The sequence below is a fragment of the Salmo salar genome, chromosome 16 (assembly GCF_965601325.2).
Source record: "Salmo salar chromosome 16, fSalSal1, whole genome shotgun sequence".
NCBI lineage: Eukaryota > Metazoa > Chordata > Actinopteri > Salmoniformes > Salmonidae > Salmo > Salmo salar.
The window spans coordinates 14,937,451-15,006,307 of NC_138306.1; the positions used below are offsets into that span (position 1 = coordinate 14,937,451).

The 68,857-nt window shown below is 43.9% G+C and overlaps 1 protein-coding gene across 2 annotated transcripts; it reads left to right on the forward strand.

Moving 5' to 3' along the window:
• The first annotated feature begins 13,720 nt into the window (after positions 1-13,720).
• LOC106573197 (G1/S-specific cyclin-D2) lies at positions 13,721-40,052 on the forward strand. 2 transcript variants are annotated; one of them, XM_045696988.2, is made up of 5 exons: positions 13,721-13,742; positions 20,522-20,737; positions 24,098-24,257; positions 32,516-32,664; positions 39,569-40,052. In XM_045696988.2, the coding sequence occupies exons 2-5, from the start codon at positions 20,567-20,569 to the stop codon at positions 39,743-39,745; spliced, it is 657 nt and encodes a 218-aa protein (XP_045552944.1). In that variant the 5' UTR covers positions 13,721-13,742; positions 20,522-20,566; the 3' UTR covers positions 39,746-40,052. The 2 variants fall into 2 exon arrangements, with proteins under 2 accessions (XP_045552944.1, XP_014003457.1); XM_014147982.3 differs by lacking the exon at positions 13,721-13,742 and adding an exon at positions 18,736-19,150.
• The last annotated feature ends 28,805 nt before the right edge of the window (positions 40,053-68,857 follow it).

The window sequence follows — 68,857 nt, forward strand, 5'->3', positions numbered from 1 at the left end:
TCTCTGAATGTCCTTAAGTGGCCCAGCCAGAGCCCGACTTGAACCTGATCAAACATCTCTGGAGAGACATGAAAATAGCTGTGCAGTGACACTCTCCATCCAACCCGACAGAGATTGAGAGGATCTGCAGAGAAGAATGGGAGAAACTCCCCAAATAAGCTTGTAGCGTCATATCAAAGAAGACTCAAGGCTGTAATCGCTGCCAACGGTGCTTTAACAAAGTACTGAGTAAAGAGTCTGAATACTTATGTAAACGCAATATTTAGTTTTTTATTTAAAAAAAACTTTTCTTGACCTTATGGGGTACTGTGTGTAGATTGATGAGGGGAAAAAACGATTTAATACATTTTCGAATAAGGCTGTCAGGTAACAAAATGTGAAAAAAGTCAAAGGGACTGAATACTTTCCAAATGCACTGTAGCGATAGCTAGTAGGGTACAATGCATAATGAAACAATCCCTAGCAAGCTAGTGTTTTGAGGGTAGATTGACTGTAATATTTGGCATTCATAGACTGGTTTTACGCACAACTTTCTATCCAAGCTGGGAGAGAGCGCAGGACAGCCCATACCATGCAGGTTCAGGTTGGCTATACAGGACAGTTGTATATTCAAAAAAATCTATTGGTAGATGATTAGTTTGCTGTTGCATTGAAAATGCATTTTACAATCTGCAATGTATGAATTCCCAACTTTTAATTACTGAACAAGTAATTACATTATTGCCACCAGCGACACCGTGTATATCTTTGTGAAATGTTAGGCTTAACATGAGACATGACGACCAAATACCAATAAACATTTATCCATTAGCTAAAGCAAAGCTATAGGCTACATGCCCTGGCACCACAGAAAGCCTTTCATCGATTCAATGTCGCAATTTCAGCACCATGGACAGCGATCGGTAGTCTATTCTTTGTGAGTGGCTATTTAGTTGATGCATTCAAATATTTTAGGGCGGGGGAGAGCGGGAAGGGGGGGGCCCCGAACTCCGACCATGCGGGAGTCCAGCAAAACTGCGTTATGCAAGTGCCTCCACAGCAGTTGATATTTTGACTAAAATGCTCGCTTCACTTAAATTAGCTCATCTAAGATGGCCATCTATTCAGCTCTTTAAAGGGGCCTAACCCCCATCTCCCCAGACCGTCTTTCATCCTGCTTTCTGACCCTCCCATATGTGCCGCTAATCTCTCCCTTGTGTCTCTGAAATGTCAGTGCGGAGGAGCGAGCATGTACTTGCTCGCTATGGATATCCCATGGAATGCACACTTTCAGTTCAGCCTGTGTTACATGTTTTGATAGGCAATGATTATGAAGTATTTTATTTTCCTACTGGGTGTGGGAACCAAACCTGTTGGTACACTACCACCGTGACTGAGGCTGCAGTCTGGTTCATCCGACTAGGGGTGATTCTATCCTGGGATAAGTAGTGAATCACACTGCTCTCCCTAGACCTGGAGATGACATCTTCAATGAACAAATAGAGGATGTAGACCCAGCTCTAGATCCAGCTCAAGGTGTGCTGTAATGAGTGTTGGATGTAAAGAGGAAGGGATGCGTAAAAAGGAAAAACCTGTCTCCTTGGCAGACAGAAAGGAGCATCCCTAACAAACAGGACACAGGCAGAACCACCTTGTTTGAATAGGTGGGCTGTTGTTCAAATAAGATTCTTGGATGGGATACAATAGAATACAGTAAAAAAAGATCTATTTGATTCCAACCCCAATACTTTAATCTATTAGAATCGTATGTGAACAATTGAATACATATCAACATGCTTTTGTATGTGTTGCATGTTTGTTTTTGTTGGTGTTGCAGCCAGGGACAGAATTCCAGGGAGAGTGTCCAAAGGGTTAAAAACCCTATCTGCCTCTGGAATGAATGGTGGAAGTTTGGTGGTGGAAGGGGGGAGGGATGGGGAGAGGGAGGGTGCCTCGTCGGCAAGACAATTCCCCCGACGTGGGCCATTCACAGACACAGGAAATGCTTGACCTCACACCCTGAGAAACGTCCACAGCAGCCCACTTGTGTTCAAGGTGTAATTGGGCGTAATTAGGAGCTGGCAGATAGGAGGACCTGCATGCTCCACATGCCTTCGTTCCTCCTGCCTGCCTGCTTCCACACTCCCCTCGCCTCGCCTGCAGCAGAGGAATCTTTAGGACAACAAGAATTCATTCAGATACTGAATTCTTAAGCTTTAGGTTGGTAGGGCTTACGAAAATGTTGGCTAAAATGAAATCCGTAAATCGTGTTTGTCTGTCGGCCATTGATGTGATGTGGGATGGAGAAGGGGGTTTGGGGGGCGGGGGTACAAGGGGCGTGGCAAAAATGTTTCTCAACGTTCTCCTACTTAAAGCATTATTGGTGACCGAGTAGAGAGGTCTGAGCTAGTCTATGGACCAGCCTCGTTCTACTTGTCTGACTCCTAATCTGTTCCCTTCTCACCTATCAGGACAATGGAAGCCAGGCTTCCTGTGTGGAAATGAGGAGATGGGAGCAGGGACTGAGGAGGGGAGATGAGTGCAGTGCCGGTTCTAGCTTTTCTTGGCCCTAAGCTATATTTATTTTGGGGAGCCCCACCTCGCAAGTAAAACATTTTAGTGGTCCCCCTCTTGACGGCAGAGAGAAAAAAACTAAGCTATAAAGTTAATTCCCTGCAATTCTATGCAGTTTGCCATGGGGCATAGAGAAAATGTTGTCATTTTAAAGCATATTTCCTGCAATTCTACATATTTTGCCATGTTCAAATGATATCTGAGTGCGAGGGGAAAAAATCAATGGGGGCCCCCTCAAGGTCAGGGCCCCTGGGCACATGCCCTGTGTGCCTGGTCAGAAATTCGGCTATGATTACTACAAGGTGTAGATACCTGGCTAAACTAACTTACCAATTTAAACAAATTTCGCTGACATGGGCTAATTGGATGACTGTAAGTGACTGGCATTACTAACTCTTAAAGGGATACTTCAGGATTTTGGCAATGAGGCCCTTTATCTACTTCCCCAGAGTCAGATGAACTTGTGGATACCGTTTTTATGTCTCTGCGTGCAGTTTGAAGGAAGTTGCTAACTAGCGCTAGCACAATTGCTAACTAGCGTTAGCTACTACTGGCTCACAAAACCACCTCACTTCCTTCATAAAAATGTTTTTATAAATGTATTTCACCTTTATTTAACCAGGTAGGCCAATTGAGAACAAGTTCTCATTTACAACTGCGACCTGGCCAAGATAAAGCAAAGCAGTGCGACAAAAACAGCAACACAGAGTTACACATAAACAAACGTACAGTCAATAACACGATAGAAAAATATATGTACAGTGTGTGCAAATGTAGAAGAGTAGGGAGGTAAGGCAATAAATAGGCCATAGAGGCAAAATAATTACAATTTAGCATTAACACTGGCGTGATAGATGTGCAGATGATGATGTGCAAGTAGAGATACTGGGGTGCAAAAGAGCAAGAGGATAAATAACAATATGGGGATGAGGTAGTTGGGTGTGCTATTTACAGATTGGCTGTGTACAGGTACAGTGATTGGTAAGCTGCTCTGACAGCTGATGCTTAAAGTTAGAGAGGGAGATATAAGACTCCAGCTTCAGTGATTTTTGCAATTCGTTCCAGTCATTGGCAGCAGAGAACTGGAAGGAAAGGCGGCCAAAGGAAGTGTTTCATACTGGACACGGAGACATACAAATGGTATCCACAAGTCCTTCTGACGCTGGGGAAGTAGATAAAGGGCCTCATTGCCAAAATCCCGAAGTATCCCTTTAACAATAAGTAGAGACCCCGACTGAGTTCCGAAAAAAAGGTTTGGGGCCCCCTAGCAGCTCATGGCCGGCCATGGTTGAGGGGATCTTGGAAATGGGAGGGAAGAGATGAAGGAGGAGAGAGAGAATCTTGAAAAGGGGAGGCTTGAGACGGGAAAGGGGATGCCAGAGAGGGAAGAGGGAAAAGAGGGCTAGTGATCAATCAGGAGGTCTAGGGCTCTGACCTCTGACCTGCTGTGAGAGAACAGGATGCCACCATGGTGAACCTGTGAGGGCTCAGGCATTTAAGACCCTGGGACCCAGCCCAAGCCTTTCTCTATGATGAATGGGACGCTAGCATGAACACAAATTGCCCCGTAATAATGACAGACAGGCCTATAACCAAGCATATAACCTAGCCTGCTAAGAACAAATAGAAATGGATAGAATTATAGAGAGAGAGATTGAAATAGCGAGAGGTAGACATACAGCTGAGGATTACCCTACCGGAGGGAGGGAGAGAGAGGGAGAGAGGGGGAGCGAGATTGATTTACAACACAGAGAGAGCGCGATGCTGGCGTTTTCTCCCCACTCTGCTGACCCTGGAGCCGGTGTGAGGGCAAGATTCCAGAGGCCCCTCAGCAGCAGCTCCGCCCCGACAGACAGACAAGCAGCCAGGAGGGCCTGTAAGTCATCCAAGCCCTCTCCCTCTCTCTCACTTTCAAGCCCTGGGAACTGTTTACACTTAGCACTGCTGGCTCTTCATATAGGCTCAAAACAGCTGTTTGGTTCACAGGCTGATTCAGCCAGAGCGCCAGCCTCCCTTTTCATAGCCACGGCATGACACAGCTTGGTAGATCTCTCCTCTGTGTCCCCCCGTCCCCCCCCGTCCCCCCCCCCCGTCCCCCAAAACAACGTGTCCCTCTGTCTTTGAGGAAACACATGTATTATATTAGTCCTGTGGAAGGCAAGGGTCACACTCCTGTCAGTAATTGAAATTATGTATGCGCTAACGGGATTACAGTGGGCCAGTGATTGAAAGGTGACCTTGCTCCCTTGTTCCACTGCTGGAATTCCAGAGGTAATGGATCATGAAAGGAGGCCTCTTCAGTACATGTAGACAGGCGGAGGAGCAAGGCAGGAGGAGCTAGGTGGAGTCAGAGTCACCTACAGTTTCACCCTCCTCACCTCATTCTCAGTGTTATTATGGGACGCTGCCCAGAACCAGTTATCATTCCGCCTGTCCCTGTCCCTCAGCCCTCAAGACCCAGGCTTTTGATCTCCGTCCTGGCCATGAATAGAGTCATCACAGTGGGCCAATCAAACCAATTTGGCCCATTTCTGGTAAATGGTAAATGTCATTACTGTTTTTTTTTACAAGGTGAGGGAAGAAATGGTTAAGCATCCAGAGGGTGCTTGACAGGTTTCCAACTCAATTAACACAGACCCAATGACACCGGAGTCGTTTTCCAGCAGTGCCATGCAGGAGATCATATCAGTCCCCATTCACAAATCTGATTCAGTCAACTGGCATCTCTACAATTCTCCTTTAGCGCCTTATCTGTTCTCCAGGTAAAATTCATGTTTTTGTTGATGTTCATTACTGTAGCTTCTTAGTTGAGAGATTGTATTGCATTTAAAACCTTTTCGACATTGGCTGTGGTTCTGATGCCTGTTCTTGTGTGAGATACTGATACTGCACCGTGATGAACTCTGTCCCTGGAATTGTTGCATGACTGCTTGAGCTCAGCATTATCAACATGCCATAGCACACGCTCTGTTGGGCTCTTTGTGAAAACCAGCCTGGGAGCTGGGCTCAATGCCTTTTTGTCACGCTGAGACAGTTGTCTGGTGAAGCTATGGCAGATGTGAGGAGAGCCCATCCACCCCTACCTACACTGCCTCCATGTTCTATAGCAGGGGTATTCAACACCATATGAGGTCCGGGGCCTGCTGGTTTTCTGTTCTAGCTGATAATTAATTGCACACACCTGGTGTCCCATGTCTAAATCAGTTCCTGATTAAAGGGTAATGATGAACAAATGTAGTGGAACTGGCTTTGAGGTCCAGAGTTGAGTTTGAAAATTCTATTGTACCTTTATTTTTATTTATCCCCAATTTTGTCATATCCAATTGGTAGTTACAATCTTGTTCCATCGCTGCAACTCCCTTACGGACTCGGAAGAGGCGAAGTTCGAGAGCCGTGCGTCCTCCATAAACACAACCCCGCCAAGCCGCACTGCTTCTTGACACAATGCACACTTAACCCAGAAGCCAGCCGCACCAATGTGCCAGAGAAAACACCGTAGACCCGGCGACCTTGTCAGCGTGCATGCGCCCGGCCTGCCACTATAGTCGCGAGAGCGCGATGGGACAAGGACATCCCGGCCGATCAAACCCTCCTCTAACCCGGACGATGCTGGGACAATTGTGCGTCGCCTCATGGGTCTCCCGGTCGCGGCCGGCTGCGACACAGCCCGGTATCGAACCAAGATCTGTAGTAAGGCAGCTAGCACCCGCGATGCAGTGCCTTAGACCGCTGCGCCACTCGGGAGGCCCGGTTCTATTGTATCTTGATGAAGCAATGCAAAGTAAATTTTCCCAGGAAAAAATAGGGGGAGAAAAAATAAATGTTTCCCTGTGAATGTACAGGTAACTACCAAAAATAATGGAAACACTTGAGTAAATGAGGGATACAAAGTATATTGATAGCAGGTGCTTCCACACAGGTGTGGTTCCTGAGTTAATTAAGCAAATAACATCCCATCATGCTTAGGGTCATGTATAGAAATGCTGGGCAGGCCATTATTTTGGCTACGCCCCCATACAAAGGGCACGAGAGGTCACTGAATGGTTTGATGAGCATGAAAACGATGTAAACCATATGCCATGGCTGTCTCAGTCATCAGATCTCAACCCAATTGAACACTTGTGGGAGATTCTGGAGCGGCGCCTGAGACAGCGTTTTCCACCACCACCAACAAGACACCAAACGACGGAATCTTCTTGTGGATGAACGGTCTTGCATCCCTCCAATAGAGTTCCAGACACTTCTAGAATCTATGCCAAGGTGCATTGAAGCTGTTCTGACTCATGGTGGCCCGAATACCCTATTAAGACACTATATGTTGGTATTTCCTTTGTTTTGGCAGTTACTTGTAGGTATCCTTTGATAAATATCTACTGAGACTTGGCATGGGACCAAAGACAACAAATCCCTCTGGGCCACGAAAATCATTCAGGCCCAACTCGCAGGGTGATAATGGGACATTGAAGCAGCCTGTGTGTGTAAGCTTTTCATTCATAATTTGTTGAGTATGAAGAATAGGACTCACTAATTCATGAAACATCTTTAGAAGTTGCATCGAACCGGTAAAAACACATGTGCCTCATGAAGACATTGAGAAGCAGGTCATGTTGGCTGAGGTTAAGAGGTGAAACAGGTGCAACTGCAATCATAGACACAAACTTAATGTGATCAATGTTTGATGTTTTTATAGGGTGCGGCAAGAAATGTAGAGGTACATTCATTGTGGGAGGCGTTGAATTTCAAGGCATTTGTTCATTTGCAGTTTTCCTTTGGTGGAGAGAATTGTCTTATAAATAAAAAATATATTGAATAGAACCACATTCTCATACATAAGATAAAAGCGTACCATACATTGAATCATTGAAGACTTTGTGTTTCTAAAGTGGGAAAACTAAACTGAGACAGACACAGACGCAGCAGTTTTAAGTGAGGGTTAAAGATTTTCTTATCAAAATGGCGTCTTAGGAAGCTAAGAAGACAGTACGTGGCGGAGAGGAAATGCATTCAGCAGGGAGGGGTGTTTGACTCTCCACGCTGCTCCTCTATTGTTGTTGTTAGCCCCTTTCTGTTGTGACTGAGGTACCGGCAGCAGTCGTACACACCCTGAATGCTCTCTTCATCTTCACACAACAGAATTCCAGCCATAACGACCTGTCCTCTCTTGGAAATAAACCCAAACACAGTCATGGGCCTGGCGGTGGGCAGGACATTTTCTGGATGGACGCCACTCACCAATCAATTCAGTCACTTTGTGGAGGCGCTTGCCACTTTATTTGTAGATAGTAGATAAATAGCCCTTTATCATTGGATGGCGACCTGTAAGATACATCCCATTGTGGGATGTAGATCTACGCTACATTCATAAAGTATTCAGACCCCTTGACTTTTTCCACATTTTGTTACGTTACAGCCTTATTCTAAAATGGGTTCTGTTGTTTTTTCCCCCTCATCAATCTATACACAATACCCCATAATGATATCACAATACCGCATAATGACAACGCATGAACAGTTTTTTAGAAAATACCCTTTACTCAGTACTTGGTTGTAAGCACCTTTGGCAGCGATTACAGCATCGAGTTTTCTTGGGTATGACGCTACAAGCTTGGCACACCTGTATTTGGGGAGTTTCTCCCATTCTTCTCTGCAGATCCTCTCAAGCTCTGTAAGGTTGGATGGGGAGCGTTGCTACACAGCTATTTTCATGTCTCTCCAGAGATGTTCGATCGAGTTCAAGTCTGGGCTCTGTCTGGGCCACTCAAGGACATTCAGAGACTTGTTCCAAAGCCACTCCTGCATTGTCTTGGCTGTGTGCTTAAGGTTGTTGTCCTGTTGGAAGGTGAACCTTTGCCCCAGTCTGAGTTCCTGAGCACTCTGGAGCTGGTTTTCATCAAGGATCTCTCTGTACTTTACTCCGTTCATCTTTCCCTCGATCCTGACTAGTCTCCCAGTCCCTGCCACTAAAAAACATCCCAACAGCATGATGCTGCCACCACCATGCTTCACCATAGGGATGGTGTCAGGTATCCTCCAGATCTGACGCTTGGCATTCAGGCCAAAGAGTTCAGTCTTGGTTCCATCAGACCGGAGAATCTTGTTTTCTCATGGTATGAGAGTCCTTTAGGTGTCTTTTGGAAAACTCTAAGCCGGCTGTCATATGCCTTTTACTGAGGAGTGGCTTCTGATGGCCTCTCTACCATAAAGGCCTGATTGGTGGAGTTCTGCAGAGATGGTTGTCCTTCTGGAAGGTTCTCCCACGATTGCTCAGTTTGGCCGGACGGCCAGCTCTAGGAAGTCTTGGTGGTTCCAAACTTCTTCCATTTAAGAATGATGTAGGCCACTGTGTTCTTGGGGACCTTCAATGCTGCAGAAATGTTTTGGTACCCTTCTCCAGATCTGTGCCTCAACACAATCCTGTCTTGGAGCTCTACGGACAATTCCTTCGACCTCATGGCTTGGTTTTGCTCTGACATGCACTGTCAACTTATATAGACAGGTGTGTGTATTTCCAAATCATGTCCAATCAATTGAATTTACCACAGGTAGACTCCAATCAAGTTGTAGAAACATCTCGAGGATGATCAATGGAAACAGGATGCACCTGAGCTCAATTTCGAGTCTCAAAGCAAAGGGTCTGAATACCTATGTAAATAACATACTTCTGCTAAAATTTCTAAAAACCTGTTTTCGCTTTGTCATTATGTGGTATTGTGTGTTGATTGATGAGGAAGAAAAATGATTTTAATCAATTTTAGAATAAGGCTGTAAAGTAACAAAATGTGAAAAAAGTCAAGGGTTCTGAATACTCTCCGAATGCACTGTATATTTTGGGATCAAAGTCTATAATTTGGGATGTAGGTTTATATTATGGGTTGTACACTAAATAATGGAATTCTGATCTTTTGGCTGTTGCTGGATATTACTGGAGGGACCTCTTTACTTTAATTATTTAATTATCTCCCCCCCTCCTCTCAGCTGTTCCTTGCAGGGCCACGCTGACTGAGTTAGTGCCTGTGCTGTTATGGGTTCATTGGGCTGGTATGTGGCAGGAATCTTTGGATCAAGGTAATTTCACACTGTTCAACATTTTCCCAGGCTGTTAAGCTTCCCTTTACCTTTGTGCCACTCGAAGAACGAGATAAGGAGTGACACATGTTGCCATTAAACACAAACAGCATCCCTGCAGCACCCAGGACTGACGCCAGCAGCGGGGCAAAGGAACGACTTGAAAGACATGGGCTATAAATGATCTTCTGACACTCCAGTTTCCCAAAAGGATCAGATTATTGCAGCCTGTCCAAGTGTGGGACGGTGCAGTGAATTCATGGGTGGTACTGTAATAATGATGAAGGGAGTTGGATTTATCATTGCAGAGTTTTGGGCGGGAGGCCAGGCAGACGGGCCTGCCGTTTGTCTTCATCAGATACAATGAAGATAAGAAGGCGTGTTCTTATTGTTCTTATGAATAGTTTTTATGTATATTAAAGTGTGTGCGTGTGTGAACGTTTGCCTGAACGTGGGTGTGCGTCATCATTTATGTCTACATCTGTGCCTGTGTCTGTATTCAACCAGCAGCACGTGTGTTATGGTTCTTTTGTAATCTTCCCAGAATGTTCCGTGTTATTATTAGATATACCAGATGAGTCAACACCTGATGGGTATGGATGGAAAATGAGAGGGGTATAATTGTTTAAGTAATCTAGTTATTCTCTACTATACCCAGGTCCTGCTCTCATGTACCATCTGTTTCTGCTGGAGACCTCCGGGGCCCTAACCTAACCACACACACTGCATGAAGATGATGCCCTTACCCAGTGTGTGTGTGTGTGTGTGTGTGTGTGTGTGTGTGTGTGTGTGTGTGTGTGTGTGTGTGTGTGTGTGTGTGTGTGTGTGTGTGTGTGTGTGTGTGTGTGTGTGTGTGTGTGTGTGTGTGTGTGGTGTGTGTGTGTGTGTGCAGGTGTTTGCATTGGGAATCAACAATGAGTTGATGACAATGAGCCCATCAACCCTTGAAACCCCAAGACTATCTGTTTCAAAGTCAATAGGAGAGCCTCTTAAACACAGCTGCAGTCAGAAAGGTTTCTGTGAGACAGGACTGCTACCTTATTCCCACCTTCTCAACTTGTGGAGAACACATAGTTAAACTTTTCATGTTTGCAATGCTTTTTGTCCGTTTGACAAATATAATGTCAATAAGGCAGCGTTTTTCTTTGTTCCCAACAGGGAGGGGTGCATGAATCATACATTAAACATGATTCGCATGAATGCCTCACTCAGAGACAACAGTTCTCTTTCTGGGCAATTTGCAGTGTCTCTCAACTTGAATGCAAATATCTCTCCCTACTGTATGCTGTATGACCATGATTACAGTTGACGTGTTTATGAATCATTGACTTAAATTCACGTCGTTCAAAATATGTATTGGTCTTTAGAGACACAAAATGGCATTACCTCCCAGGGGATTGGCTGCCAGTCATTCCATCTGTCTCTCAATCTCTCGTTCTGTCTGTCTCAAACTGACATCTGTCTGAGAGAACATATTGAGGACACATCAAAGTATGAAGTTTGAAGGCCATACAAAGTTTTCACTCAGACAATAAAGGGTAAGTAATCCTTGTGAAGTAGCCATCAGGACAATCAGTTCATTAGGACACACAACAGAAAATGTTTTAAAAGTTTTGCAACAGACAAGGAAAATGTGTGTTTCTTATTGGATAGGTCCAGGTAGTCGCTCCCTTTTTGAGTCTGTTTTCTTCCATTTGGTGTCTAATGAACACTACCCATTGGACAGTACTGCATTACAACAAATGTTTGGGATGATGCACATTTGGTTTGTACATGCAGGTGGACGTCTTCAGGATATTTTTACTCCCTCTGGACCAACATTCCAAATTGCCAGGAATCAGGAGGGCCGCCTTGTGCAGAATTACACCGTGAGGGACACAACCTGCCCTCAGAGAGTCCTTGCATTCTGTTTCAAGGCCCCTCGGGGCAACAATGCCTTCGTTCTTATGTGTGGGTTGCAAAGGAAGGGAGGGAAAAGCTTGGGCTCTGGTATAGTATCAGTAAGCAGCTGTTGCATGAGTGACAAACTCAAGGGCTACCGATATGAACATGGGAAAATCCTAGGGAAGCAGGGGGTGAAGACAAAGCAGCAGATGAGCCTCTCCACTCAAAAATGTGCTGTTGTGTTCTTCTACAAGTGTGAGAAAGAAAGGGAAACCTATACTAAGTATCCTCTGGACGGCCAAGGGAATATTTACTGTCCTTGTCAAACTGTACCCCAGATCTTCCTCTCTTCTCTTCTCCCCAGTTTTGATGAGTCATTGAAAGGTTGTTGGTGGAGTTCAAAAGGTAGGGTCAAGCATGTGAGAGAGGAGGGGAGAAGGAGAGAGGGTAAAAGAAAGGTAAATGAATAGCAGACCGGCTCTTCTCTGTTGTCGGAGGGAGGGTTTGGCTGGCTGGTGCTGTACAGACATCCTTATTGTCTGTCCCATGCAGGTAGATCAACACCAACTATGTTCTCTCTGCGTAGACACCCATACATCCCTCAACGCGCTGTCAGCAACCCCTTTGATACATTCTGGCTGAATGTAAAAAGGTTGCTCTTGAGTTATTAATGATGCTTTAACTTGTGTTTTCTAAACTTTTCAAGAGCTGTTTCTTTGACTGATTTTCTTGCTTTGAAAACGGAAGGGAAGAAACGAGGCTGTTTTGAAGATTTGTTGTATGACAACCGAGAATAGGCCATCGGGGACACGCTGTCTGTTTTTTCTCTTTGTTCGTATCTTGATTGTGTCTGTTCCCAAGCTTTTTTGGGGCACCTGCTAATATTGTAATATCAGTCATGTGTTACAAGGTCCAGACTAAAGCAACTTTATAACCGGCTGTAACCACCCCCACATAGCATATGAGAAGGTCTGAAGCGTGTACCTCTGTCTGCAGCATCGATGTATCTCTTTAACAGGGAGGTTATTCACCTTGCCCCAAGACGTGGAGCGATGACAAATAAACGTTGTTCTTTTGCTCTTGCCCTTGTTTTTGGACATAACGAGATAAGAAATCATTTTCCGGAGGACATCTTTGCATAAAGAATGTCTGAGGGAGTCTACAGCCCTGGTCATTGGTGCCAAAGTTGCAGTGTAACGTCAGTAATAGAATGGTGAGAATAAAACAGGATTCTGAGACCGCCCCACAGGTGCTTGAGCTTCCAGGGACAACCCTCATGAACTTAGTAACTTGGTTTCTGGAAGACGTCTGGAAAGGGCTTGACAATGTAGTCTGTAGCGTTTGCTTATCAATCCATTATTGCATGTACTTATTCCCACTAAATAGTCCTATGACTGGTGTGTATATTCTGCAGGAGCTGGCTCTCTAGATATCCCTCCTGTCCTCTCTCTCCATTGTGTGGTTTGGAAGAACTTGTCATCCTTTATCCGTTGCTGTAACATATAAACGCAGGTCTCCTTTGCTGTGACGTTATGCCAGTCCATCTTTGAGAAATGCAGTCGAAAATAGAATCAAGTCAAATGAATCTGTTTGATTGAATCGAACATGGATGCATGTGTTCCTGTGTGAGGTTTAAAGTAGAATATGTGGATTTTTTTTTTGCGAAGTGCGCAGTGTTGGGTGGTCATGCGAGCTGAGTGATGGCTACCTGGCTTTCTGATTCTGTCTGTTATTGTCCAGGTAGCCTAACAACTGTACTCTTGTCTGTATTCTACGATTAGACGAGCTACAGGACATTGTTATCACCCAGTTGTATTGGCACTTCTTTGTTGATATCAGCAATAACATGAATGATCATTGGAGCATTGCATACAGCCCGGGTATTATGGTATGGATGGATCTTTTGTTATTGCTTTACTCAGACATCTGCAGTTGTTCAACCACAACAAAATAACCGAGGACGAGCCACGTTGTGAGCTCTGACCAATGCGTTATAAGAAAATGATAAGCATGCATAAGATGTTTTGAAATGAAACATGTAGTGAATATAAACGATAGCATATTTTGTAGCAAGTGATCTCTCATGACCACCTAACATGCAGTGTTACTACATGGTTGTTACTACGTGGTAGTAGTACTTTAGTATATTTTGTTACTTGTATGCGACATGCTAAGGAGACTTGGGAGTTACAACAGATGTTCAAGCTCAGGTTAATGCAGGAAATGGTTTGCATTACTATGTAAGTATAAACGAAATAACTTGCCTGATAAGGTTCTGGTTTATAGTGCACAGATGATATTTTTGAGATGACAATGTCAGGGGAGTTCTTAGTGTTAAAACGTCAGAATTAACTATTTGAATGACCTAATATAAGTAAGAGTGAATGGTGTGGTTGTTTCACTAGTATATTATTTTGCTGTTAACTGTTTTTCAAGTCAGCCAGTGTGGCAGTTACTGAATGGTGAACAAATGTAAACATGGAGTGGGGCAAAGTGGTTGGACCTCCTATTAATTGGAATTAACAGTGAATGCATATGGTTTTTGTCATTCAGCATTTCTGACCCTGTCATGGTTGATTTATGGGCATCTTTTTTACATCAACAATATGTTATATTTATTAGGCCCTTTTTGGGGAATATTTTCTCCGCTTTTCAGTTGTCACATGTAACACAAAACTTTTGTGCTGTTTTTCCAACAACATAAACAGTAAAAATGTTCACACCAGGCCAAAAGTATGGGATAAGAGAACAAAAGCTTTTTCTATAAATAACATTAGTATATATCTTAATTTAGGAAATGAATTAGTGAACTTTATTCATATATTATGTTATAAATAATTACATGGTTTAATTTTCTTATATTCAATCAACCGATTCTTTAAATACTATTAACAAGGTTATCAATAACATTTCCACAGTCTTTTAAAAATAGTTTCAAAGATAAAGCATAATAAAAGGACAAATATAATATATATTATTTGTACCTACAGTCTGAAATGATATAAAGGCATTCAAACCAAGAACCTACATAGTGGATTTGCCTCTTTCTGCCTTTTTGCTCTCTAATATGGTATGTGAGACAAATCTAGTTACGTGTTCCATTTATTTGATTGTTTAATTAAAAGTGAAAAACTAAATGTGTGTTTTGGTTTTTCATTCATGTTAATTATCTGGTTAGAAAGATGTTATTTGTCATTGCAGAACTGCACTAATTCCAGCTTGCTGCTGTTGCACATAGCTGCAGGTATGTTTGAATGATCTCTAGGTATCCCACATTTCACATGTTTTTCAAAACATGCTTCTATCACATGCCATAATTGGCATTCTCTATAAATCAGCCAACTTTCACACAGCCTAGTTTACTAAGATAGTGGAAATGCCTTCTTTTTAGAACATCTTTTTGAACCTGTTTGATAATTATTTTGTAGTAGTTTCAATTATAGTTCCATGTAAAAGCCCAATCAACACATTGTGATTGTGTTATTGCTGTATAATTGATCTGTAAACATGCTCACAGGGAAGATAAACAATGTCAGAAATATGTTAGAAACTGTTGTTGTAAAATGATCCGCTTTTTATGAATTTGAAATTATAACATATGGTATAGAAATTCTAGATGGTTTTCACTTCAAATATGTTACTTTTCTGAATTGTGAACGTACAAATGTATATTTTTCTTTTGATTTCAATATCCTCTTTTTTCAGTCTAATTTGTTTGAAAGGAGGCAGAGACTCACAACCTATAGTTTAGGCTACTGCTGTCATTTGTGGAGCATTGAAACCTTAAACTCATAAAGTTCCTTCCTGATAAAAATGCCCCTGTCTGTTTGTTTGACAGAGTTTAAAAGCATCTTAATTCTTGTTTTGGTCAGCAACCTACTTGTGCTTTTGGTATGCAGCCTAGCCTAGCCCAAATGCTAGCATTATCTTCCCATTATTTCAAAACCTTACGTAGGGCTGTATCATGCCCCTTTGAGTGAGTGAACGTTGAGTGAGACAAACCATTGCAGTCACACTATGAGGTGAGATATCTTTTCAAACCTTTTCAACTCAGAATAAAGTTCAAAACAAACGTTGCATTGCCTTGTGTGTGCGTGTGTGCCCCATTTGGATATCATGTTAATTGCATGCATCCGGGAAATAACATGCGCCTCCGCCCAATTCTGCGTTTGACGCTCAGCGCCTGTGATGACGTCATTACTCCGCGAAAATACAGCGTGGTGCTTTCATGCTTCTTCCAAACTCGATAAAGCTGCGGCAAAACTTTTGTCTTTGTTGGAATATAGGAAAGGGGCTCTTTTTGCTGTCTTTATTTGTACCTTTGTTAGACATCTGCCGTCCAAGTAATTGATATTAAAAAGTCATTTCTGATGGCGGTGACAAGTGCATGAGCAAGTCATGAGATGCAGTCATAAGATGCAGAACATGAACCGCTTTGAATAAATCACCGTTATGAAAGACGAAAATATGAGAAATAAGTTGAAATGTGCATTTTATTGGGCATTATAACAAATCAAATGCACTTTGCCATCAAGGCTTATCTGTCCGGTCTGGTGAGGTGGAAACTTCCATCGGACATGATTGTGGACATGTTGGCTCAATTTTACTCTACTTCTGCATAGTTTTATGCATCCTATGTGAACCTTCACGATCAGTCATTGTGGCGCGGATGGGTTTGCACGATGTAGAATTTTGATTGCTTATTCTGTTTCTCTGAGGGGAGATGAATTTACCAGAGTGACTCGTTGAGATGCGTCAGGGACTGGAGGAGCAGGGGGGAACCCCCTATACACTGCTTCCACACAACGAGCAACTTGCTGGATGTGTTGGCTGGTAGGCTAAAGCGTCCCGTATTGTCTTTGATGCCTACTCAAACGTTGTCATTTTTGTAGTCCAAAACATTCCAAAGGGCAGATTTGAATCACCCAGTGCCTCATTCATGTAGGCTAGTTTTTCTTGTTGTCGATGGTCATAACAACATAAAAGGTTATCATGGAACCAATTAAGAAACAGTTGGGTGTTTTGAAGATTTGTTGCATGACAACCAATAATACAGTTACGTGTTGTGCGTTGCTCCTTATCTTGATCATGTCTGTTCCCAAGCTTTTTGTGGCAACTGCAAATATTGTAATATCATTTAAATGACACAAGGTCCAGACTAATGCAACTGTGTGACCGGTTGTAACTTGTACCCATCCCCACATAGCATGAACAAGTCTGAAGCAGCATCGATTCATCTCCCTAACATGGAAGGTATATGGTATTCACCTTGCCCCTTCAGACGCCCACCCCTCGCCCACAACACGTCGGGAGATGACAATGAACCTTTCTTATTTTGCCCTTGCCCTTGTTTTGGGGACTTAATGAGATAGTAGCACGTTTAAAGAATTTGCGGCAGGCCATCGTTGCATGAAGAATGTTAAGTCCTTTTACTGGTGTGTATATAGGAGCTTGCTCTCTACATATCTCTCCTATCCCCTCTCCGTGTGTGTGGTTTGGTTTAGCTTTTAATCCTTTATCCATTTCTTTAATCTATAAGCGCAGGTCTCCTTTGCTGTGACATAACATCTTATCATCGAACTAATTAAGAAACAGTTGCCTACTTGCAGCCGATGCTATTTCTCTCATTTTTGCGTAATAAACAAGTTATAGCAATTTTGATCAATATTGTAGTAGCTTATAGAACTGCTTTATACTTTTCCAAGTCAAATTGTTTTTTAGTTTCAACTTTAAAACGTGTGTGACGTGGAGGTTTCATCCATATGGAATGTGTTGCTTTCCAATGTTTTGTTGCTTGATAGTTGGATATCATTTTACGATGTCCCTCTATCCTAGGGGTACAATAACATCCGCTAATCGTGTGAATTGATAAATGGTTATTGCAGGAGTTGGACAGCCCTGGTGCTCCGAAGGTAGCCTATGCAATAAAAGTCTGCCCAGTAACAATCGGCAAGCCTCGGTCGCACGCAGAATACCTATTGGCTATATGCAAATTGTGACAAGGGGAGGAAACAATCTCGAGACAAAAAAATGCTCTAAAGAATCATTTCCTAGTTCTCTTACAAGTAGAAGAACAAAAGTGTTACCATTCAGACCGATAGAGAGACCCACTCGAATGGAATTTAACGACTTTGATCGCACCGGGAGACTGCCCCCTCTGCATTTGAAACACAATCAATGCAGGATAGTCTAGTTGACTCATCTTTAGGGGTAGTTTATTATTAGAGACAAGCTTAAGCTTTTTTTGACAAAGTATATCAGATCTGCTTAGTGCTCCTCCAAGATTACATAGACCTATTTAACTGATCTCTATCAAGGCAAGATTATGGTTGCCTATAATTCATTCTGACATGGGTCCTATTTGCATCTCTTTCTGCGTATGAGTGTTATGATCACAACCTCAAAAATAGGTATTATATGTATATATTAATACATACAGTTGTCCAGTACAGAGCATAGGCTGTCATCGTGGTGTTATCTATAAAATAAGTTTGTCGCAACAACTTTTCTATGGTGCAATGCATTTCCTAGAACGCTATCTCATTCAACCACATGCGTACTGCTTCTGCTGCTATATAAAACATACTGTATATGGTATACCTGTGTGTGTGTGTATGTGTGTATGTGTGTGCGTGCGTGTGTGTGCGCGCGCGCGGGCGGGCGGGCGGTCGTGTGTATGTCGGCGAGTCTGCGCGGGCGTGTGTATGTCGGCGAGGGAGGGAGGGGGCGACTATAAGTTCATTAAGTTCATCAGATAAAATAGAAAGCAAATCAACAAGGATTCATTTTGCTTTTAATAAACTGAAAAAGAGAAATAAGATTATCCTAATGCATGTTTATAAAGTTGTACAATTGGAACTATTACTATTCCTGCATGCATAGCCTTTATGCTACATCCCCTATGAAGGCAGAGCAACTGTTCCCCTGACGAGGTTTAACTCAAGCACTTGCTGGACTTATTTATGCATATATGAAAATTGTATAATGAATCAATTCATATAAATATAGACTTTTATCCAAGTGAGTTGTCTCTATTTGTAAATTTGACGCATGGGTGGGGGTGGGGTTTTGATTGTGGTCAAATAGATTTTTATCATGTTAAAATAAATAAACATAAAGTATATAGTTGTAAAGTAAAAGTGTAGCCTAGAGAAAAGAGTAACAAATGTTTGATGAGAGCATGTTGCGTCTGGGCAACTGCTCTACATAATGAGATTTGCGGCTTGCGTCATGGTCAGTAAAGGCAGGCTTCAAACGTATCCAGCCAGAAGAAAGTAGAAGTGAACTGTGGGGGAGAGGAAAAAGTTCGCAAGGAGAGGCAGGACAACTCTTGGGAGCCCTGCAGTCTCACTTTATGCCTCCAAAATACTTTCTTTCCAGTTTATTTGCATCTAGCAATATTGCTATAGTATTTTCACAAGAATAACCCAACTTTTTAAAAACTGAAACGACCATGGAGCTGCTTTGCCTCGAAATGGACACCATCATAAGAGCTAGTCCTGATCCGAATCTCTTGTGTGATGACAGGGTATTACAAAGCCTGTTGACCATTGAAGAACGTTTTCTTCCACAATGTTCTTATTTCAAGTGCGTTCAGAAAGATATTCAGCCATTTATGAGGAGGATGGTTGCGACTTGGATGCTGGAGGTTTGTACCGAAACACTTCAACTCTGTAGGCTATTTCCGTGCCTACGACATCTCAAAACGCTAAAATCGGACTTTTCACTGTCATTTTGTCAGGTTTTGCGTGGTGTGAGAAAGAGGGTTGCATATCACATTGCCGAATAGACAATCCTGATAGCATATAATCAACTACTCGTATTTATATGATTTTATTATCTGTAGCATATTTGAACCAAGTCACTGACGATCTTGATAGAGATACATAGACATGTGGTTACAGTGGTGTATATCACCAGATAAAGTTGTTCTTTGCATATGTCTGATCTAGGAAAGGTGCCCTGGATTATTTTGTTATGTTTTAGATTGCCAAAATATTTCCATGCACACGTATGCAGTTAATCCTTGCCCTATTCTAGCCTATTTCTAACGCCATGTTGGTTTTTATTGGAACTGTTGCAGTTTTTCTGACGATTTTACAGTGTCATAAACGTTATAACAGCAGTTGAAACGTATCCGAAGTGAAAGAGCAGTGTCTAAACTACATAGTCATAATTGAAAATAATCCGAAATATTTAGCAAACATTTTCTATTTATTTTTTAAATATCGGATCGCGGAAGGGGCGCGGGCCTATCTGTTCCTCTGGTCTCCGCAATGAAGTCCGTCACCCAGGAATTAAGTTCGATTTTTTACACTTTGTTTGACATAATCAGTTGGGAATGGTCTGAAAAGAAACCCGACCGTCTGAGCTTTATTTTCATGTTAGAGTTATTTGACTAGGATTCATTAAAGATTTTATATTAATTTAGGAAAAAATATTTCGACCTGGCGGTGACGCACTCGAGAGCAACCGCATGCTACTTCGTTTTAAATTTGACAATTATTTCGCATTGAACTTCAAATGGCATGTTTATCAATTGTCGGGTCTGATGTGAAAGACATTGGTGTTCATTATGATGTGAAAACGATAGATGTAGACAATTTATTCATATTTTTAAATATTTTATGAAAATATGACGAAGGAAAAAAAAGAGTTTCCGTATAGGCTACTGTGGTGCTTGGGTGTTTTTTGGCTGGGGTGATTGTGACTTGAATTCATTTCTTACTGAAGGAAGGCGAGTGCATTGACAGCCTGTGCCGGAGACCTTTTTCAAACATAGAAAATAATCAATTTAGAATGTATTGATGATGTCGCAACAAACAACTCTGGGCTGGGCTCAATTCTTGGCCAGGTCCCAAAGCGTTTCAAAGAATGGATATGCATATCTGGCTATTACATTATTTCCATAATTTCGTTATGATTTTTATGTTTCACATGAATTTAAATTGTAATTGGAATAACTGGAATTTGATGATGCCAAATGCTGCACATTGTCACAAGTCGCCTCTCTCTCTAGGTTTGTGAAGAACAGAAGTGTGAGGAAGAAGTTTTTCCCTTGGCAATGAACTACTTGGACAGATTTTTAGCCGTGGTTCCAACCAGAAAGTGCAATCTGCAACTTCTTGGAGCAGTTTGCATGTTCCTTGCATCCAAACTGAAAGAAACTCGTCCATTAACTGCAGAGAAACTCTGCATCTACACAGATAACTCCATCAGACCACAGGAGTTGCTGGTAAGCAGTTGCTTTCTGCCAACAGAATTATTCAATTTCAGATTGTTATTATGACATTGTCAACATTTCTATGAAACTCATAGCTAATTGTTAATGTAATCAATGCTTATGCTATGAGCCATACCTCAAAAGCCACCTACATATATCTTTTTTATATTTATTCATATTATTTTCTTGTAAAAAACTATGTTGACCCTATTTACATGCATGGAGATTCATGGAGATCATCAGCAATCCTAGATTTATCAGCAAACCTAGATTCCATGTAAATCAATTGTTTATCTGACCATTTTTGGCCCCATTGCTGTAGGACCCAGAGTTTGTCCCCCAAGAGCTGTAATATTGGACTGTACAGTAGGTTTTTGTACAGTGGTCTCCATCGCCATCTAGTGGCAAGTATTTGCAGTAGGTCGAGGTCAGTGTTGAATTGAAGCCAAGTTTTGGATCCGAGTGAGTGATCTTCAGAGGCTGTAGTATACAGAGAGGAAGTCTCACATTTTGATGGTCCTGGCAAACACAGTTTTGTCTTTAACCTCAAAGTTTGCTTCACTCAAGGTTTGACCTAATGTCCTCACAGAATGGACACTATTACTGTTTTTTGTAGATCCTGCTTCAAAAAGCACCTTTTCCAATGTGGTAGAATAAAGATGTTTATTACATGTATACAATACTTTTTACATTACAATTCGGCATGAGATTTGTTCATTGGATGACTTGGCTGTAGGTGCTCACAGCAAGGTTTCACTTGACCTGGTGTGATCACATCCTGCTTGTCTTGGTTAGGGTTCTTTCTGCAGTCCTTGGTACCCCAAAGTTAGAGCCCTTGGCAAGGTCATAGGGTCATGGTGGACCAGACGTACCAGTTGTTAGATAGTTCACCCCCAAGTGGTGGAGGTGAACATAGTCTGTTTTTCACATCAGAAAAGTATTTCCTCTGCGATGTTTTATAAACATTATTTATAAACAACAGTGAATCCCACTCATGATGTGAAATAAGTCACATATTATTCAGCCGTGGCGGCTGAGTGCTCAGGGCCTGCCTGGGCCTGGCCCGGCTCCTCAGTTGATTCCTGCAGCCAGCGGTAGTGTTAATTAAGATGGGGTGCTGCTGATCCCAACGCTTTGTTACTAAGTAGGTATGGGCTGGAGATGCCAGCCATTCCCTGTGATGACAGGCCCTGGACCAGTTTATTGGCTAGGTGAGACAACCTCAGCAACTATCTACCATTGTTTGTCATTATATTACATGCTGACAGAAGCGGGATCAACATCAGGTGAAGAACTACCTTTAGCTGGGAACCGGGCTGGGCTGGGCTGTATCCACCCATACTCATGTTGTTTAGGCCTGGGTGAGAGGAGAAGTGGTGCACCCTGTCCTTGAGATGGTTTCATGTGGGCTGCCTGGGTGTGTTCACAGCCAGCTTCTCTATAAGGCAGTCTTTTGGCTCACAAATAGGCACAGGAAACAGGAGATCAGCTGCTCAGCCCATGTGATCGTTTTTTGGCCCCATCTTTGGTAACAATTTCTTGTAAAAGAAACCACAATGTCACCCAGAAGGTGTGACCCGGAAGCACTGCATGGAGGGTATGTTGCAAAGTTCTCTCTCTCTCGCTCTCTCTATCTCTATGTCTGTCTCTCTCTGTCTCTCGCTCTCTCTCTCTATGTCTGTCTCTCTCTGTCTCTCGCTCTCTCTCTCTATGTCTGTCTCTCTCTGTCTCTCTCTCTCTCTCTCTCTGTCTCTCTCTCTGTCTCTCTCTCTCTCTCTCTCTCTCTCTCTCTCTCTCTCTCTCTCTCTCTGTCTCTCTCTCTGTCTCTCTGTCTGGGAAACGCTGCGGAGTGCGGACAAGAGTTAGGTCATAGTCAGGGCCATCTACCTATACAATTCCTAATTGAGTACTTGAATTCTAACCGCAGAATCAAATTTGTCAATGGCCTCTTTCGCAGCGGTATCTGTGGTATTGTTAAGAAGTGACGCACTGAACCTTAGCAGTTTGCAACCGTTCTGTGAAACTGAAGTGGGGATATCATAGGGAGGTATCATCTGGGTGTTACGTGCAGCTTGCGCCATCCAGTGTGTGGTCCCCTTTCAGAAGAGAGGAGCGATACAGTTCACCTGAGATTGGGAATGAAATGTAGTCATCGGTCCAGAGTGACCGTGTCATGGAGCTCCGAGAGCAGTTAATGGCTGCCACATTGGACCGGCGTCGTCTCATGACTAAGAACCATGTGGCTCTCCTGAAGGGGAAAATCACTAGCTCCTAGTCACAAGGACAGTCCGAACCACACAATTCCTCCCAAATTAGTCATCAGCTCCTTCCGTTACTCACCCTTTCTTCTCGAAGAAAGCGAGGGCAACCGTACAACTCAAACATAACCTCTCACCCACCCCCAAATTAAGCTCGGCCTAAATGTCATTGGCTGTGACTGATGGACATTGGGAAAGGGCAGTTGAGGCTACAGCTCACATTTGAAAGTTTTAAGTTCATTAGGTCTGGTGAATCTGTCGTTTATAGTTATGCTAAGTGTTGCATATTTTTTTTCTCTCGAAGCATCTCCTTTTATGCTGTTAATGTCAAACATTAGGTATAGAGTTGTTTTGTCTGTGTACCCGGTGAGCTATACATTGTTGTAAATTAGCTCTGTTTGGCGTTTGTTTAACATTATCGAATACAGAGCCAGTGTCAATGTTCATTTAGATGGGCTGTAATGAATTGTTAGGTGCCCAAAGTAGCATAGCAGGCCATAACTGTGGCAAAATGGAATGGCTTCCAACAGCTAATGACAAAGGTAAAACCATGCTAACCTATTTGCTGTGCATTTTGCCATACATTTGTACATGTAAAAGTGATACTCTATCATTCGTTCGGCATAGACGGTTGACCAAAAGGTCAGCCATATAGCTTGGAACCCATTCATCACCTCTGTTGGCTTGAGCATGTTAGTAAGAGCTAGTCTCAGAGTCCCCATCCACCCCCATCCAATCCCCAGACCTCACAGGCCTCTCCTGAGGAAAGTCCCAGATGCCAGACTACTAGACGAATGTCGTGAGGTCACCTGCGTCCGTGTGTCAGAGCTGCTGTTGCCTCAGCCAGCCTGCTTCCCTCTTTTTCCTAGCCAGGGAGAGTAATATAATAACGATCTTTCTCTTCTCAACCACTCCACCTTCTATGCTGGGTAGGCCAGGGTAGGGCAAGGCTAGGGGCTCACACAGGCAAAGAGACAGCCTGCCACATACAGTACAGCCTCCTCGGGCCTGGCTCGGCGTCAGCTAGGGTGGTGCCGTGTATATACAGAATGTTTAGCCTAATAGCCTCTCTCATCCTAACACAGTCTCTCCTCTCTCTCACTTTCTGTTTTAGGAGTGGGAGCTGGTGGTGCTGGGGAAGTTGAAGTGGAACCTGGCGGCTGTCACTCCAAATGACTTCATAGAGCACATTGTGAGGAAGCTGCCATTGCCCGAGGAGAAGTTAGTGCTGATACGCAAACACGTGCAGACCTTCATTGCCCTCTGTGCTACAGGTACGACAGGAAACAAGGTTGCATTCTGTATTGTTACTAAAGTCTCTCTGGGGGACAATGATTGCGTTTGATTAGAAACATTTACGTTCTCAAAAAGATGAGCCAATGGGGATGTGGGTTGCCATCTGATATCATTTTTGGCTTGCGTTTATTTTTTGGGCTCCCGAGCCACGTTTTGCAAGTCAGAGTGAAAGTGGATGTGCTGCCTAGTCAATTATATGCTCATGTCTTGCGTCAGCATAGTTGCGGCTGTTGCAAAATATCCTCGTCTCCCCTTCTCTCGACGCAAAATCTAAATCCCATTCTGATCAACAATGACTGGAGGAGCCCCATTCAGGTTGCTTTGTGGGCCCGTCATGCAGTGCCGTGACGCCTTATAACTTAAGTGAGATGTATTACCTCCTTGTGTAAATGTGTGGGGCCTAGAAAAGCATGTGTCATGGAGGACGTGTATCTGTGAGAGTCTCATGTCCGCGTCCATCATGTTTCTCTCTCCCGGCTGTGGCGTCTGATACGGACATGTTCTCGAGGCATATCAGTGGCTAATAGAACATGGAGTGACACTTCATAGGGCAGGGGCCTGGTTTAAGGGACATTAGCGTGTTCCCGTGTGCTCCGCGACCACGGGACGATCTGACTGGGGTGGGGACTGGACATTGTCTACTCTGCTCTCCAGGTTGGATTGTTTCTTTAAGATCAAACATCGAGCCGTGGGAGTGACAGGAGATATGATCTGAAGAGCTGGAGAGGAGGAGGAGGAGGGCGAGAGCAGAGAAAGACGAGGAGTATATTGTTCCTGCAGTGCCGAATAGTGAGGCACGTCATGTCGTCATCTCTCTCTTCGTCTCCCCATCTTCTCACGCCTCCCTACTGCTTGGGGGCATGATGACTTTCCCATGTTCAGGGAGTGTTTGTGGGGCAGGTTCTCCCAGCACACACCCCAGCAGTATGGGGGGTAATGGGATCCAGTGCTGCAGCAAGGCTTCCCTCTCCCTCCCAGGCCCCCCTGGACTCCACCCCAGTGTCTCACCTCTGGCCCCACAGGAATGCTCCCTACACTCCTTTATGGGTGAGATCCATGTGGTGGTAGAGGAGTGTGTGTATGGATGGATGGAAGGGATCTTGGGTGACAGGTCTCTAAACATTGGCACTTTTGATGTGGAATCCCTTTTCTGATTGTGCAATTGATAGTGTATGTTGTGAAAGACAGAGCACATTGATGGTCTCCATGGGAACTGGCCAGAGTCCCATTGAAGACATGGAATTTTCCATCTCTCTCACTCTACTCTCTCTCACTCTGTCTTTCACTCTCTTTTCCTGCCTCACTCTTGTTCTCCATTTCTCTCTTTCATTCTTTCTTTCTTTCTTTCTTTCTTTCTTTCTCTCGCTCTCTCTCTCTCTCTCTCTCTCTCTCTCTCTCTCCCTACCTCTCTCTCTCTCTCTCTCTCTCTCTCTCTCTCTCTCTCTCTCTCTCTCCCTACCTCTCTCTCGTTCTCATTTTCTCCTTCTTTCTCTTCTGTGCCAATGGAGAGATTACTGTGAGGAACGACTGTGTCAGTGATCGGACCTATTCCCAAAGCAACATTGTGCAAGGCTCCCAGTGCACTTTGTCCTTAATTGCTTCAATGAGGCAGTGGATATGCATTTACGAGTCTCGTGGAGGAAGATGTCTTCCCGACGTCTTGTAGATGGGAGCCTTGCTGCAGATAACTAGGATTAGCAGCAGGCCATTTTGTCTGAATACTCTCCTCAGAACTCAGATCTGTATCCAGGCAAAGAGTGAGTTGAACAATTTGTTGCATCTGAAGATCTCTGGGAATTCAAAAACCCATTTTGTGCAACGTTCCCAGCCATAAATCAACTCGACTATCTGGTGAGAATCCTCCCTGAGAATCCCCCTCCGAACATGCTGAGAAGGTGACGCTGGAAGAGGAGGTTTCTAAGGCTTTGCTATTTGCAAGAGAGTTGACAAAGGATCACCTGGGGCCTCAGTATTTCATGCATAGAAGAGATTGAACTCACCCCCACCTCCACCCCCTCTTCTTGGGAAACTTGCATAAACCAAGCCTTCTGTTTTCGAGGGAGCGAGAGAAAGAGAGAGGAGAGGTGGAGAGACAAAAAGGCCTCTCATTTTAATGGTTCCTCTCTTTTGATGGAAAAGTTCCGTTCGAGGCACTCGGTGGGGATCTGGTCAGGTGGCGACGGCATGCCAGGCGGCGCAGGCCGTTTCACTATTAATTAATAATGCGGGAGGGTCCATTCAGCACTATGCAAATAGTCTAGGGCTCTGCTAGAGCCCAGGAGAAAGGAGACAAAGATCCGGCTCTACATTTCATATGCAGAAGCATGTAAGGGTCAGCACAGCAGGGGCACTCCATAGGAAACACCAGCTTCTCCCCAGGGCAGCCTACAGGATAATGGTGGAGAAACAAGCTCATTAAGGGAGATTATGGCCTCCTTCTTCCACAGAGACACCAAGCACTCCTTGTCGTCGTCCCCCCCCCCACCCCCTGGTCTCTTGTCCCACTCTCTTTCAATAGATATAAAGACGGGGTTGGGGAATGAAACAGATAGGCCTGAACGTGTCTGATGATAATCAGATCTATCCTACTTTACTGGAGTCATCCTGAGAGAGACCATGCCGTGTGGTCAAACATGGTCGAAGAGACCTGCTGCAACATGCAAGGAGATGTGGTTTCGACAGCAGTTAGTGTGACCGTGACCTAAACTAGTGGGTCACGAACCCCTGAAGTCCAGCCGGGTTAATAGGCAAGATGGAGTAACACATTGGATCCGTTAGAACTCATCAGGTTGTCAGTTATCCTGTTTGGACACTCTTGGGCTCCCCAAGCACTTGATTAGAGTGTAGAGTACAGTGTAAATAGGTTTCTCCTGTAGGTAGGGAGAGACAGTCGTTAGGTATTGCCCTCTCAAATCTGCCCTCGTCATTTTCTTCCTGAATGCCTGTTGGATGGAGAGTTGGAGAGTCCCTTAGCTTCTCTAGTGACCCACCTGCCATGCAGTCAACTGGCCTGAATGGCAGAGGTCCTTCATCTTTATTACCAGTGTTTGTTAACTGAAAAAGCTTCCGATTTGATTAGTCAGAGCATCCAATAAATTGCCCTCCTCCTTCTCCTCCAACCTCTCTCTGTCTCCGTCCGCTCCAACTCCATTGATGTCTTCTCATCCATCCTTGAGGCTGGAGGAAGCTTTCTCACAGTATGCACACAGGAATGTGATACACCGTGTGTCATAGAATGGTATTTCCTGAGCTAGCCTCACTTCACTGTGGTAATCAACACCTCATCTGAAAGACTGGGAGCAGTTCGCCCATACATCCACCATAAGGCCAAGGAATTCATTTGTAGACGTTGCATTTGTCCTAGCAAGTCTCTGATTTGAGCCTCTACCTACTTGTACAGTTGAAGTCATTAAACCTCGTTTTTCAAACACTCCACAAATTTCTTGTTAACAAACTCTAGTTTTGGCAAGTCGGTTAGGACATCTACTTTGTGCATGACACAGGTCATTTTTCCAACAATTGTTTACAGACAGATTATTTCACATATAATTCACTGTATCACAATTCCAGTGGGTCAGAAGTTGACATAAACTAAGTTGACTGTGCTTTTAAACAGCTTGGAAAATTCCAGAAAATGATGTCATGGCTTTAGAAGCTTCTGATAGGCTAATTGACATCATTTGAGTCAATTGGCCTACCTTCAAACTCAGTGCCTCTTTGCTTGACATCATGGGAAAATCAAAATAAATCAGCCAAGACCTCAGGAAAAGAATTGTAGACCTTCACAAGTCTGTTTCATCCTTGGGAGCAATTTCCAAACGCCTGAAGGTACCACGGTTCATCTGTACAAACAATAGTACGCAAGTATAAACACCATGGGACCACGCAGCCGTCATACCGTTCAGGAAGGAGACGCGTTCTGTCTCATGGAGATGAACGTACTTTGGTGCGAAAAGTGCAAATCAATCCCAGAACAACAGCAAAGGACTTTGTGAAGATGCTGGAGGAAACAGGTACAAAAGTATCTATATCCACAGTAAAACGAGTCCTACATCGACATAACCTGAAAGGCCGCTCAGCAAGGAAGAAACCACTGCTCCAAAACAGCCTTAAAAAAGCCAGACTACAATTTGCAACTGCACATGGGGACAAAGATCGTACTTTTTGGAGAAATGTCCTCTAGTCTGATGAAACAAAAATAGAACTTTTGGGCCATAATGACCATCGTTATCTTTGGAGGAAAAGGGGGAGGCTTGCAAGCCGAAGAACACCATCCCAACCGTGAAGCACGGGGGTGGCAGCATCATGTTGTGGGGGTGCTTTGCTGCAGGAGGGACTGGTGCACTTCACAAAATAGATGGCATCATGAGGGTGGAAAATTATGTGGATATATTGAAGCAACATCTCATGACATCAGTCAGGAAGTTGAAGCTTGGTCGCAAATGGGTCTTCCAAATGGACAATGACCCCAAGCATACTTCCAAAGTTGTGTCAAAATGGCTTAAGAACAATAAAGTCAAGGTATTGGAGTGGCCAACACAAAGCCCTGACCTCAATCCTATAGAACATTTGTGGGCAGAACTTTAAAAGCGTGTGCGAGCAAGGATGCCTACAAACCTGACTCAGTTACACCCGCTCTGTCAGGAGGAATGGGCCAAAATTCACCCAACTTATTGTGGGAAGCTTGTGGAAGGCTACCCGAAACGTTTGACCCAAGTTAAACAATTTGAAGGCAATGCTACCAAATACTAATTGAGTGTATGTAAACTTCTGACCCACTGGGAATGTGATGAAAGAAATAAAAGCTGAAATAAATCATTCTCTCTACTATTATTCTGACATTTCACATTCTTAAAATAAAGTGGTGATCCTAACTGACCTAAGACAGGGAATTTTTACTAGGATTAAATGTCAGGAATTGTGAAAACTGAGTTTAAATCTATTTGGCTAAGGTGTATGTAAACTTCCGACTTCAACTGTATGTTAGGAGGTATTTTCTTAGGACATTATCCACGAGGAATAACATCTGAGGTTTGGAAGTAAAGTAAATGTTAGTTGTTGGTGTTTTTGAGTTTGACCTGAATGTTGTTCTCATGACATGAGAAGTCTCCCTGAGCACAGCTGGGGTTTCTGGGTAAAGATGCCTCGGTCAGCTGTTTATCCAATCTTATCGGTTGAATCCTGTCTAGAAACAAAACACAACAACAGAAAGCCAGGGATGAGGGATTCTAACTGGGCTCCAAACGAAAGCTGCCAATTCATATTCTTCCAGTTTGGAGGGGTCTGCGTCCTCCCACGCTAAGCCAGAGTGCTGTTGCTCAAGTCTCTGGGTCGCTGTGGTGCAACACTGAAGCAAGTTGTTACAGGATCCAACCGTTAAGGAGGATTCCTGTTTTTGTTTCTGGCAAATCACTGTGCCTTTGGGGCTGTGCTGTGGTGACCCAAACTCCTTTCGTCTTTCAGGGTTTCTTTTTTTCAGTTGGAGTAGATCTGCTATTATGGAATAGGCAACGTTATGAAACCTGCTAAGATAACAGTGTCAGATGAGTATTTCCTTGGAAAGGAACTTTGTCTTTCTATGCTGAAGTAGTAAGCATACTGCAATACAAGTCAAAGTTCACAGTTGTGAAGCTTGTAGTGCCTCGTCTCTCTAACCCATGCTAGTTTACAGTCTAACTAAACATCTGTGAATGTTGTGTTGACAACCTGGCCCTCTCCATTAGTGGTGAGAAACAGCGTAATGCCAGGCCCCAAAATTATGTTTGTCTATGACCTTAATGAATCAATAGGGCCCAGGTCCTCAAAATGTAACCTAGTAAGGAAAATAATAATACACTTTACATCTGTATAGAACACAGGCTTTTGATTTGTTGCACTAGACATCATTTTTTAACTTTTTGGCTGTTACTCAAGTTTAAATGTGTATACAGTGCATCTCACCCACCCAGGAGTTGGCCCTGGTGAGCATGGCAGGCCAGGCAGGCTGGGTGAGCAGAGTGGAATGGAGAGGAGGCCTGGGGATGGATGCTGTGGAGGGGGCAGGAGAGGGAGAATGGGCCATTGAGCGGGGGTGAGAGGCCTGAAGGCCGGGCCAGCCAGCCGCTGCTCGCAGGGAGCTTTCCGTCGCAGGCGTCCCCACTCAGGCTACATACACTGTTTATCTTCTGCACGAATATCAATGAGGCTAGCCTAAAATACAGCCATTCTTCCCCCACTACACGCAGCAGCCACCACTGACCCACCAGCCCCAGAGTGACAGGCTCCGTCGGCTGCACGCGTATGCCCCTTGTTCTGCAACAGACCTGTCTTGTCCTCCGGGGGCCAACAATCTGCTTGCTGCCCACTGCTCCACTTAGGCCCCTTGCTTATTTTGTGTGTTCGTGAGCGTGCACACATATAGGCTTGCAATAGGTCCATGTATGCCTTTGTCCTTTTTTTCACTATAGAAAGCTCTGCTGTTAAAGTCGTGATGTAATGCTCTGGGTTCTCTGCCCTCGTTCCTGTTGGCTGGAGGTTGTCTTTAATAAATCGGCCCGTGGCAGTGGCCCAGCAGCTAAAGCAGGGGTGTATAATAAGTTCATTTATTTGTCAACACTGAGCCACATGAGAAAGCGCCTGGCTCCGCACGTTAAAAAGACTGCTATCAAAGGACCTACCTCTTTGATTTGGAGAGAGAATAAAGAGAAAAGGAAGCACTCCCCTTCAGAGCCACACGCACAGTTTGCTTCTGCTGTGGAGTATGGCAATATGTAAATGTGCCGGCTGTTTCTCTATGGCCCTGTCCACTCCTCAAGCCCATAGGTGGTCCGGCTACAGTGCAATGGCTGTGGGGGTAGGTGGGAGGGCGACATTTTTCTTCATCCAAAAACTCTAAAGGGTCAGACTAGAGAGCAATGTGCAGCAGAGCGTTGTCCCCCCCTCACACCCGCTCCTCCCTCCTTGTCCCCTGCTCTCCCACTTGTCCCTACTCTCCACTGCCCCCCCCCCCAACCACACTCTTTGTACAGCCGTCGGATTGAATTGGTATCAGTGGAGAGGGTCTATTGCCTGGTCTCTCAATTGGGTGAGATGAGGTGATGATTTCAGACAATGGAGCCACACACTCTCCTGCCTTTCCTCTCTCAGGCCTGCCGCTGGCTGCACTCAATCAATATGCAAATAAATAGGAGTGCTGCTAATGCAGGTCACTGGCTGTTGAAGCAACATGGAGCTGGGCATGTGTGTCACCTCAACCAGCTTGTTTCTGGGAAGAAGGGACAAAAATACAGGAAAAGAGAGATAGACAGGGAGAAGGAATTGCAACTTGGAGCCGACAGACTTAAAGGAGTAGAAGGATTTTTTTTCTCTCCCTTCCTGGTCTCCTGGCCCATTCACAAGCTGTCTTATTTGCATTATGAATGACAGTGAGGGGAGCTAACAAGGCTATTGGTCTTTGAGACGCTCGCCTGCGACCACACGTGGAAAAAAGGACCTACAGCAGTGAGCATTGGCAAAGGGACTGTGGATCTTTATTCCACCCTTTCTAAGCACTATGGGGCTTTTTTTTCTGTCAGCGCACGGTTTACTCAGGAGCTGGAAGAAAAGGTGCCAGACCAGGGAAGGTGACTGGGGCAGAAGGGTGCAGGAGCAGGGGGGGGTTTGGGGTTTTGCCTTTCAGCTCTTTTACAACCCTCATTACACAGGGCCCTGGTCATTAGTGGGAGCCAGAGCTAAAGAGGATTATTTATGACCGCCAGATTAGCCAATCAGATTGTCTCTAGGGGGAGCGTACTGTCTGTACCCGTATTGTGTCCCTTGAAGAAAACTATTCACGTCTCACTCATTAAATGTAGTGGCATTTGATGGCTCACCTGTAGTGTGTGTGTGTGTGTGTGTGTGTGTGTGTGTGTGTGTGTGTGTGTGTGTGTGTGTGTGTGTGTGTGTGTGTGTGTGTGTGTGTGTGTGTGTGTGTGTGTGTGTGTGTGTGTGTGTGTGTGTGTGTGTGTGTGTATCTCTGGAAGTGTGAATCAGTGTAAAGGTGTTTGAACTGGGGATATGTTCCTCTAAAATGGACATGTTTTAAAGCTTTACTGCTGGGTACCTTTTTGAAGGCGGTTTTACCTCTATAGAACTGTTTTTGAGCAGATCGACAAACGCTTCCTCCATTATAGCCATTTAGCCTTAGAGTACAACTTTTTCATGCGTGTGTATTTGCCTATGACTCATCAGCGTGTTTTTTGTTGTTGTCCTCTAACAGACTTCAACTTCGCAATGTACCCCCCGTCCATGATCGCCACTGGCAGTGTGGGAGCGGCTATCTGTGGCCTCCAGTTGGACTCGGGTGACCAGTCTCAGTGGGGGGACAGTCTCACAGACCTGCTGGCCAAAATCACCAACACTGAAGTGGTGAGTGACCTGTCTTTCTTTCCAAATCTGATTTAAGAGAATGCTCTTTCAAATGTTCATTTCATTTTTTCGGGGATATTTTCTCAGCCTGATCAGTAGAGTAAGAGCAGAGGTCTATTTACGGACTCTTTCTCAGAAGCATTATTCAGTTGGGTATATCTGAGTACCTGCACTTACAGTAAAGTTCATTTGAAATATGTGAGTCAAAGTTGAACCACAACTAAGTCTTTGATCCATTCAGACAATCAGCATCTCCAGCAAATTATTATTTCTTTTTTATTGGGCCAATTGTGCCCCTATGGGGCTCTCAATCACGGCCGGATGTAATACAGCCTGGATTCGAACCAGGGACTGTAGTGATGCCTCTTGCACTGAGATGCAGCGCCTTAGACCGCTGCGCCAGCCCGTACAGAAATACCTCAACCATTGATTTACGATTGATAGACAGCCTTTGACTGGGTCTGTCAATCGAAACGTAGCTCACGTTCCACCTAATTCATCCCAAAAGGTCACATGCCACGTCTGCGTGGAGTTGCTATGCAAAGGTAGGGAAATGTCATCCTGTGGTTTCCCCCTTCAATCCAGGTTAGTTTCCGACAGCCCAGGCAGCAGCCCACGCCTGATTATAAAAGAGCTGTTAATCCACATAAACTGGGGAAGCAGAGCCAGGCCGCCCTATGTGTGGTTCTGGGGGTAGAGCAGCACTGTGGTGGAGGTGGTGGAGGTGCGCACAGCTCAGTCCAAACACAGACATCCAGGCTGGGCCTCAGCTGGCTCCTGCGCCTGGCTTTCGTCAGAAGGAGAGCGGGCGGAGCTAGCTGGGTTAGCTGCGGGGGTGGGGGAAGGGTCTGCAGGATGGGGGTTGGTGGGGGTGGTTAACAGTGCTGTCATTTAAAACAGACTCCCTGATGTCAGGCGCTAACCTCGTCTGTCGGTAGCATCCCTAACATTCCTGGATCGTGTGTTGTGGGCATTCCTCCTGTGAGGCCGGACTGAGTGACCTGAGGGCTGCCTGCTCTGTCCTGAATGAGGGCTGCCTGCTCTGTCCTGAATGAGGCCTGCCTGCTCTGTCCTGAATGGGGGCTGCCTGCTCTGTCCTGAATGAGGCCTGCCTGCTCTGTCCTGAATGGGGGCTGCCTGCTCTGTCCTGAATGGGGGCTGCCTGCTCTGTCCTGAATGAGGGCTGCCTGCTCTGCCCTGAATGGGGGCTGCCTGCTCTGTCCTGAATGAGGGCTGCCTGCTCTGTCCTGAATGAGGGCTGCCTGCTCTGTCCTGAATGGGGGCTGCCTGCTCTGTCCTGAATGAGGGCTGCCTGCTCTGTCCTGAATGGGGGCTGCCTGCTCTGTCCTGAATGGGGGCTGCCTGCTCTGTCCTGAATGGGGGCTGCCTGCTCTGTCCTGAATGAGGGCTGCCTGCTCTGTCCTGAATGAGGGCTGCCTGCTCTGCCCTGAATGGGGACTGCCTGCTCTGTCCTGAATGGGGGCCTGTAATGCCCACTCTGCTGTGCCTTGGGGGGAGAGGAGACCTAGTGGCATGAGGGTGGGGGGCCGAGGCTGCATGGGCCTCTGTTCTGGCTGGCCCTCTCCGGCTAAACTTACCGCCAGACAGAGCAAGAGACAGACTCTGAGCTTCACAAGGCCTTTCCCGCTGTGGGAGAGGAGGGGAGAGGAGGATAGGAGGGGAGAAAGCTGTTGAAGTGTGAAAAGGGACACCAGGGAAGCATGGCCAGTGTCCCGCCTCACTTGCGATGATTACCCCCTCTCTCTCATGCCCAATAATGCATCTCTGCTGAAGTCTTGCTCCGTAGCCGAGGAAAAACAAATAGCTGGCCTAAGCAGCACAGGCCCTCTGTGTGTGTGTGTTGGGACCCAGGGGTGTGAGGTCTGAGGCAAGGGAGTTTACTGCCGGCTCCATGATCAGTTCCTCACATTCCTGGATGCAGACAGGCCATGGATTCAGAAAACACCAGAGCCGGGACGCCCTTGTGATGCAACGTATGCCACGAGTCCGAGGAGCTTTAGCACAACTCTGCTACAGTAGACTGGTCTGCCAGAACAGCATTTTTGGAAAGAAGATGCTTGACGATGACTTAGCACTGCTCTGTCTATGGTCTCGCTATAACAGAAAAACAGGAGTTGGTGATTGCTGGCTGTGTCATTTCACACACAGCCCACCTTTTCCAAGCTCCGCCACTTAATGCTTCAATCCTAATGGTTAACGCCACCTCAATGATCGATTTGAACGCAGTCGTCAGTATGGTACGAAACGGGAGTCTGAAAGTGCACACACATTTGGTTTGGCACGCCGGCTGGGGAGATGGGACGAAGATGGCCAGGCAAAATATGAAGTAAAGCCTGCCCGCCCTTGGCACCCCACTGTCATCTGTGGTATCCAGAGCCGGTGGTTTTCAGAGAGGACATGCGATGGGGCCAAGTCACCGTCTCCCGCCGCCTACCGCCGCCCAGAGGAATTTGTGTATAGCCTTAGATACACCTGGTGTGGCACAGAAAGCAGCCAGCCGGGCACAGCGGCCGGTTAGTGAGACTTCACGCCAAGCCATGATGGGCAAGAGGCTGGCACGGAGGAAGAATGAAAACTGTGTTTCTAGGAGGTTTCGATTCGTTGGGATTCCTGTAAGACCTGAGGGATTCTCTGTCGCTGGGGTTTTGCTTTGCTGACGTCTACGGTGCTACCGGCTGCCATTTGGTGCGTCTGTTTTGATTCTCAACATCCAAGAAGCCGGAAGCATTGCTAGCGAAAGGTAGGACTATAGAAAGTGGTTTGACAGAAAACATACTGTAGGTCCGTTAATCTGAAACATCCATTGAAGCTCAATGCGCAGAAGGTCCTTCTCTGTTCTAGCACACAGCAGGCTGAGACAGGAAGAGAGGAAGGGGGAGACGGAGGGGCTAGAATACTGTTTCCTCGTTTTTGTCTGCTTTTCTTGGCAAGCGTCCCCTCTCCCTCTCTCCCATTCATCTTTTCTCTCAGAGTAGCTCACCAGGACACAGGAAACACACACACACACACACACACACACACACACACACACACACACACACACACACACACACCCCTGTCCTCCACAGCCCCTTCATTCTTTCCCTGACCCCCTCTCTCCCTTTTCTTCCCTTCCTGCACCCTTCCACTCATCATCCAGCCCTCCTGACTCACATTGAGATCTTCTCTTAGCCAAAGTTATTTCTAATTTAATCTGGAATTTGTGTATATTGAACAATGATGTATCTATTAATGTGGGTGTCACTCATAGAACTATAGCCAAAGGGAATGGGATAGCACCTTGTGATGCTCAAACATGACATTGCTCAACATGGGGTCATGGGTCATGGGTTCTACATCGGGTCATGGGTTGGGCATACCCTCCAGGGTATGGCATGACACGCCTCCTAAACACACAACATGCTGTCTCAGCCTCGGTCGCGGCACAGAGTAGCACTGCCTAGTGTGGTACAGTAGTTAAAAAATTCCACGGTTTCACACATTTTTTCCTCTGGTTTTAGCGGTCTGCTCGACTTCCTCCTTTGGGCGCTGTGACGTCACAGTGGATGCCCGTGGATAATCCGAGCAGCGTGGTTCCTCCTCACATGGCTGTTTGATTTGACTGTCAAAATCATCTTTAATGATATGGCTGTCATTGGGTGGAGTTCCGTTTCAGTTTCAAGTTTTAACGTGCACAAGTACAGTGAAACGCCTTTCTTGGTAGCTCTGAACCCAACAATAAAGTCAACAATATCAATGTAGGACTAAAAATAACATACGGTAGAACAAAAACACAGGAGGAATAAAAATAAGAAGAACACGAGAAGTAAGCATACTATATACAGGGTCAGTCAGTTCCAGGACCATATTTACAATTAAAAAATATATATTTTACCTTTATTTAACTAGGCAAGTCAGTTAAGAACAAATTCTTATTTACAATGACAGCCTAGGAACAGTTCAGGGGCAGAACGACAGATTTTTACCTTGTCAGCTCAGGGATGTGATCTTGCAACCTTTCGGTTACTAGTCCAACGCTCTAATCACTAGGCTTCCTGCCACCCCATGTGCAGGGATACTGGAGTGGTAGGGGTAGATACTGTATGTATAGGGGTAAGGTGACTAGGCATCAGGTATATGATAAACAGAGTAGCAGCAGCGTATATGATGATTGTGAGTGGATGGGCGTGTGTGTAGAGTCAGTATAAATGTGTGTGTGTATGTGTGTGTGTGTGTGTGTGTGTGTGTGTGTGTGTGTGTGTGTGTGTGTGTGTGTGTGTGTGTGTGTCAGTGAGTGTGTAGGGCCCTTTGAGTGTGCATAGAGACAGTATAAATGTAGAGTCAGTATAAATGTGTGTGTGTGTAGGGCCCTGTGAGTGGGCATAGAGACAGTGCAAAAATCGAATGCAATGGTCAACTAGCCATTTTGTTAGTGATTTAGCAGTCTTATGGCTTGGTTATAGAAGCTGTTCAGGAGCCTGTTGGTGTCAGATGTGAATTAAGGGGTGGCAGTGGGGGAATGGGGACTCAAAATTCCTACTTTGTTCCAGCGCTGCCTTCCTTAGTATCTAAATACCTAAAAACCAATCTGAAAACAATATTGGTGTTTCCAGTAGTCACACATTGAAGCCATTAAAGGTTCTCAAATGAAGCCTGTGGGCCTTGGCATTAGGTCCAATCTGCAGCTATAAAGAGCAGCAGAGAGGGGAATGTCTTTTAAGAAGTTAAGGCCTGCATTCTTGCGGTAAAACACAAACATGTTTTGTGCTTTTTTTTTCTTTTTTTCTTCTTTACAACTAATGGAGCACATGTTGGTGGGAAGTTGGGGACCCCTGGAGCAGATTATGGGGATGCTGGTCCACGGTCGGGTTTCCTCCAGGTCAGACGCCTGAGGCCCCCTCAACATGTTAGTGCTCTTACAGCCCCACTCCTAGGCCCACTAACCCTAGCCCTCACACAGCCTTCTCACATCTGTCCCCATCCAGGGTCACTAGAGGTAGAACATCGAAGAAATGCCTTAACTGTTATTTAGGTATGCATTGAGTCCATTGATCTGATACATTTGCCTTGTCCTCAATTGGGCCCAAATACAGAATCATAATAATATGCTCAGTTAATCTAGCCTAAGTAGTGCATTATAGATGTGGCGTTCGTTAGCTCAAGGCTTTTCCTGGAGATTTTGGCATTGTGACCTTTGACACGGTGACCTTTCGTCACTCAGCCACGTTCAACTCCCGAGGAGCAATTCCCATGTGATAGGCCTCTGTTCTCATTTCACCAAGGCAGCAGGCAACACTTGCCCAGGCCCAGGCCCAGAAGCCATATAAACCAGGTTCAAACAGTGGCCCATCAGGTTTAAATTACCTGTAAATGTCAAAGGAATGTTCCCCTCTCCATAAGCTTCTGGCCATGGGGCTCTCTCAGTCATATTTCCCACAGCCACCCCTGTGTGCTTAAAGGCCCAGTGCAGTCAAAATGCAGTTTTGCCTGTGTTTTCTATCACATCGGAACAACAGCTGATGAAACTAAACGCTGTAAAGTGTGAGAACATTTGATCAGTGTTTTTTTCCTGATAGTTCCTGTTTGAAAATACAATCGACACATTACCTTTTTAATCGGCAGGTTTTGCATGGGTGGGGTTTTGGCTTGCCTGGTGACATCACCAAGCGCTATATTAGTTAATAAACCAATAACAAAGAGTTCCAAATGTCTCTGCCAGACAGTCCTGGCAAAATTTTAGCTTGAGAAATAGTTTTTTGCTAAAAAGCTACTTTTTCTTCTTTTTGATCATTTTAATGGAAAACTAATATAGTAAGGTACTTAATTACCCAGCAATGATTTGATATTGGGCCTTTAAGACCAACAGAGGACAGGGGGAGGGAAGGCTGAGGATGCGTTGCTGTTTTAAACCACCAGGGGGCAGCAGTGTCATACACTGCAAGCCATAAGCATAGTTATTACAGGGCAATCTTATGTTAATAGTTAGATCAGAAGTCTTCCTCTTTAATACTTCCAACCTGAGAGTTGAACCTTGAGGCCACAGCAGGCTGACGGGGGGGGGGGGCTCAGGAGTGTTGAGAGGGTGCTTTCTCTGGAGGATTCTCAGGTTCCGTCGACTCTCTTTGATGCTGAAACCCAATCTGCCTGGCTCTCAGGTGGCCCCCTGCAGGCAGAGACTGGCTCTCGTTAAAAAAGCACCACCTTTGTGTTCCCACAGGATAGTGGATGTAATTAACATAGCTTAGCTTCAGTACTGGGGCCTATACCTGTGTTTTCACCGTTGTCAAGGCTACTGGTGTGTTGTGTGTGGGATGAATAGGGAGATGGGGGAGGCGTTCAGTACTGGGCCACAGTGGGCTGAGGTAATGCTTGGCCTGGTCCTCTTCTCCGCTCAGCCTTAGCTGTCTGTGGGGGCGGCAGGCAGGGTAGCGGTCATCCAAACGCTGCATGGGGCCGGTTCCCAGGGGCCCCGTACAGCACGGTACAGTCAGGAGACTGAAGGTCTGTGTCACTTCTGTTCTGTCAGGGCTGGGGCTATGTATTATGGAAAGGATAAGTTACCTTGTAAAATAACAGGCAGATAAGTGGCTGTGACCCTATATATTAATCAAGTAATCTACAAACTATTCCAATGTTTGCTTTGGCTATAATTTGGAATGTTTTTTGTATTTGTGGAATAATGTGTGTGTGTGTGTGTGTGTGTGTGTGTGTGTGTGTGTGTGTGTGTGTGTGTGTGTGTGTGTGTGTGTGTGTGTGTGTGTGTGTGTGTGTGTGTGTGTGTGTGTGTGTGTGTGCGCGTGTGTGTGTGTGTGCTCGCGCGCACATCTGACTGTATTTGCATATCCATGTGTACTGTGCACGGTTCCTATATTGACGGACATGTCTGTTTGGTTGTGTGTTGCAGGACTGTCTGAAGGAGTGTCAGGAGCAGATTGAGAGGGTTTTGGTGAGCAGCCTGCGCGAGGGGCGGCAGCAGCAACAGCAGCAGCAGCAGCAGGTCCAGCGTGGCCCCAGCAGTAAGACCATGGACGAGCTGGATCAGTCCAGCACCCCAACGGATGTTCGCGACATCAACTTGTGAGCCTGTAAAGAGAAGCAGCGCATCCGGAATACGCATCAAATCAACATAAAAAAACTACAAAAAACAAACTACCCCTTGAAAAAAAATGCTTGCTAAAGTTTTTTAGAGATTTTTTTTATTTTGTAATATAAAAACATGCGCCCGTGTATTGTATGAAAGGAAAGCTATTTTTAGATATAAAATAGATATACTTTAAAAGCTATGAATTGATATAAGGACGCTCTATGGTGCCTCAGATATACAGAAGGCAAGCCAATTATATGTTGCGTTCTGTTTTTGATTGTATAGTCATAATAAAGTTATATCGAATAAGACAACAATAGCTTAATAAGGAGTTCAAAAAATGTTTGGGGAGACCATTCGAGGCTTGCATATATGGGATCACAATCGGGGCAAGGTTTTTCTGTTTTGTTTAGTTAATTATTTTGGTTAATGTTGGTCTGCCGGAGATAGGAGCCCAATAAGGGCTCCGCTGACCGTGAATGGCAGGTCTCAACGTGGCATGGTTTGGCTGTGTGTTGGTGGCGAGGGGAGCACTTTGCAGGAATTGCAGAGTGTTGTACTACGAAAGAGACAAGTAGGGTCCATGGAACAGCCAAGTATATAATAGTGAATTACATTGTTATGATTATTATTATTAAGAAACGTATTTGTGAATACAGAGTAATAGACGTCAATAAGCTCTTTATGTCAGGCTGATTGTTCGGGGGGTGTGTGTGTGTGTGTGTGTGTGTGTGTGTGTGTGTGTGTGTGTGTGTGTGTGTGTGTGTGTGTGTGTGTGTGTGTGTGGTGTGTGTGTGTGTGGTGAATGCGAATGCATCTGTGTGTGTGAGTGGGTGGGTGTAACTGCCATGATGTGAGATTTTTGTATCAGCTCAACTGTGTGTGTGTGTGTGTGTGTGTGTGTGTGTGTGTGTGTGTGTGTGTGTGTGTGTGTGTGTGTGTGTGTGTGTGTGTGTGTGTGTGTGGGGGAAGTGTTATGGCTTAGCGCTTGAGTGGAAAGACTAGACTTGTGGTAGACTATGGAACAGGCAGAAGACTCATTCTCTGCAGGGCATCTATGTTATATCACTGCCTTAAGTTAATATGCGTTGTCGGCCGACAAAAAGCTGGGGGTCTGAGTCCACTTAGTGGGTGAGAGGGATTGAGAGAGAGAGGGATTGAGAGAGAGAGAGAGAGAGAGAGGGGCAGTTGTGTTCCCTCGTTTTTGTCTAGAGGAGTTTGGCAATGGACCATCTGCTTTCAGAAGTTTCATTCGAGGTGTTTGTGTTTTTCACTGCCAACATACCAATCAAATAGCGTTTGTATTTTTATGTTGCTGTTGAGTTTTTTTTGTTATGGAAGGAGCTTCAGGCTGCTTAGTGTCAGAAGGGAGGAGTGTGTCCCCCTCTTGCTGGTACATTAGTATCTCAGAGGAGAGGGGAGGCCTGTGGTCTGTGGTGGTTGTAGGGGGTTTGTGGGGGTGGACAGGTATAGATGGAAAGAAAGGGTTTATTGCAGTGCAGAAGCGTGCTGCTGTGTAGAGGAAGGAGATGTAGTGGAGTTGCTGGAAGATACAGGAGAGGAGCCTAAAGGCCTCATGACATCTATCTGATTTCTGCGTTTTGGGCAGACTGAGGCCACGGGTGGCAAATTAGGATCAAAACCAGACTCATTATTTGAGAATGAACTTTCTGGGTTCATTAGAGGAGAGAAAAATGTATTGGAGCAGGGGAAGATTTGTGATCAATGCATCTGTAGTCCCTCATAGAGTTGTTTCAACGCGCCTGTGATTTCAACAGCAAAGCACTTTGAAAACACGCTTAAATTAAATGGTTACGGTGTGGGGGGGGGGATCTATGGATGTTTTCTGTTTTCTTGTTAGCTTTTTCTTTGTAGGGCTGGTTTCCCACATTCAGATGTACCCACTTGGCAAGCAGGTGTCAAAATAATGCCTAACACCTTATGACATGAGGACATTCCGATCTAAAAACATTCCGAAATAAAGAAAAGTGCAAAGGGGCGTCTGACCATTTTTCGTGTGTTTTAACAAATAACTAATGCCAATGCTAATTTTAAAAAAAAGGCTACAGACAAGGTTAATGATTTTGTTTTTATTTGAGAAGTTATCACATTATAAAATATTTGTTCTACTTGAATATTCTATTTGATCTGCTTCACAACATCAACAAAAAGTCACATGGGTGGGAACTATACAGAAAACGTTACCATAGAACATCTGGTGTTCTGAGGGCAAATTAGGTTTTCTTTCAAAATGATGAAGCTTGTTCTATGTTCAAAGCTACCTTATTGATGGTTTTGCTAGTAGAGCCTGGCCTGTTGTCTTCGGTGATGCCCCTGTGTGGCTGTGCAGGCCTGACTGATGTCTGTGAACCCGTAGTGATAAAACTCTATGAAAGTTCTATCTCTGCGTGTGCCCCTCTCGTCCAGTGAGATTTGCTGCTTCAGTCACTTCATTGGCATGGGGTTTGATCAGTCACCCAGACATCAGAATTAGACTAATTCACTTCCAAGACTGACACAGGGTACATCGCCAGCACAAGGCAGCCTTGATCACGCAATATTCTCATTGCTACATTTAAAGGTGTATCAAGTTTTTGGTGTGGTTTTTTGTGTGTGTGTGTGTGTGTGTGTACGTTTGTTTGTGTTTGCATGTGTGGTAGGTATGAGGGGAAAATGAGGATTCAGTGTTTTAGCAGGCTACTCAAAAATCAATGTTTTTCAGGAAAACGTTTTCTAGAAACCAATCTTATAAACAAGGCCATCTTCAACCTCTCACCAAAACTAGCCCCTGTTCATCATTGTCAAGGATGTCTGCCCTTTTTTTCCTCCTGCAAGCTCTATTCTGAGCATAGATTATGATTTGTTTGTTTTTACAAAGTAGTTGACTGTGTTAGGTTTGAATTTGTATTTAGACCCCCTTCAATTTGTGTTTTGTTTTATTTTATGGGGTGTCCAGACCCCCCAAAAAGTTTGTAGAGCATTTGTAAGGGGTTAGATACTGTATTCCAAAGTGAAGAGAGATGGAGGTGTGAAGACATCAAAGTGTCAATATTTTTTATTGAGTTATTATTATTGTCTTTTTGCGCTGCTAAAAGCTATGATTTTGTTTCATTCTTATATACAAAAAAAAATTACATTACTTAGTTGTGATGTGTCACTTGAGTGTGCTGCTATTTTATAAACATTTGTATTATAATATAATTATTTTACTGCTTAAGAGATACATTCAGAATACTGAAGTAGATGGTAATAGAAGAACATGACACGAGTATTCGACTGGAAATGTTCTTTGTACAGTTTGCTTAGATAGCATGTTTCTTTTCCTTTTTTATCTATTTTGCTCTACTTTCTCAGTCACATTGCGGTATCTCTATACCTCAGGTTTACTGGACAAAAAAAGAATATCTGAATACCTCACAACTCTACAGTTTTTAGGGAGCCTGGGAAGGGTAACAGTACAGTAGAAAGCACAGTAGTTGTGTCTGTTGTGAAATGTACTGACCTTGTTGAGTGGCAAGCATGCAAGGCTCCCACCTGGACTTAAACCCTAGTGGAGGGGGCACAACAACAAGTCAACACTTCCTTGCTCAGTTTAAGTTGATGGTGGTGCTAATTGTGAGACCCATGTGACATTCATTACAAAGACAAATGTGAAAATGTCTCAAATATCATTGATGATTAATTACATGGTTTGTTCCAATTTAATGTGGATGGATTTTGGTTCCTAAGCTTGATTTGATGAGCTTAGTTGACCTGTGTGTTCCAGGTGGTCCTATTGTCTGGAAAACCAATACAAAATGGCTCAACCAATAAATCAAAAAAGCTCACCACATACTGCATCTGACACGAGGAAGTGTGTTTCAACAGCGTGGATTTCCCTTTAGTTGTCCCCCTTCCACTAGAAGTTACATAATGTACCTCAGAAATGTCTGTTGCACAACCTCTGTTCAATAAACTTCTGCTTTAAAGAGTGTGACACCATACCAGTCCAATGTTATTCTAATTTCTGTTTTCTTTTTGTACGTTATTATGGTTAGGGGAGCAGATTGTAGGATGTGATTGTGTACATAAAGTGAGGTGAACACTAGAGGTTGCTGTAGTCATGAAGCCAAGAGGACCGGAGAGATGTTAAGTGGAGTGGAGCTGAGATTGTGGGGCGACTGATGATACTGCAGTCTGGTGAAGGGCAAAAAAAAAAGTAACAGCGAATTAAAACAAAAGTTAAGAAGACGGACCCCCTGCTTGAATACCAACCAAAACTTGCTATTAAGAATGTGTTTATTTCTGTTCCCCTGTATGACGTCCTCTGAAGTGTAAACACACTAATCAGTCAGGTTTCAGGCAAGAGGGAGATTGGTGTCTGTCTGAGTTTGTCCTCTGACTCTGGGGCCCTAAGGCACTCTTATGCAGCTTCTTGTTGGGCTGTTTTTTGGGGGGACTGGATCATGTAGGCCTAGTAAGTGAATAAGTTGGTTTCAGAGTTAGCGTTGAATTCAGTATTGATAACTTCTGTTTATGATTAATCAGCTCTTTATTGGTCTGTCCGAAAGGATCCCTTAAAGTGTTAAGGATCAAGGCATGCTGTACAATCAATAAACTCACCATGAATTAAATATATTGTCTCTGCTCTTTTTATGGTTATGACAAATTGCTTTATTCTTTCACTTATAAAATCTCTCACTCATAAAGTCTCTGAGGACCTTTATATTACAAACTGTTAGAAAGAAAATAATATATGATATAGGCTACATTACTCATGGATTTGTTTTATAATATACATAATGTACAGACAAATTAGTTTTACTTCATTGGAAATTAAATAAAATTTATACAATGCTATCTCACACTTTTTATATATTTCCTTGACTGCAGAGTGCATTCCCCGTAGACAATACCCTAAAGTAGCAGGCGTGAAAGAAACGCCTGGGCTGTGTTCCTTTCTTTCTGGTCCTGACGAGAAAAAAAACTTGTCAGGAGGTTCTCTTCTGCACTGTTCAACCAATCCAGTAAATGTGGAGGAGGAGTTAAAATGGAGTGTTGACAAAGATATTTTATTATATTGACAAGACAGTCGAGTGTCCGCTCCAACAATTTAAATACACGTCCTTAAAGATGGAAGGCAGGCGGGAGGAGGCGAGAGGTGGGACCCTTCTAGCCAATGAAAGGGAAGATATGCGTGTGAACAATAGTCACAACTGCGATAAAAATGTGTTTTTTTGACGAAATGCCACGTGTGTCCACTTATATCCAGCGGTGAAAGTAAAGCGGTACTCTCAGGTACAGAGCCGCGACAAAAGAAATAGATGGGACAAGACTGTAACTACCAATCGGATATCACGAAACTTTGGGAGAAAAAGGGTTAAAAGTACACAACAACAACAACAACAAATAGACCAACAAAAAGGATTTAAAAAATAAATAAAAATACATGAGCCTATCACAATAATACAAATAAATGTCAAGACAAATGTAGGCTATTACACCATTATTTATCATTATGTATGTCCAAGGCATGAAAAATGAGGGAATGGACTTGAGAACGTGTGGTATAGCCTATACTCCAAAATGCCATGTGGTACGAGGATAACATAACATTTTTGCCAAAGGCAGAGATGAGTGGCCGACACAGAGACGCACGTGGACAGCAGTGGACGCATACATTTTGACCAACTGACAATCGCCAAATGTCGTTACACTTTATGGTGTTTTGTGTAACAGATGTCACTTTCCATTCATCACTGCTTGGAGGCTGGAAATATGTTGCGAGTGGATGAACGTGCGCAGAAAGCCTAGTAAAGGAGCCCTTTGAAGTGATTTTTTGATAACATCATGATTGGTTGTGTTTATGCCTCAATAAAAGCTCATTTATTTTAAAATGTAAATTACGAATCTTCAGGACTAGGCTCACAGTTGCTATTGAATTAATAGGGATTCTACATTGAAAAATATATATAAACGCAGCATGCAACAAAATTGTAAGATTTTACTGAGTTACAGTTCATATAAGGAAATCACTCAATTTAAATAAATTAGGCCCTAATCTATGGATTTCACATGACTGGGAATACAGAAATGCATCTCTTGGTCACTGGTGTCGGTTACCACACCAAAATACAGTCAGGTCAAGACCCTGGTGAGGACGAAGAGCAGGCAGATGAGCTTCCCTGAAACGGTTTCTGACAGTTTGTACATAAATTCTTCAGTTGTGCAAATCCACAGTTTCATCAGCTGTCCAGGTGGCTGGTCTCAGATGATCCCGCAGGTGAAGAAGCCGGATCTGGTCGTCCTGGGCTGGCGAGGTTACACGTGGTCTGCGGTTGTGAAGCCAGTTGGGCGTACTGCCAAATTCTCTAAAACAACGTTGGATGGGGCTTATGGTAGAGAAATTAACAATAAATTCTCTAGCAACAGCTCCGGTGGACATTCCTGCAGTCAGCATACCAATTGCACCATCTCTCAAAACTTGAGACATCTATGGCATTGTGTTGTGTGACAAATCTGCACATTTTAGAGTGGCCTTTTATTGTCCCCAGCACAAGGTGCACCTGTGTAATGCTCTGTAACGCTGTTTAATCAGCTTCTTGATATGCCACACCTGTCAGGTGGATGGACTATCTTGGCAAAGGAGAAATACTCACTAACAGGGATATAAACATATTTGTGTCCAACATTCGAGAGAAATAACCTTTTTGTTCACCTGGAAAATTTCTGGTATCTTTTATTTCAGCTCATGAAACATGGGACCAGCACTTTACATGTTGCATTTATATTTGTATTCAGTATATACAGTACCAGTCAAAAGTTTGGATACACCTACTCATTCAAGGGTTTTTCTTTATTTTTACTATTTTCTACATTGTAGAATAATAGTGCTGACATCAAAACTATGAAATAACACATATGGAATCATGTTGTAACCAAAAAAGTGTTAAACAAATGAAAATATATTTTAGATTTTAGAATCTTCAAAGTAGCCACCTTTTGCCTTGATGACAGCTTTGCACACTCTTGGCATTCTCTCAACCAGCTTCATGAGGTAGTCACCTGGAATGCTTTTCCAACAGTCTTGAAGGAGTTCCCCCATATGCTGACCACTTGTTGGCTGCTTTTCCTTCACTCTGCAGTCCAACTCATCCCAAACCATCTCAATTGGGTTGAGGTCGGGTGATTGTGGAGGCCAGATCATCTGACGCAGCATCATCACTCTCTTTTTTGATCAAATAGCCCTTACACAGCCTGGAGGTGTGTTTTGGGTCATTGTCCAGTTAAAAAACAAATGATAGTCCCACTAAGTGCAAACCAGATGGGATGGCGTATCACTGCAGAATGCTGTGGTATCCATACTGCTTAAGTGTGCCTTGAATTCTAAATACATTAAGACAGTGTCACCAGCAATGCACCCCCACACCATCACAACTCCTCCATGCGTCACGGTGGGAACCACACATGCGGAGATCATCCGTTCACCTACTCTGCGTCTCAGAAAGACACTGGGTTGGAACCAAAAATCTCAAATTTGGACTCATCAGACCAAAGGACATATTTCCACTGGTCCAATGTCCATTGCTCGTGTTTCTTGGCCCAAGAAAGTCTCTTCTTCTTATTGTTGTCCATTAGTAGTGGTTTCTTTGCCGCAATTTAACCATGAACAGTTGATGTTGAGATGTGTCTGTTACTTGAATTCTGTGAAGCATTTCTTTGGCATGCAATCTAAGGTACAGTGAAATCTAATAAACTTATCCTCTGCAGAAGAGGTAACTCTGGGTTATCCTTTCTTGAGGCGGACCTCATGAGAGCTAGTTTTATCATAGCGCTTGATGGTTTTTGCGACTTGAAGAAACTTTCAAAGTTCTTGACATTTTCCGGATTTACTGACCTTCATGTCTTAAAGTGATGATGGGCTGTCATTTCTCTTTGCTTATTTGAGCTGTTCATGCCATAATATGGACTTGGTCTTTTACCAGATCTTCTGTATACCACCCCTACCTTGTCACAACATAACTGATTGGCTCAAACGCATTAAGAAGGAAAGAAATTCCACAAATTAACTTTTAACAAGGCACACCTGTTAATTGAAATGCATTCTAGGTGACTACCTCATGAAGCTGGTTGAGAGAATGCCAAGAGTGTGCAAAGCTGTCATCAAGGCAAAGGGTGGCTATTTGAAGAATCTCAAATATAAAACCTATTTTGATTTGTTTAACACTTTTTTGGTTACTACATGATCCGGCCATGATCAGGAGTCCCATAGGGTGAAGCACAATTGGCTCAACTTCGTCCTGGTTAGGGTTTGGCTGGTGTAGGTCATTGTAAATAAGAATTTGTTCTTAACTGAGTTGCCTAGTTAAATAAAAGTTTAAATAAAATAACTAATTCCATATGTGTTATTTCATTGTTTTGTTGTCTTCAGTATTATTCTACAATGTAGTAAATAGTAAAAATAAAGAAAAACCCTTGAATGAGTAGGTGTGTCCAAACTTTTGACTGGTACTGTATGTAATTCTATGATCAGGTCCATAGAAAAATGTGGTGCACGTGCTTGAGGTCCTATACCTGGAAGAAATAAAACCTACTTTCACCCCATCAGTGCTTTTGTAACAACCTAATCATTACAAAACTTAAATTCGATCAAATAAGCCTCACTTAGCAAATTAGCAATAAAAAATGTTGTTGACCAAACTTGACACTCATTGACCATACAAAAATTCCTGTCTTTGTGATATTATTTTCGTGGACAGATTTTGGGCGGAGTATACCCTCTCTCTTCGCCTCTTTCTCTCCGCTGTCACCTTGTTAACAGTGATTCCAACTTAGCAATTTTGATGCTAGATTTAACAACTTTTCAGACTACCTTGACAACTTATTTTTCAAACAGCACCTAGCAACAAATTTAGCTACTTATAAAAAAACATATTTGGAACTTTTAGCAACTTTTGAAAAGTGACTCAAACGCTAAAACGCATGCATTTTCCCTCTAAATGACACAAAAAAATATTTATCTGTCACACATTCAGTCACAACACACATGCCTGGCTGCAAAAGTGCATTGTGAGTGACGTCAGCAGCTAGCGCTCAGCTCGTGCACAGGCAGCAGCAGGCCAGCAGCAATTTCAGCAAATTGCAAATCATTGATGGCTGACTGCAGCAGCAGTAGTATGCGTTTGACGAGACAAACCCAATGAATATAGTTGGTCACGAATGTTTGATCTTGAGCAGAACTTACAACATCAATTAACAAAATGTATGACATCAAAAAACGTTGTGCTACAGCAAAACATATAAATAAATTAAAACCGTACAACTCCGCAATGCAGTCTACATTACCACAGTTGGTTAAGAAAGTGAATAACTGCAAAAGCGCAGAAGCTACTATGGCAATGGCCATTGCGGAGCATTGTTCGCTGCTAGCATGCAACCATTTAGGTATGGCTTGCAAAGCTGCCTTTTCAGATTCTGTGGCAGCAACAAACTTCCAAATGCACCGCACCAAGTGCACAGAAAAGATTAGGGGAATACTGGCTCCTTATTTTCTCAAAAGGGTAACATCAGATGTGGGGGATGAGAAGTTCAGTCTCCTTTTGGATGAGTTCACTGATGTCAGTGTCTCGAAATACCTGGGTGTGGTGATTCGGTATTTCAGTGCTAAAAAAAGAACCGTTGTGTCCACATTTCTTGGGCTGGTTGAATTGGAGGGGGGCGATGCCAGATCAATAGGCGGTAGTTGAGTTTCTTGAGAAGTGTAACCTTAAAAAAGAGAATCTTCAGGGTATTGGCACTGATAATGTGTCAGTGATGACTGGATTGCACAACGGGGTGCACAAGATTTTAAAGGAAGAATGTGCATTGCCCAATTTGGTGCTCATCCGCTGTGTGTGCCATTCTTTACAATTGTCTGTCAGTGCAGCATCCAAAGAAACCATCCCTAGGAGTGTTGAGTACTTAATCAGGGAAACCTACAACTGGTTTTCGATTTCCCCAAAACTGCGCGAGGCGTACAAAGCAGTGTATGCCACAATTAATTGTGGCCAGAAACTCCTGCGAATCACCAAAGTGTGTGCCACACGTTGGCTATCGATTGAGCCTGCGGTAACTCATATATTGAGCCAGTGGGAAGAACTGAAGCTCCACTTTGAGGTGACCAAGGCCAGTGAGCATTGCTACATGGCGGATGTGCTCCACTCCATGTACATGGACAAGACCAACAATGTCTACCTGACATTCTTGAAATCAACTCTGTCCAACATATAAGTTGCAGTGAAGTCATTTGAGGGAGAGCAAACAGATCCTGTCAAGCTTTTGGACAATCTGGTACACCTCTTAACATCAATTTGCAGCAGAGTAGTCAACGCTATGGCAAAAATTGATGTCCTGAAGGATGCCATTGATGGACATCTCAGTCCATTACCATACCTTGGGTACCTTTTCGAGAGCACGGTGTACCAACTCAGTCTTGCGCCCGAGGACAAAAAGGTCATTCGGAGACGGTGCATTGTTGCTTTAAGCAAGGAGCTGCAAGCAAGGCTCCCAGACAACCTGGAAGCCTTGCGAAACATGGCCTTGTTCAGTGTTAAGGAAACCCTAAAGCATAATAAAGGCACCACTGAAATGATTAAAGTAGCTGAGCTACTGGGGTATAAGCCCCAAACAATTGATAAAATTGTTTCCCAATGGAGAAACATCCATCTGTTTAGGTGAGACTCAACTGAAAATACAATCGAGTTTTGGAGTGAAGTGAATTTACTACACGGACTCTTCCGGGTCAAATCCATTTGAAGAACTGTGCAAAGCTGCACTCGCTGCCCTCACACTCAAATGCAGAGGTTGAACGGCTGCTCAGCCAAATGAGTGTGGTCAAGTCAAAGTTAAGAAATAGAATGTCACTGCACACTCTCAACTCCATACTCCTGGTGCGGTATGGACTGAAGCTGGCTGGTGATACCTGTTACCAGCATAAACTACCAAGTGAAGTTCTGCAGCAGTTTGGCACCACAGCAGCATACAGCTTTAAGGCCGCTCCATCCTCTACTGCTGGTTCCAGCTCCGTGACAATGCAGTTGGACAGTGAAGATGAAGAGGATTTCCTGCCAATCTATGACTCATCATATTTACAGTACGTATGCAGGGAGTGGACTTTCTTGAACTGGCGGAGACACACTGCTGATGGTGACAGTGTGCACTGCAGTGTCAACGAGAACAGTGGCAATATCTGGAGGAAACCATTGAGCAGCTAGCCAGCCAAGCAGCACAACAACCTGGAGAGAGTTGGAGAGAGATGCCTAGCGCACACATCATTATTTGGGTTAAGTTGCTTGTTCAATAAGATAGCATATATACCTTGTTATTAGCTTGTACCCATAATTGTTGATCAGTTAGGTAGCATGTTAACTACCTACCAATACACTGCTTCAAACTATAATTGTTCAGAATGTGTAGGTTTACAAGTTAAAAAGAAAATAAATAAAATGTAATTCTTCAATAATGGGTAATGTGTAAATGTTAACAGTAATTCAATGTGTTGTGTTAAAAAATATCTGATCATATAAAATGTGTTGTGTTTATATTACTTTTACAACAAACAAAAAAATGTGATAAAAAACAAACAAATCTAAACTAACAAATGTCAAATTATATTTTTCGCCGAGATGGCCAGTCAATTTGACTAACGTTATTGTGTATTCTACGTAATGACGCAGTTTTACGTTATTACATAATGACATCATCACGCAATGACATCACAAAGTAATTTAGCTACTTTTAGCAACAAATCAACCTGCCCCTTGCAACTTCCCCTGAAAATTTGTTGGCAACACTGCACTGGCAGCAGCAGGCCAGCAGCAATTTAAGAAAATTGCAAATCATTGTTGCAGTAGTACGGGTTCGACGAGCCAAACCCAATGAATATAGTTGGTCACGAATGTTTGATCTTGAACAGAACTTACAACTTACATCAATCAACTTGTCTCAATCAAAATTGTACAGCCAGCAGTACAGAAAAGAGTTGGGGTCTGTACCTGAACAAATGTCAAATCATATTTTTTGCCGAGATGGCCAGTCAATTTGAGTAACGTTATTGTGTATTCTACGTAATGACGCAGTTTTACGTTATCACGCAATGACATCACAACGTCATTTAGCAACTTTTAGCAACATATCAACCTGCCTCTAGCAATTTACCCTGAAAATTAGTTGGCAACACTGCTTGTTAAAGTCAAAAAGCGGAAGACCCGTCACAGGCTCTCTTTCCATTTCCCCTGAAAACCAGTTTTTTTCTAATCCCGAAGCCGCTGAGGGTGGGGTCCTTACTATACGGAATCATTGGGACGTCCCTGTCCCATAGAAGTTGATGTTTTAAAGGGGTTATGGTTAGGGTAGGTTTTAATTAAGGTTAAGGGTGGGGTCGTCTCAAGGATCCCAGATAGCACTAACCACGTGTGACGTGCATGCTGTGTTTTGCGGGTGGTTTTGGAAGAGAGCTAGCTACACTTGAATAACTGTAATTTCAAGTGCATCAACTACCTTAATGCTTATTTTACCTTTGTCATAACGATAGTCCAACAGTAATGGTGAATTATTCCGAAGATACTTCTGTCACTTCATTACTATTCAGTGTCAGTTGACATTTGCATAGGCTGCTACTGTTGACTACAGTGAATGGCAAATAGCCCTCGGGTATTGACAAGGTACACGTCAAGTCGACAAAAATGGGTGAATGGTTCTCATAATGCTGTACATTTTAGAATTTGAACGGTTTACATGCTACAATCAGTGCACGCCACCGCAACAAACGCTCTGTACTGAGCTGGTGTCGCATTTCTCCAGTCTCCCAATGGCTGGAGGGCATGTCCAGATAAAAGGTCAAACTGAGTACGAATGTTTAGCCCTGCTTCTCAGAAAATGTTAAGGAGTTACAGCAGTCCAATTTCAAGTTTCAAGTTGTAATGTCACGTGCACAATTGCCTTTCTTGCAAGTGCTAAATCCAACAATGAAATAATCAATAATGTAATACTAAAAATAACAAAGTCGAAATTAAACACACGAGAAATAAGAAGAACACGAGAAAGTAAGCATACTATATTCAGAGTCAGTTCCAGTACCATATTTACAATGTGCAGGGATACTGGAGTGATGGAGGTAGATATGTATATGGGTAAGGTGACTATATACAGGCTCAGTACCATATTAACAATGTGCAGGGATACTGGAGTGATAGAGGTAGATATGTATATGGGTAAGGTGACTATATACAGGCTCAGTACCATATTAACAATGTGCAGGGATACTGGAGTGATAGAGGTAGATATGTATAGGGGTAAGGTGACTAGGCATCAGGATTTATAATAAACAGTAGCAGCAGAGTATATGATGATTGTATGTGAGTGGGTGTGCGTGTAGAGTCAGAATAAATGTAAGTGCATATTATATGTGTGAGTGTTTGTGTGTGTGTGTGTGTGTGGTGAAGTGTCAGTGTGTGTGAGTGTGTAGGGCCCTGTGAGTGTGCATAGAGACAGTGTAAAAAATAAATACAAGGGTCAAATCAGATAGTCTGTAGCCATTTTGTAATCGATTAGGTTAGCTATTTAGCAGGTCTTATGGCTTGGGATAGAAGCTGTACGGGAGCCTGTTGGTGTCAGACTTGATGCACTGGTACCGCTTGCCGTGCACAAGCAGAGAGAACAGTCTATGGATCGAGTAAACTAAGATCATTGCTTCAATAGTAATACAATATGACTGGAGAAATACCCTACTAAACTAAACCATGTTTTCTGGTGTATTTCTCATTAGATGGTGTCTTCTGTATTGAATTGTATTCTATGGTATATTGTCTTATTACATGCTTATAGATCATTTTTTCTCCCAGTGGTGAAACAGAATGGAATAGAAAATACCTTCTACAAGGTGTAATTTACTATAAAAGTACATCTGGTGATACTGTTTTCATACCGTTTTGGATACATTAGAGAGCCTTGGATGAAACAGCACAAAGTAGAAGTTTAGGAACAGATAATTCCAATAGATTTCCTAGATGTCATGTTTCAATGGCATATCACTAACACTGTGAGGTTTACAGTATCACTCCAATCCTGGGAATTTCCCAATCCCCCAGGCCAGGTGATAGATTTGTGTCTTTCAGACTAGGGATGGAGCAGGCAGAGTCTACAGGAAAGTACCTCAAAGAAGTTGAGTTCACCAACATGTTTGTCAGTATTATGGCCCGTGCCCACCAGGTGAGTGGTGACGATGTCACAGAGATCATCTAATCTTTTATAATACACTTTTGACACCAGTATTTTGTGTTGGGATGGTCCACAGGTGTTATTTTATTGTGCATTATGAAATAATCTCTCATTAGAAAGATGTATGTGAATGGTTGTTTTATTGGTTTTGTTACAGACTTGCAAAGCGATTATGAAACAACAGTTGTTGCTCTGGCCTAGAAATTGTGACCCATCACTTAAAGAGAGGGTGAGTACCCTTTCTCAGGGCTCTAGGTTGTCAATATCTCATTTCCGAAAATCTGTTCTTATTAACTATATATCAGTGTGAGTGTGTGTGTGTGTGTTTCTATGATCATGTCTGTTTTTAAACTCAAAACAATCCAGTAAAGAGCCTGTTGTTTTGGGAGTGCGGGGGGGGGGGGGGGGGGGGGGGGGGGCTGGTGGTGGACATGAAGTACATGGCTACAGCAGCTGGTCTGTCGTGGCTGAACTTCCGTCCTCCAGGGAGAGAGATTGGTGAGTCATTCTGGGGGTTCCTGAGGGAGCGTCTGTCTGCTTCTTTCTCGCTCTCTCTCTATATACTCCTGATTGGAGACCAGCGGCAATACATTTTATCAACACTAGATGGCACCTTTGGCATGTATTACAGGGTAATCCATTCTTGTCTCTGAATATGTCAAATACATGTTTTGCATAACAGGTGCCTTCATCAAATTAATTTGCTTGAGGTTTGTCTCCTTGATACTTTTGAAGTGGGGATCAAAGTACATAGGTATTTGGTGCCACACCTCTTATTGTCTCGATGAAAAAGTCAGTACTTCAGTCGGAGAAAACAAATTTACAGTGTGTGTGTGGGGGGGGGGGGGGGGGGGGGTCTAATGAGACCAACAACTTACATTTTGCTAAGACTTACCAATTAAGACTTAGCTTGCAGCTAGTTTACGTGACACGTTGTCCAGATGATGATGCAGATCTGCCATGGTATGTGATCTCAGTATCTCTCTAACCACCCAGGACATGTTGTAGGCCCCTCAATCAACCAGTCTGTTGTGTGGGTATATGGAGGAGTATGGGAAGGATGAGTCTGTGTTGTGAATAAGAGTGCTTTGTTCTGTGTTAGATAAAGACACGGATTGAAGAGTTTCTGGAGCACCTGTTCCAGTGCATGGTGGCTGACCACTGCGGACCAGGACAGAAGGAGACAGGGATGCCTGAGACAGAGGGGGCTCTCGCAGACAAGCCGGACGATGGGATCAGAGACATCCCTGCCCATGCGCTGGTGGTCAGCCATGGGGCCCTCATTCAGTTGAAGTCGGAAGTTTACATACACCTAAAACACCAAATACATTTAAACCCAGTTTTTCACAATTCCTGACATTTAATCAGAGTAAAAATTCTCTGTTTTAGGTCAGTTAGGATCACCACTTTATTTTAAGAATGTGAAATGTCAGAATAATAGTAGAGAGAATGATTTATTTCAGCTTTTATTTCTTTCATCGCATTCCCATTGTGTCAGACGTTTACATACAGTCAATTAGTATTTGGTAGCATTGCATTTAAATTGTTTAACTTGGGTCAAACATTTCGGGTAGCCTTCCACAAGCTTCCCACAATACGTTGGGTGAATTTTGTCCCATTCTTCCTGACAGAGCTGGTGTAACTGAGTCAGGTTTGTAGGCCTCCTTGCTCGCACATGCTTTTTCAGTTCTGCCCACAAATTTTCTATAAGATTGAGGTCAGGGCTTTGTGATGGCCACCCCAATACCTTGACTTTGTTGTCCTTAAGCCATTTTGACACAACTTTGGAAGTATGCTTGGGGTCATTGTCTATTTGAAAGACCCATTTGCAACCAAGCTTTAACTTCCTGACTGATGTCTTGATATGTTGCTTCAATATATCCACATAATTTTAATTCCTCAAGGATGCCATCTATTTTGTGAAGTGCACCAGTCCCTCCTGCAGCAAAGCACCCTCACAACATGATGCTGCCACCCCCGTGCTTCAGAGGACATTTCTCCAAAAAGTACAATCTTTGTCCCCATGTGCAGTTTCAAATTGTAGTCTGTCTTTTTTATGGCGGATTTGGAGCAGTGGCTTCTTCCTTGCTCAGCGGCCTTTCAGGTTATGTCGATATAGGACTCGTTTTACAGTGGATATAGATACTTTTATACCCGTTTCCTCCAGCATCTTCACAAGGTCCTTTGCTGTTGTTCTGGGATTGATTTGCACTTTTCACACCAAAGTACGTTCATCTCTAGGAGACAGAACACGTCTCCTTCCTGAGCTGTATGACAGATGTGTGGTCCCATGGTGTTTATATTTGTGTACTATTGTTTGTACAGATGAACGTGGTACCTTCAGTCATTTGGAAATTGCTCCCAAGGATGAACCAGACTTGTGGAGGTCTGCAATTTTTTTCTGAGGTCTTCTGATTTCTTTTGATTTTCCCATGATGTCAAGCAAAGAGGCACTGAGTTTGAAGGTAGGCCTTGAAATACATCCACAGGTACACTTCCAATTGACTGAAATTATGTCAATTAGCCTATCAGAAGCTTCTAAAGCCATAACATCATTTTCTGGAATTTTCCAAGCTGTTTAAAGGCACAGTTAACTTAGTGTATGTAAACTTCTGACCCACTGGAATTGTGATACAGTGAATTGTTGTCACGTCCTGACCAATATTTAGGTATTATTTCTATTATATTTGGTCAGGACGTGGCAGAGGTATATTTGTTTTGTATTATGGGGTTTTGTGTGTGTGGTGTAGTAGGGTGTATTAGTTTGGTATAGGTTCTAGGTTTGTTTTTCTATGTGTAGTTTTGGGTGCTGGACTCTCAATTGGAGGCAGGTGTTTCTAGTTGCCTCTGATTGGGAGTCCCATAAGTAGGTGTGTGTTTGTTTGGTTTTCGTGGGTAGTTGTTTTTGCACTGCGTGTTGTGTGCCTGCAAAACTGTTCCTGTCGTGTATATTGGTTTCCAGTGGATGCGTTACTCCTTTTTTGAATTAAAACATGAGCATCCATATTCCCGCTGCAGTTTGGTCTATTCAACACGGCTCTTTTTGTGACAATTGTAAGTGAAAAAATCTGTCTGTAAACAATTGTTGGAAAAATGACTTGTGTCATGCACAAAGTAGATGTCCTACCCGACTTGCCAAAACTATAGTTTGTTAACAAGAAATTTGTGGATTGGTTGAAAATGAGTTTAAATGACTCCAACCTAAGTGTATGTAAACTTCCAACTTCAACTGTATAAGGGGTAGAGTGGAAGGGGTTGAAGGGATGTATAAGGGGTAGAGTGGAAGGGGTTGAAGGGAGGAACACATCTCCTGGTTTGTTCAAACTATAGGGCCGACTATAACCGTATTGTGCTCTTTAGGAAATGTTCTTTTCACATTGTTCTTTCCAGCATGGCTTCAGCAACTATGGTGGATGTGTAACCAAGTCAGCCCAGTGCGGCTTGGCTTCACGACGCTTGGCCCTGTAGTGTGAATCAGGCTATTAATAAGTGCTAACTAAGATATACACAGAGACACCACATAGGCTTCTGGTTTAAAGTTATTGAAAACTTTTAAAGTCATATATGTATTTGTGTTGTCTGATACTTTGTCAATGTACATTATTTAAAACAATCAAGGTTGAGAAAATAAACAATCATATTTTGAAGCTTTCCCATCCCATCACTGCTCAACTAGTTGACTTGTTAAAAACCTGTCCTTAAAATTCATATTGCAGATTCATTGACACCATCTAAATTCAGCCGTTCATAACTTGAGTTGAATACCTTATTTTAACCTCAGTTCCCATTTCTGTGTTGCAATGTACTGACATCACTGCGTTCCTCTCAGGCTGCTGATCGTTATTGATTCACTGTTAACCGGTAAGCTCTTTGCTCTTATCACTCTCTGCTTCTATATACACTGAGTGTACAAAACATTAACATGTGCTTTCAATGACATAGACTGACCAGATGAATCCAGGTGAAAGCTGTGATCCCTTATTGAGGTCACTTGTTAAATCCAGTTTAATCAGTGTAGATGAAGGGAAGGAGACAGGTTAAATAAGGATTTTTAAGCCTTGAGAAAATGTAGATTGTGTATGTGTGACATTCAGAGGGTGAATGGGCAGGACAAAATATTTATGTGCCTTTGAACGGGGTATGGTAGTAGGTGCCAGGTGGGCCTGTTTGAGTGTGTCAAAACTGCAACGCTGTTGGGTTTTTCACGCTCAACAGTTTCCCGTGTGTATCAAGAATGGTCCACCACCCAAAGGACATCCAGCCAACTTGACACAAACGTGAATGCACAGAAATACTGTGACGAGATCCTGAGGCCGATTGTGAGGCCCGTTTTTTTAAGGTATCTGTGACCAACAGATGCATATCTTGGGGTGGCAGGTAGCCTAGTGGTTAGAGCATTGGACTAGTCGTTCTGAACAAGGCAGTTAACCCATTGTTCCGAGGCCTTCATTGAAAATAAGAATTTGTTCTTAACTGACTTGTCTAGTTAAATAAAGAATAAAACAAATAAAATCTGTATTCCCAGTCATGTGAAATCCATAAATTAGGGCCTAATGCATTTATTTAAAGTGACTAATTTCCTCATATGAACTGTAACTCTAACATTGAATTTGAATTGATTGAATTTGTCATTTAGCAGACGCTCTTATCCAGAGCGACTTACAGTAGCGAATGCATACATTTCAATTCATTTCATCCCTTTTATTTTTATTTTTTTTCCTTGTACTGGCCCCCCGTGGGAATCGAACCCACAACCCTGGCGTTGCAAACACCATGCTCTACCAACTGAGCCACAAATTGTTGCATGTTGCGTTTCTATTTTTGTACAGTATATATCCTCTTGTGTGATGGTTAAAACTGTGAAGGGACACTAAGTGAAACTACTGTTGTTGACTGGACATTTAGGACTTTTTTTTATTGTTGTGAATTACCGCTAGTGTAGACAAGAGACACTTAAATAGGCAACAGTATGCTCATACTTGATAAGTATTTGAGGTTACCTTTTTCTTACCTTTGAGGTTACCTTTTTCTTACCTTTGAGGTTACCTTTTTCTTACCTTTGAGGTTATCTCCATCAATTTCCAATTGTGACAATTAATGGTGTAATTTTCTATAGCTATTTTACTGGTTGTTTATTTGGCGAATGAAATGTAGAAATGTGGCTTATTGCACAAACGTTCAAATAAATTGCTGATAAGTAAAGAACACACTTTAGGAAAGAACGGAAGTTCCAGACTTGTTTATCCAGGCACAATGCCTATTTGTATTACATCAACTTTTGGCTGGGTTAATTTATTTCTTTTTATATCTTATCAGACTATACAGCACATCTCCTTTTTGAAACTACTCACATCATGTTCTATATGTTTTTGTCATCAGACTGAAAAATAGAACTTCATGCTTTTGAAAGTTATGCGTGATTGACCACAGATTTACCTCTTGGAATCCAAGTTTATTGACCACTACCACAAGTTTATCAGAATCAATTTACCTCCTATTGTTCCAATGTCAATGAATGAACCATGGGTAACGTTAATTACACCTATAATCAGTTGTGACGTGTCATTCAGGGCAAAAAATATAAATATATATAATATAATAAAAATAATAATTTTGCACGTTATTTTAGCATTAATACATGTCACATCAGTTTGCAAACAATGTAAACAAAAATCATAATTGAGTTAATAAAGCCACATGCAAACATGGTCTCTTTTTTGCTTTCTTGAGTAAGGCAGCTCCAAAATGCATGTATTTTTCAGCCTAACTCAGTGCTTTCTGTGGTGGTGGGGCAGCCAGTGGAAAATACAGAGAGTAGGGGTTTGTAATGTTCTCTAGTTGCGCCGTGATTGGCTTAGTGTTCTGTCACTCATGGGGACACTATAGACTTACATTAGAAGTGCCCATCCAAGAAGGCTCAAGGTCATTGGCCACAGATAAAATAATGTCAAATCACGTTATATCTACCGTAGCTTTGATTGGATTGATCATGTCAACATACTTTCAAAATCTTAACTAGCAATCTAGACAAGCAGTCATCATCATGAATCAAGTTGACAATCTACTGGCAAATCCTTTTTCAAACCTTGTCATATGAAGAGAAATTATAGATAAAATGTATCGGTGCTCATCGGCCATTGGACATAAACATTACACAACAAGTTGGAAATCGCAAATTCAACAATGAGTGCTGAGGCGTGATAGCAAACTCAGGTTCCATCCCAGGCTGTGTCACAGCCGGCCGTGACCGGGAGATGGCGCACAATTGGCCTAGCGTCGTCCAGGTTAGGGGAGGGTTTGGACGGCCAGGAGTTCCTTGTCTCATCGTGCGTTAGCGACTCCTTGTGGCAGACTGGGCACCTGCAAGCTTACTTTGGTCGTCAATTCGACGGTGTTTCCTCCGACACATTTGTCACGAACCGGCTCAACGTTCGTAACAAAAGGGAGACAACGTGGAGACAAGGAATAACAAAATATATATTTATTAACTAAGGTAACTTAAATGCAATTAACAATGGTGTGTGTAATCAGTAATCAGTAGTGTAAGTGAGTGTTTTGCATGCATAAATGTGATAATGCGGGGTTTTGAAAGGTGTCAAAGCAAACAACCAAAAAGCCACAAAAATACCACAACAAAATCTATGAAGGGGTCTGCATGGAGAGAGTCTCTCCTATGAATGTGGCAGAGATCTATTTATCCTGGGACACACCCGGGCCCAGGTGTTTCCCATGTAGCTGACGACCCTCCCAACTCCGCCCACCAGCATCCTAATAAGGAAACAATAGCAAAGAGAGAAAATATGGCAGACAGAGTGGGAGGGTCGTCACACATTGGTGCAGCTGGATTCCAGGTTAAGCGAGCAGTGTGTCAAGAAGCAGTGAGGCTTGGCTCTTGACTTTCACCGAGTCCGTAGGGGAGTTGCAGCGATGAGACCAGATCGTAACTTCTGGCCCATGGCGTTGCATGTGAATGTTTCAACTTTTAAATTTTCTCCCAAATTTCATGATATCCAATTGGTAAAGTTTGAATACGTTGGCCATGCTGTCAATCCAGCATGACTTCTGCCACGTTCAAAACAACTGGAAACTTGGAACTGGGAAATCTCAGACTTCAGTGAGTTCAAGACAACTGGGAACTCTGAAAAAAACTAGCTCCGACTAGGGAAATACGGAAAATTATTTTTAACGCTCATCCAACTTGGAATTACAAATCGGGAACTCTGACCTCTTTCTAGGGCTCACAAGAAGGACCGCCGCGCCTCTTGTTCAAGTGACCACAACAGAACGAGATGAGTCCAAAAATGTCTTGTATGCTGCTGCATAAATGATGTAATATGCCAGTGAGATATGTATACTGTAGCTAAAAAAGTAATACTAAGTGTATGTTGTGTAGTAAGCTGTTAGTAGCTCATGTGCCTCACCCTAATCATTTGGCCACTTTCCCCCCTCATAATTTAGTCTACTGTTCTGACTTGTTGGTGCACATGTAGCCTTATAGCCTGATTTAGATAAATATAATCATCAAAGTGCTGAACAAATAGTTATTGACTATGTCTGTCCTAACTCGGATTTCCTCTTATCCGCTCGTCATTCCCTTATGCCATAGTTTGTGCATCTCAATTGTCAGCAGAAACAACATTTATTTAAGCAAGTCAGCCATTTCAGCTATGTTTTTAAAAAAGGCAGATAATGAGGCTGAATGAACTGTTTCGCTGCCAGACAAGGCTCTGCTGATAGCCAGGTGTAGCGGTGGTAAGGATTCACTCCAGGGTGCGGAAAATAAAGTTCTGCTGTTGGGACAGCTTTATGTAGGCCCAAACAGTTTTGTGGGCACCAGTTGTCACCGTTATCCTCTCTGCCAGTAAGGCTAGTTTCCTGAATTTCCGCCTGTCTGACGTGCCCAAAGTAAACTGCCTGTTACTCAGGCCCAAAAGCTAGGATATGCATATAATTGGTAGAAGTGGATAGAACACACTCTAAAGTTTCTAAAACTGTTAAAATAGTGTCTGTGAGTATAGCAGAACTGATATAGCAGGCGAAAACCCAAGGAAAATTGATCCAGATTTTTTGGGGGGAGCTCAGTATGACTTCCAATCCACTGAAAGATCTAATTTCCATCTCCCAGATTGTAGTTCCTATGGCTTCCACTAGATGTCAACAGTCTTTATACAAGGTTTTAGGCTTGTTTTTTTTAATGAAGAAGTATTTGTAGTCGTTCCAAGTTGATCGCCAGGGCAAAAGTAGTCTTTTTGCATGCGTGAACATGGGCGCGCTCTTCATTCTTTTCCTTTGCTATTGAACATAGTAATCTCCATCTGAAATATGATCATTTATTTAGATATTAGACAACCTGAGGATTAATAAAAAACATTGTTTTACTCGTTTGGACGAACTTTGCTGGTAACTTTTTGGAATCCTTTGTAACCCTGTTGAAGGACTGGATTATTGAATTCAATGGCGCCAACTAAACGGCATTTTTAGGATATAAAGAAAGACTTTATCGAACAAAATGACCATTCATTGTGTAGCTGGGACCCTTGGGATTGCAAACAGAGGAAGATCTTCAAAAGTAAGTGATGTATTTTATCGCTGTTTTGTGATTTTGTGTCGTCTGTGCTGGTTTGAAAAGGATGTTGTTGTGGGGCGCTGTCCTCAGACAATCGAAAGCTATGCTTTCGCCGTAAAGTCTTTTTGAAATCTGACAGCGCAATATCCTTGCGATTTTGTATATTTAATTTGGCGTGCTCCGATTTCACCGGATGTTGTCGAATTTGATCCCGCTAGCGGGATCTCCGCTCTAAGAGTGTCACGTCCTGGCCAGTATAAGGTTAATTGTTTTTGTAGTTTGGTCAGGACGTGGCAGAGGATATTTGTTTTATGTGGTTCGGGGTGGTGTGTTTGTGTAAAGGGTGTTTGATTTAGTATTTCCGGGTTTTTGGATGATGGTCTATGTGTTTGTATTCTATGGTTAGTCTGGTGTGTGTGTTTCTATGTTTGGTTAATTGGGGTTGGGACTCTCAGTTGAAGGCAGGTGTTGTCTATCTGCCTTTGATTGAGAGTCCCATATATTAGGGTGTGTTAGTGTGTGTGATTTGTGGATGATTGTTCTGAGTTTAGCCTTGTGCCTTACCAGACTGTCTGTATTTCGTTCGGTCATTTGTTTTGTTATTTTGGAAGTTCATTTTGGAAGTTAATAAATCTCAAGATGAGCATACACATACCTGCTGTGTTTTGGTCCTCTTCTCTCCAGTACGACATTTTCAAGGATGAGTACGACTTATTTTATGACAGAATCACCCACCAACTATGGACCAAGCAGCAGAAGAAGGAGCAGAGGGACTTCGAGTTGGACTGGCGGGAGAAGTGGACCTGGGAGGAAGTTCTGGATGGGGCCGGACCTTGGCACCAGGCTGAGGATTATCGCCGCCCGCAGTGGGAAATTGAGGCAGCCAAGGCAGAGAGGCGGAGGTACGAGGCCAAGTACGCGCTGAGGGAGAAGCACGAGAGGCACCCCCAAGAATTTTTTTGGGGGGGGCACACGGGTAGTTTGGCTAGGCGTAAGAAGAGCCGGAAGCCAGCTACCCGTGGTTATATGGAGGAGCGTATGGGGTGGAGAGCGCTATGTTTCGCTGAGGAGCGCACTATTTCACCCATACGCACGCACAGTCCAGTGCGCGTTATTCCAGCCCCTCGCAGGTGCCGTGCTAGAGCGGGCATCCAGCCTGGTAGGAGGATGCCTGCGCAGCGCATCTGGTCGCCGGTACGCCTCCAAGGACCAGGCTACCCAACTCCCGCTCTACGCACGGCTACCATCAGGCCCCTGCACAGCCCAGTCTGCCCTGTACGAGCACCCCGCTCGTACAGGGCTACTAGTTCCATCCAGCCAAGACGGGTTGTGCAGGAGGTAAGATCGAGACCGACTGTGCGCCTCCATAGCCCTGGGTTTCCAGCTCCTGTCTCTCGTGCGGACCCGGAAGTGCGTCAACCCAGTCCGACTCGTCCTGTTCCCGCTCCCCGCACTAGCCTGGAGGTGCGTGTTCATAATCTGGTAAGCCCAGTACCAGCACCACGCACCAGGCTACAAGTGCGTCAACCCAGCCACGCCAGTCAACAGTCACCAGAGCTGCCCGCCAGTCAACAGTCGTCAGAGCTGCCCGCCAGTCAACAGTCGTCAGAGCTGCCCGCCAGTCAACAGTCGTCAGAGCTGCCCGCCAGTCAACAGTCGTCAGAGCTGCCCGCCAGTCAACAGTCGTCAGAGCTGCCCGCCAGTCAACAGTCGCCAGAGCGGCCAGACTGCAGCTCAACAGTCGCCAGAGAGGCCAGACTGCGCTGAACTGCCGGAGTGGCCAGACTGCGCTGAACTGCCGGAGTGGCCAGACTGCGCTGAACTGCCGGAGTGGCCAGACTGCGCTGAACTGCCGGAGTGGCCAGACTGCGCTGAACTGCCGGAGTGGCCAGACTGCGCTGAACTGCCGGAGTGGCCAGACTGCGCTGAACTGCCGGAGTGGCCAGACTGCCCTGAACTGCCCGAGTGGCCAGACTGCCCTGAACTGCCCGAGTGGCCAGACTGCCCTGAACTGCCCGAGTGGCCAGACTGCCCTGAACTGCCCGAGTGGCCAGACTGCCCTGAACTGCCCGAGTGGCCAGACTGCCCTGAACTGCCCGAGTGGCCAGACTGCCCTGAACTGCCCGAGTGGCCAGACTGCCCTGAACTGCCCGAGTGGCCAGACTGCCCTGAACTGCCCGAGTGGCCAGACTGCCCTGAACTGCCCGAGTGGCCAGACTGCCCTGAACTGCCCGAGTGGCCAGACTGCCCTGAACTGCCCGAGTGGCCAGACTGCCCAGACTGTCCCGAGTTGCCAGACTGTCCCGAACTGCCAGACTGGCCCGACTGCCCCCCGGCGATGCCAGACTGGCCCGACTGCCCCCCGGCGATGCCAGAGTGGCCCGACTGCCCCGACAGCCTGGAACGGCCTGAGCCGGAGCCACCTCCAGAAATAGGTGGGTTGGGGAGGGGGGGTGTAGCACAGTGCCGTCGTTGACGGCAGCCACCCTCCCTTCCCTCCCTTTAGAAAAGGGGAATTTTTTTTGGTGTTGCTTGGGGTTATTTTTTGTTAAGGTGCTTCTGGGGTAGCACCTTTAAGGGGGGGGTACTGTCACGTCCTGGCCAGTATAAGGTTAATTGTTTTTGTAGTTTGGTCAGGACGTGGCAGAGGGTATTTGTTTTATGTGGTTCGGGGTGGTGTGTTTGTGTAAAGGGTGTTTGATTTAGTATTTCTGGGTTTTTGGTTGATGGTCTATGTGTTTGTATTCTATGGTTAGTCTGGTGTGTGTGTTTCTATGTTTGGTTAATTGGGGTTGGGACTCTCAGTTGAAGGCAGGTGTTGTCTATCTGCCTTTGATTGAGAGTCCCATATATTAGGGTGTGTTTGTGTGTGTGATTTGTGGGTGATTGTTCTGAGTTTAGCCTTGTGCCTTACCAGACTGTCTGTATTTCGTTCGGTCATTTGTTTTGTTATTTTGTACGTTCATTTTGGAAGTTAATAAATCTCAAGATGAGCATTCACATACCTGCTGCGTTTTGGTCCTCCATTACCGACGACAAGCGTGACAAAGAGGTTTTAAAGTGCAATGAATGTATTGTTTAGTGAGTGTTGTGTTGTGGCTTTGCTGGCATGCATAATAAAAAAATCTAAAAACATTTGCCCCACCAAGATTTACATGCTAAAATCGCCACTGCCGGTAATACATAGTACTCAGTACTGTACAGTGGTTCTTCCTTTAAAAGTTTTGAGCTTATGACGCAACCGCTTGTAGTAGATGGTGGCAGATTGTGGTAAATTGCATCATTCTGGTAACAATGGCAGATACTTAAATAATGTGCCATAGAATTCTGCGGCACCCCACAAGCTGTGCTGCAATAAGTCGCAACTTGTAAGGAAGAACCACTGTAGCTAATTGCATTTTAATTGCATAGTAATGGAGTTTTTGCCTTTACAAAAAAGGAATAGGGACTTTTCCTTATTCCACTACCATAATAACTTCAACCACTCAACCCCATTACTATGCTATTAGAAAATACTTATGTAACAACAATGTTGTGACTGTACAGTCCTGGCCAAAAGTTTTGAGAATTACAGAAATATTAATTTTCACAAAGTTTGCTGCTTCAGTGTCTTTAGATATTTTTGTCAGATGTTACTATGGAATACTGAAGTATAATTACAAGCATTTCATACGTGTCAAAGGCTTTTATTGACAATTACATGAAGTTGATGCAAAGAGTCAATATTTGCAGTGTTGACCCTTCTTTTTCAAGACCTCTGCAATCTGCCCTGGCATGCTGTCAATTAACTTCTGGGCCACATCCTAACTGATGGCAGCCCATTCTTGCATAATCAATGCTTGGAGTTTGTCAGAATTTGTGAGTTTTTGTTTGTCCACCTGCCTCTTGAGGATTGACCACAAGTTCTCAATGGGATTAAGGTCTGGGGAGTTTCCTGGCCATGGACCCAAAATATTGATGTTTTGTTCCCCGAGCCACTTAGTTATCACTTTTGCCTTATGGCAAGGTGCTCCATCATGCTGGAAAAGGCATTGTTCGTCACCAAACTGTTCCTGGATGGTTGGGAGAAGTTGCTCTCGGGGGATGTGTTGGTACCATTCTTTATTCATGGCTGTGTTCTTAGGCAAAATTGTGAGTAAGGCCACTCCCTTGGCTGAGAAGCAAAAACCCTGTACCTTTTGCAGAATATCAGTCTGTCCCTGATGTTTTTCCTGGAGAGAAGTGGCTTCTTTGCTGCCCTTCTTGACACCAGGCCGTCCTCCAATAGTCTTCGCCTCACTGTGCGTGCAGATGCACTCACACCTGCCTGCTGCCATTTCTGAGCAAGCTCTGTACTGGTGGTGCCCTGATCCCGCAGCTGAATCAACTTTAGGAGATGGTCCTGGTGCTTGCTGGACTTTCTAGGGCGCCCTGAAGCCTTCTTCACAACAATTGAACCGCTCTCCTTGAAGTTCTTGATGATCCGATAAATGATTGATTTAGGTGCAATCTTACTGGCAGCAATATCCTTGCCTGTGAAGCCCTTTTTGTGCAAAGCAATGATGACGGCACGTGTTTCCATGCAGGTAACCATGTTTGACAGAGGAAGAACAATGATTCCTAGCACCACCCTCCTTTTGAAGCTTCCAGTCTGTTATTCGAACTCAATCAGCATGACAGAGTGATCTCCAGCCTTGTCCTCATCAACACTCACACCTGTGTTAACGAGAGAATCACTGACATGATGTCAGCTGGTCCTTTTGTGGCAGGGCTGAAATGCAGTGGAAATGTTTTTGGGGATTCAGTTCATTTGCATGGCAAATAGGGAATTTGCAATTAATTGCAATTCATCTGATCACTCTTCATAACATTCTGGAGTATATGCAAATTGCCATCATACAAACTGAGGCAGCAGACTTTGTGAAAATTAATATTTGTGTCATTCTCAAAACTTCTGGCCACGACTGTAGTAACAAGATAGCGCTGCAGTGGATGGTTTCCGTCTTATGGGCTCCTGACTAATTCTGCTATTGTTTGTGTTACGCTGATCTTAACTTTTTGTGTGCATAATGTCTCCGCCATCATTTCCTATGACACTAAACAGCTTCTGGACATCAGTACAGCGATCACTAACCTCGATTTGGATGTACATTTCTACTTCAACGAGTTGGCAGTTCTGGATGTTCTGCTTACTCCGGACCGGGCCCTAATCCCCGGGACTCGAGAGAGGAAGTGGCAGCGAAAGAGAGGCAGGCAAGGCAGCATCCTGACGAGACTATGTCATTGAGTAAATCGACTGCCATTGCCCTCTGTTTTATTGGCGAACGTGCAGTCACTGGCGATCAAACTGGTTTAGCTCCGTTCGAGACTATCCTATCAACGGGACCTGAAGAGCTGTTTCCCAGAGTCGTGGCTGAATGACATGGATAGTCTTTATGAACAACATCTGGTGCACAATCTCTAATGTTAAGGAAGTCTAGAATTGTTGCTTGCCTAAGTTAGAATACATCATGATAAGCTGCAGACCATACTATTTACCAAGAGAGTTTTCATCTATATTTGTTGTAGCTGTCTACCAACGGGGCACACACTGGTTGAATCAACATTGTTTCCACATCATTTCAATAAAATTAAGTTGAACCAATGTGGAATAGATGTTGAATTGACGTCTGTGTCCATGGGTATTTACCACCACAAACCGATGCTGGCACTAAGACCGCACTTAACGAGTTGTATAGGATCATAAACAAACAATAAAATGCACATACAGAGGCAGCGTTTCTAATGGCCTGTGATATTAATGCAGGGACACTGAAATCCGTTTTACCACATTTTTACTGGCATGTCACCTGTGCAACTCTAAATCACTTTTACTCCTCACAGAGAAACGCATGCAAGGCCCTCCCTCGTCCTCACTTTGGCAAATCTGACCGTAACTCTATCCTCCTGCTTCCTGCTTACAAGCAAAAACTCAAATAGGAAGTAATTCTGGATGCTTAAAAGAAATCCCGCTACGACCTCCAATGAGCCATCAAACAGGCAAAGCATCAATACAGGACTAAGATCAAATCCTACTACGCCAGCTCTGATGCACGACGAATGTGGTAGGGCTTGCAAACTATCACGGATTACAAAGTTAAACCCAGCCGCGAGCTGCCCAATGACCCGAGCCTACCAGACAAACTAAATGCCATCTAAGCTTGCTTTGAGGCAAGCAACACTTGACCATGTATGCTGTTCCAGATGCTGGTTTGATCTCGCTCTACAGCTGCACCATTTAGAACATCTTGACTGGCTGCATCACAGCTTGGTACGGCAATGCAAGGCAT

Excerpts from the sequence above, each read along its gene's own strand:
- LOC106573197 (XM_014147982.3), top strand. The coding sequence starts at position 18,956 with ATGGAGCTGCTTTGCCTCGAAATGGACACCATCATAAGAGCTAGTCCT. Across the intron at positions 20,738-24,097 it reads TCAGACCACAGGAGTTGCTG|GAGTGGGAGCTGGTGGTGCT; the intron begins GTAAGCAGTTGC and ends TTTCTGTTTTAG. Across the intron at positions 24,258-32,515 it reads CATTGCCCTCTGTGCTACAG|ACTTCAACTTCGCAATGTAC; the intron begins GTACGACAGGAA and ends GTCCTCTAACAG.